A 72,089-nucleotide genomic window follows, 5' to 3' on the forward strand; every position below is an offset into this window, starting at 1 on the left:
TTTTTTTCAATTTATTTGTATTATTTAAATTTTATTTTTTTCTATCCACGTGACTTTACCGAAAGAACCCAAAATATCATCATCGTCGTTGCCTCCCCATTTGCATCCCGGATCTCGAAATGCAATTTTTGTCCCAACAGAGATGGCTCTAGAAACGTCCCAATGGAGGGAAGCGGTCCAGAAATGTTAAACCTTTTAACTCAATAAACATGTATGTATTTTCTCTGGTAATTATGAATACATTATCAATTTCAGAGTCTCAAGGTGGGGGGGGGGAGGGTGATCAACCCCCCCCCCTTCCCCCATTGCCCCCTCCCTACTCTCCATTGCCCTCCTCCCCGCTGGACCCACCATTGTGTTCCAATGGGTTATCTTTAAACTTAAACGTTCTTTTCATGGTAGCCTCCCCTGCACCGATCGACATTGATCAGAATGGTGAAGGACGGTCAAATAGTCCACATGATCGATATACGGTACGGGGAAGCCTACATCCAGCAGTGGATTGATGAAGATTTGCACGTTATTATTATTATTATTCTTTTAGATTTTGATGCCAGGAAATGCACTTTGATCATTCCCGCCGCCTTCGTTGCCTTCATACCACGCCGTGTGTTAGACGACACCACGGAACTAAATTTAGAGTCGTTCAAATCGGTCTTTGCAGCCCAATGTTTTGAACGCCACGCTCCTTAATGCCCTGTAAATGCAACGAGTTGGTGCGTGCCCGCCACCCGATACGTCCATGTCACTGGCGCGCCCATGGAACAACGTGCGTGTCGTCACATTATTATTGTTCGTGCATTCGTTGGTGACTGGGGCGAGGCCAGAAACTCCCTACACTTGAAAAAAAATGTGTGCTTCAGTCGAGCGTGGCTGCCCAGATTAAAAACCGCGCTGTCGTCCGTGACGCCCGGCTAATTGCTTTGAAATGGACATTAACGCGTGACGTTGTGGTGTAGCACTCTGCATCTTCACGTTGACAGTGAATCGCCAGGAGGGTTCACTCACAATTTAGGCGGCAGTAAATGTCGTGTAAAAAAAAACAACGAAATAGCGGCCTTGGATAATTTACTTAAAAAAACAATTTACACGGTGTTTTACATGAAACACATATAGTAAATTAAGCCTGGTGGCTGAATAGACAAGTGGGCTCCACGTGGCAGTGATCCAGCACGGATGAGATACTTTGCTCGAATATAAATGGCCCTCTAGGTAAATAAAGTTCAAGTTTCCGCCCTGCAATCGCCTGCTTATGCCGCTGCTGGTGGAGTAGCCTCCACTTGAGGAAGCCCTAGGGAGCCACTCTCGAAGGTAGGAGTACCCAAATTTTCCCCGCCAATCAACTAATTATGGCGGAACCATTTATATTGCTGGGCAGACAGAAGCGGGGAGATTTAAGAAACTTCCACTATTATTTCAATTGGAGATCGAACCGGTGACCTCTGGATTGCAAGTACAGAGTGTTGACCATGACAGCACGGCAGCCATACGTGATGATGAAACCAGGTTTCTCAAGTGGAGTTAGCTGATCAACTCCACTTGATAAGTGAACGTTTGCTTGTTCGCATAAGCTCGCAGCGAATGCGTTGCTCTGAAATGGAAAATAAGAGACGGCTACCATTTTCAACCTGGAAAAGAAGCCTCCACGTCCATAGTTCATAGTTATATTTATTTGGTATAGCCCTGTTAGCCATTCCGCTCTTGAATCGGGTGCAACCGCAACAAACAAAAAACAAAAACATGAACAAGAAAACATCTTAAAGTGACTAATTGTGACTGTGCAAACAGAAAATCCAGGAAAAAACATCAAAATATTCCTGAAATAGCACCGTACACCAGCGCTGTGTGCAAAAATCCCAGTGGGATGCAAGTCAAACAACAACTACAAGACAACTAAGATTAAGGCCATCAGTCTAACTCCGTACTACAATAAACAAAAACATGGCCAAACCAAAAGACTTTTCGAAATCACCAAAATAAAGCCATAAATGCAATGTAACAGTGATCATCGGGACTGTGACCGAATTTTTAACAATAAACTACATAAATAACATGTAACACCAAACCCTAGAGCCATACCTGGCTGCATGAGTCACTCCACAAACAACAGGAGCATCAGTCGGAGTATCACATTTTTCAATGCACCTTTAAGATCAGCACAATAAATCAAAATACAGATAATACTTTGCAGCGGTCATCCGGAGCGAAATATTTTTTTTTATTTTAGGCCACTGAATATCAGTGGCAGCTAGGGGTGTCCATGCCGCACACCCGGGTCCACTGGCAAACACTCTTTAAATCATTGAAATGTACAGCCACCGAACTGGACGTCAGCTCTACAGTTCGAAAGTACTACCTACGATTTGGATGGCTGACACCCAGTAAACTGCTGTTATTTGCATTTGTTCTCGTATGTTATGGATTCACCTTATAGTTTTTTATTTGCTAAGTAGTGGGGTTTTGTTTTTTTTGTATTAGCTGTGTAAGGGACTTGCTAATCGTTGTGGCAGCGTTGTGAGATGCAATTGCATGAATGACAATATATGAAATGACATTATTATTACATCCAGGTGATGCTTAGGACAGGGCGTGCAGAAGACAGCTCGACTCGCGGAATGGGAATGTGACTCAGCCCATCAATCCTCTGACTCCAGTGAAACGTAATAATCAACCATGATGTTATCCACTGCTGGACGAAAGACTCCCCCAAGCCATTGCCATCACGCGTGGTTTTGTGATGCAGAAACATAACAATCTGCGCACAAGTGGATGACTCGTTCCTCTGCAGTGGGTGTTCGCCGTTGTAGTATTCCGCATTCGGCTGCCACTCCCTCATTAGTCTCAGTCACAGCCATCAACTCCTTCTGGTGATGTGTCCAGTCCAAGCTCACTCTCTTAAAAGTCAACATTATGTCTCTAACGCGCATATGCTCATTAATACACGTGTCCCTCCCTCTTCCTCTCAGTCTAACTACAAACATTACTACCCCCTCCCATGCTTCTTTCCCACATCTTTCAGCATTTACATTGTCACTGACCGTGTTACCGATCCGTGTCACAACAGGTAATATACCACGGAGTACAATCGTAACATAAAAAAAAACTAAAATAAACCAAAATATCACGTTTGTTAGATGGAGCAACGTAAATCAGTGGATGCATCTCTGTGCTCAGAAGAGTCTGGGGTGGTGTTAAATCTCCATTGACGACCCAAAGTGGTGAAAAACCACATTGCGCTGACAGAGAGGCCAGTTTGTATACATCGGACACTAATTCCCACAAAGTGGCGCTAATTTTACCGGCCTTGGGAATGTGTGACGTGGGCGAGTTGCGAGTCACAACAGCGAGAACGATGATGATGATGATGACAATGCGTGCACACGTATTGCAATTATCCTCATAAAGGCATTCGGAGCATGCATTCATGTCGGTGGCGGGGTGCGGTGGCTTGATGCTATAATGAGGCACGTAGGGTCCTAGCGGCCGCCTCTACGTATTTCGCCGGCGAGTTCGCGCGCGCGCAGCTCGGCACAGCGTAACGGCTCGCAGAGGAGCCATTAGGGCGAAGCAGCCGCGAGATGTATTCGACGTCCCCGAGCCACGTGGTCCACATGCATTATTTATGCCCGTGATTTATGGGGCTGAGGAATACGCCATTAATCATGCCGGGCAGGCGAGAGCCTGCGCTCCTCGTCTGGGTGGCCGGGGAGATGAATTCTGTGGAGCTGAGTGGTCGGCGCGGGCTCGTGGTGCGAGCCAGTTTGAGTGGAGTCTTCATCATCATCATCACCACCAGCCATGATCAAGACACTGCTGGATGAAGGCCCACTCCGAGCCATCTCTCAATCTGGAAATGTGCTACAAAGACAAAGCTTCCCGATGTAGCCCTTCAGGCTGATAGGGGAAGTGCTGTTAGCGAGCACCTGTGAAGGCCGTCACCGCACACGAGGGGGTAGTGCGCCCAGCGCCAAGCCTGGCTGCCTTTGTCTCAAGAGAGTTGATTTTTTTTTTTTGCACACTGCACCAAAATATTAATTTATGGCCGAGTCAATGTGGGGGAGGACCGGTTCGGATATTCGCCACTTACGTTGGCTGTGAGTGGGAATCAAACACGCAGTGTTCTCAGCCACTACACTACCGCTGCCCATTGCAATGTAATGGTCTCCCCCAGCACCTGCACACAGAGCCGATTTGATGACTCCCACTCCTGAGTGGACGTCCTCCAAGGAGATGTGCAGTATGCAGTTTCAATCCCGGTGGGGTTGAAAACTTACACGTGCGCGGTTATGTTGAAAGTGGCTGAGTTATGTTTCCTAGAATTATTGGGATGGTGTGAACGCAGTCGCGGTGTGGACGACAATAAAAGGCCGTGTGGCAGTTTGTTTATAAATTTGTTTAATCGTTCCAGACCATCCCGAGTGTTACCGCCTCTGACTACGAAACTCAGTAAGATCCCGAGCAGGAAAAGAGACTACAGTATTACCATAGAATCCCCGTCTGCTTTAGGGTGAACATCAAGATCAGTGCGGGGTGGTGAAGTTGTACAGTCATCACGAGGGTGTATTCCACCTCACCTTTAACGTGTGTGTGTGTTTTACTAGGCGAACTAGTAAAATGTTGATGCTAAAATTAGCAGCGTGTTAGAGCGCTGTAATACTGTAATGGCCTTCCATAACAATCCCCAAAACTCTTTGGTTCTTCCGGTAAAGTCACGTAGGTATAAAAGAAAATAAATCACGACGTTTCGGGCGCAACACAAGCGTCCGTCATCAGGTGGGAAAGCATGGCCTGCTGCTGATGCAGACTGCTCGGCAGTCGTGATTTATTTTATTTTCTACCTACGTGACTTTACCGAAAGAACCAAAGAGTATGGATTCCTGCAGTCACGAAAGCTTCAAATGAAAAATCCCCAAAACATCAGCATTCCCTACACGCTGCACCTACTTGACGGGGAGTACCCCGAGGTGTGACGATCTGTTATTGGCGGCTGGGAATGAGGTGGCAGGGATGAGGGGAGGAAATGTCAGAGGGGACCTTAGGGATATAGAGAGGGGCACGTCGGAGGAGGAGGGACGTGAGGAGAGAGCTGTGGATGAAGGAGGGAGCTGTGTGTGTGTGTGTGTGACGGAGGTGGAATAAACCGGCTGGAACCATGACCTTAATAATAAGTATTATAAATAGTGTTTTGGGCGACGGGGTGGGGGGTCAATACAAATCGTATACTTCCACGTGAAGGCAATATGCAGGAGCTAAATGCCAACGTCGAGCTCTGCTCTCGCCACGAGAGGGCTTCAGGAGAGAGTTGCGTGGTTTTTCTCCTCCTCCATTGAAGGAGAGCACAGACTACAGTGGTTTACTAATACGGTCCACACTTTGGGTTGCACGGCCACGGTCGCACTATGGCTTATGTATTTAATTTTCCATTCATGAAAGAGATGTGTGCATCGGCGTGTCGATGCCCTTATGTGGTTGATGGTTACACCGGTGTCTTCGAGGATTGTCAAAGGCAGCAGGTGCGATGATTGGGTCTCGAATGAGGTGTTTTGTCTGGACATCCACGTAGCTTCACTCTGTCAGCGTTCCTGCGGATCTGGGTGAGGTTCTGGGATGGTCACAGCGCGATCCCAGAAGGGGGATCGGGACGTAAGTCGGGAGGTGTATTGTCGAGGTCTTAACAAAATAAATAAATACACTTTATTTTCCAAATGCAGGCTCTTTCATAACACTGTACTGTGTACAAATACATGCCACAATGGTGACAGCGAGAGGTATAATTACGTAGCATACTTTGCGTAACTGCATTTATTATAATTAATTAAATTGCGCAAAATTTGTTGCAATATTACAACTTTACATGTTAAACAACATCCTTGAAAAAATGGTGAACGCAGAAACAGGAATTTTTAATTGTATTAATTTCCACTGCAGCGATGCGCTGCGTCACTTTTAATATCGCGATTTGCATGCACGTATTTTTTTTACAAAACTTTGCAACGTTGCTCTACAATTGAATATAAAAGTCCACGTCCAATCGTGAGCAAAAAAAATCAGCTCTAAATGCGCACGTGTTGATGCGACGAAAATGTTTTAATTATCGCCGCTCTCGAGTGCAGCACATTCGTCGGCAAAATTGGCACCGCATTTGTTCGGCCACCCAAACACCTTGCAGGGCCTGTCGACGTCGACGTCGCCGTCGTGCCTGTGAACAAACAGAAGCAACGGGAAAACACGTGGCTCACTCTGCTAGTGACCCTCTTGTGACGTCACAGTCTATGGACTACCAGGACCAAAGTAGCGTCGGTGGTTTTGTTGTTGATAATATATATAGCGAACAGGAAGATAATTGGAACACGGCCTTGTCGCCCATTTTTGCATTCTAAATAATTTAAAATTATAAATGTGGAGACAGTAGACCATCGATTATCCTGGCGGATTCGGGGCGCCGGGTTTTCAAAGGCGCCAGATGATCACATCATAATTTAAAGCAGCTTATATTTGCACATTCTTGGATGACATGTTTTTCGGTTGTTGTGTATATGTGTTTTAAATGTGTTTACTACAGTGTATGAAATTGGTAGAAATGTAAAAATCGACCAAAAATAAATATTCAACTGTAAAAAGTTATATTATTTACTGTACCGTTCTTAACACTCCAATCTCAAAAAAACTCTGCGTGGGGTGATGTACGTGCTGCTACGCTCTTGTTTCAACACATCCATCTGTTTGATGATCACCGGTCTGATGCAGCTTTTAGACCGGTACTCCGAATTAGCACTTTTAGCCAGATCGCAGTGCATATATGACAGGAGTTATTAATAATGAAATATGCATATACATGCAGTATTTTCATTGCTTAAGTTGTTGTATGCAGTGTATAATGTAGTGGATATAACATTTGACACTGAGATCAAGCGTAGCTACTTTTTTAGTGTCATCACGTGGTGCCAATCGCCAGGCTAGTTACAGCCGGATCGGCCTGGAACCGCTGGATAATGTTGTAAGCCAGATAATATAATCGATAATCAACTTGATACAATCCCTGTAGTTGGTACTTTCGAAGCTATCTTGATCTGGTTACATGATTCATTGTAAGATTGCATACAAAAACAATGAACATGCGTAGTATTAGCATAGCTTTTGTAGAGTCATCTGTTTGCCCTGGCTGGCTGGCTGGCTGTTCCTGTCGTCACATCAATCCGAGCTGCTGACAATTATTTCCCCCTTGTTCATTGTTTCAGGATTCTAATGCTGCAACAGCAGCGATGTCCTGGGTGCATTGTTATTGTCCCAAAAAAGGAACATTCCATTGAACGGGTTTCTCTTATCTACGATCACGGATTCCGCGCAGAACACCACCATCGTGTGCGCAACGCGATCGTAGCCCGATGTGTTAAGTGCTCCGAAGGAGGGCAATCACCAGACACATCTCCCATTATATATGTATTCTTTTGGAAGGCAGTGCTATTGACAAATGTGCTGTTTTTGTTTTTGGCCCACCGCTCTCAAACACAGTATAATTTTTACTTGAAATCTTTTGTGAAGACAATGCCGTGTTACGTTAGCACTCAGAAAGTCAAAGTGATGTTCTGCTCAAATGCACGCCATGGTCACACACAAACAACCTCTCCTTCCTGTTGACATCGACAACGCGCACGACTGCCTCATTGTGTTCTGCACTTACCAAAGATGCTTACCACACACATCCTTCCATGAAATTCAAAACTGGCCCTCCTCCACGTGCCCTTGTATTCCGAGGCCAGCAGTGATATGTCTGGATGCTTCGAGTTCACCTCTCCGACTGTTACAGGAACGGACGCAACAATTACCTGTTCGTAGTCATCATCATCATCATCCGGGAATCCCTCGAGGTCGAGTATGATGATGGTCCATGGACAGCGATGACGGTCAGGGTTTGTGGGCACGCAAGGTGGCTGATAAGGCCAATCCTGGAAGCGCGTATCTTGTTGCAGTATTTGCATTGCGTGACTTCTCGTCGTTATAATGCAGCATTTGCACGCAAAAGGGTAAAGGCGCAGCCCTGCAATTGCTCACTGACGCCACTGCTGGCAGGAGGGCCTCCAATAGCGGAAGCTCTCGAGAACCCCTCTACAAGGAAGGGTCCACTGGCTCTGCTCTTCCACGCCGGACAGCGAGGAAGAGCAGGCAAGTAGCCACACTTTTCCCCATCACAAGCAACCTGCCAAGCGACTAACTTTGGTTCTACTGTACCCATTTCTGCCGGTCGACAGAGGCGGGGGGACTTAGGAAATGTGCCTCGTTGTTTTAACGACTGCCGCGCCGCGGAGGGATCGAATCAAACCGGCGACCTTGCGGTTTGCAACTCCAGCGTGATAATCGTTACACCACGGGCATCATTCTTTATTTTCACGTAGCTTACGCGAGATCACGTATGTGCTACAGACTTGACATTGCTGGCTGCATCGCTCGAGTTGTTTATCCACTTGGCCGGGGATGGCTTTGCAAGCTGGGTTGAGACGGCGGTCACTGGTTCCACCGTCTCTCGTATCACTTTATTCATGCTAAGCACTGAGTCAAGTTTACGGACGCCTTCAGAAACCGATTGACTGTGTGTAGTGGAACACTGTGTGTTCTAGTAGGGTTCTTGTCGAAAGCCCATATTGATTGCATGTGTCCATTAAAGAACGTAAACTAAACTATTTTTTTTATTTTTTTTTTATTTTTGACCAGGTAGCGACCTGACCACACATGATAGCTCAAGGAAGTGGCTTATCGTGTGGAAATTTACAGCGGGCAAATACTCTCAATGCACGTTTCTAACTGTGTATGAAAGAACCAGAGGACCCGGTGAAAATCCACGCGACCACAGGGAGAGAGAGAGAGACACGCAAACTCCAAATATACGGCATCAGGGTCGGGCTCGAACCCACGACTCCTGTATACCAGGCGAGAATTCAAGGGAAGGCACTCACGATTTTCATCAGGGGTAGCAGCCAAATCCCTGCCAAAGCCATTGTATTGTGCAGCCTCGTGAGCGGCAATTTTGACTGAAATCTGGATGAGAAAAGGGTTGCTGGTTGGTCTGGACAATGAGTAACTCCGAAGAGGGAAATCCCCGAACGGGGTAAAGTCGGCATGTTCAAAAGGAGGAAACGAAAGTGATGAGTGAGGCTGTTTGTATATTGTATAAATAAAGTTAAGTTCCACTGTTATACGCAGTGTTGTTCCTAAGTCGATTACATACGTATCTGTGTATATAGTTTATACGTAGAAAGTGGCGGAACAGTGGTTTGTGCACTGTGCTACAAACACAGTCACCTGGGTTCGATTCCTGGTCATGGAAGCATTTATGGCAGTAATATTGGACCTCACCCCGAGTTATAAATGCCCTGATAGTGGCATTGTCTTTGTGCTGTTCGCCTTTTAGCGTTCTCTGGTCTGACACTTTGAGACGAGGCTCTCGAGAAAGCTGTCTCTGGTGTGGACCAATCAGTTTCAAGGACAAAGCCATATATTATTATCAGAGCGTGTTTTTGTTTGCGTGTTCACCACAAGTACGTGTGGCTAATGCAGACAGGATTTCTTGAAAAAGGATTCTGTTTGGTGTTTTAACAAGTTAACACAACTGTTTGATTGCCAGAAAGGGTGAAACCTATTGTTATATTTGTGGCGGTATCTGAACTTATCCTGGACCTCCACTAGGTCAATTTAGGCGTAAAAGTATTGGCACACGTGCATTTTAACATTGTTTTTAATGGGAATTAAATCAATTTAGAAGGGTTTTAAACCAAACAACAGGCCGCAAATTCAGATTTTGATTTTATTTTTCTAGATAAACTCTATTAATGCTGCATTTCAACTTTCTAGCCCATCCGAAACATAAATAGATGCTGCAATGGTCATTCACTCACGACGGACTATATGTATTATATATTGGGAGCGGTGGGGCAGTGATTTGCACACTGAACTAAAAGCCTCACGACCTGGGTTTGTTCCAAAAAACGTTTCACAATTGCAAGTGCTTTACGAATTTGTTTTGGACCTCTACTCGGTCAGCTCAGCCTTCCAACAGCACTTGTTAAAGCGTGCACAAAGCAGCACCGGGGGAGCCAAAGACGGCCGGGCATGGTGGTAGCCACACGACCCCCTCGTGTGCTGTCTTAATAGGTTTTAATAGGTGCTCACGAAAGTACACTTTTTGTGTGTGTGTGTGAGTTTTCGGCGCGCTCAGCTGGAATCCCTCCTCTCCTTAGTGGGGAGCGGTAGTGTAGCGGTGACGAACCCGGCGACCCGGGTTCGATTCCCGCTCACGGCCAACACCGGTAACGATTATCTGAACCGCTCCTGGGCCTCCCCAAGGTCGACTCAGCCTAAAATGAGTACCTGGTGCAGTGTGTAAGCATCGTCACTGGGGAAACAAAGGCGGTCCAGCGTGGTGCTGGCCACCCATCCCCTCGTGTACCGTTCTGGCCTGCATAGGTGCTCGCTAACAGCACTTGCCCCTACAGTCTGTTAAGGCTATATGGGGGAGCTTTGTCTTTGTCTTTTTGCTAAGCTGGATTCACTCCTCTCCCTTGGCAAAGTCACATGGAGGGCTAAGCGCCTTGGGTGAGAGTGTGAGCATTGTATTGATCCGTGCTCACCCACAAACGTGGAATTTGGGCATGAGCAGTGAGCTCTTACATCCCTTGTATAATGAGAAATATCGACGGGCTGCGTGTGACGGGTCTATAGCTCTTAGGATGTTTAATTAGCTACGTTAGTATTGCGCAATTTTTCTCACTTTTAATTTTAGAAACCACCCTCCCCCCCCCCCCACCAGTGTCGCTGTTTTAATTTTGACAAAGCGCAGACAATTTCGTTTGCACTCAATAACCAGGCCTGTTGCCTAACCGAGGCATACAGTAAAATTACCTAAATTGCATACAATTTGCTGAAGAGAAAAAAATATAGACTTTCTTCCGAAATGAGCATTCATTGAGACAATGATCTACTCTTCACTATAGCCCGAAGGGCATTGGTGGAAATTCCACACTCAGGGGTGAGTTTTTTTTTCTTTCTCCCAAAGGACAACCACTAGTGACTTTCCCCGCAAAGTGGCATTTATTTATCGACCCCAGAGGGATGATGAGCCAGGTTAACCTCCAGCCAGGATTTGTACTTGCAACCTTCCAATTGCAAGCTGCTTGTATGGCTGATGCTGATGTCGTGTAACAGCTTACGATTTTCCTGCGAGTGGCCCGAGACAGAGAATTGCATCAGGGCTAGTGGAGTGGTGTTATCGCTGTTATGCCTCCTTCATATTTGTCAATCGGGCATCGAGTCGCCATATATGTTTCATCGTTTGTGCTGGGTGACAAAAGTCGCACAACGGAGATTAAAAAAAAAAAACAATTTGTGCATCATGTTTTCGCATCTGCTCCACGGTTTGTGCAGATGCGGTGTTTTTTGGTTTGTGGCACCTACGCGTCGGAGATGATCAACGTCTTGCACGAGGGGTCGGTGACTTATTGTTAGCTCCATTTGGTTTTACAAGCAGCAGCAGCATCAGGGTTGAAGTTTAATTGTTGACGGTTTAGCGCACGGGTCCAGAAGGGCTTTCGCGACTTCAAGTGGTGGATGGCGAGATGTACCTTGCCCACGATTCGCTGGACTTCTGAAGGGTTGCAGCGTTGCGGTGAAAGGATGGGAAGCGATGCAACAGAAACATGGAAAGCCAGGGTGTTGGGGTCGACTGGAGGGTTCTAGTCTATGCACCACCGCATTGCAGATTTCGGTTGAACATAAACAACAACTAACCTGGCAGTCCTTTAATTGGTGGAACCCCACCACCAGGACCATTACTGCCCACTCCCTTCATTGGTGGAAGCCCACCACCAGCACCATCACTACCAACAACTACCATCACTTATAGCAGCAACTTCCCTTACATTTACATTAGCTACCCCGCCCATGCTGCTGACACTTGGGCTACGCCCATTTTTAAACATTTATAAACAGTTTGCCTTTAAAGCTAACCCCCTTTTCCTGATGGCAACCGCTTGTGTTGCGTTGAAACGTCGTGGTTTTTTGTGATTTTCTTTGAATCTATCTTCGTGACTTTACCGAAAGACCCAAAGAATGTGCGGTTTCTTCTGGTCAATACCCCGGTGCTGCATAGTACAGAGTGGTTAATTGGTAGTTGGTATCTGCATTACATTATATCAGAAATTTTGAAATTGAATGTATTTTACCCATCATTGCTTTTGCACGTCTCGACTTGTGCCAGCAAGCTAGAGGAAGCTTTTGTGATCCACCCGTGTTCAAACCAGATCCTCAAGCATCGCAAGCTTGATCGTATCAGCTTGGTCACAGATGACTTGCATAAAGATGCACAATTGAAATCGCAGTGCTCAAACGAACATTGAGAGTGATGTTCTTTCTTGATGGACCTGAAACCATAGGTTGGAATTCCACATTCCTTTGGCAGGGTCCAACCTGTTGATAGGGCCGCAACAGTTTTGACTTCCCAGATGGTGGCATTCATTTTGTTAACTCTGGAGGGAAGATGTTCCAGTCAACCCCTGGATGGAATGTAAACTTGAAACATTTTGATTCTGAGTGGTACAGAAATACATCGTCGACAGGTAACAACAACACAATTGGAAATTATATACCGTATAGACGGAGCCGCATCGTGAAGACACTACAAACGACAGTGAGATATGGGAAACCTGGGGTAAGGAGTCACGTATATGTTTATTTAATAATGATTATAACCGGCAGAGAAGAAGAGGATAGCACGGATGGCTGGGGGAAGGAAGTGCCAGCACATACAGCGACAGAAGAGAATGAGTGATGTCCAACTGAGTGGTATTCATTTTATAGACCTCAGATGGACGATGGGCTGAGTTGACCCAGAACTAGCATATGAACCAATGTTCATCCGAGTGTGAGTTGAGTGCTCATATCAGAGTGCCACCCAATTAAATACATGGTTATTATTATTCTCAGTGTTTTAAACGTATACCCCTTTCCACTAGCGCATCTGAGCCGAGCCAGCGAGGGGCTCTCACAGTACAGGTGCTTTTCCACTGGCGATTTGCTTTTCTGAACAGGAACCAAACCGCGATCACTGGCCTCGCAAGGTATATGAATCTGACTCGGGGGCTAAGCAGGGCCAGGGGCGGGGCTATTGACGCATTCTTCATGTGTGACATAACTATGAGTACACTGTGAAGTCTCGGTATCACTGTGTCGTCTAGATGCGTCTTGACTCGTTCACTGCACGTGATGTCAGCGGCACAGGGTGGAAAAACAAGTAGCCCAATCCTAAGCTGTGCCAGGCTGGCTTGGCACGACGCTGGTGTAGCTCGGTTCTGCAGTGGAAAAGAGGTATTAGAGTTTTTAGCAACACCTAAGGACGGCAATAATGGCTTGGTGTAGTTTGAGACGATTCAACAATTATTTTCAAAACAATGCTTGCCGTGGATCTAACAAAACTGAATGCAGTCATCTTTTTCCATGCGGGAGATACTGATAAAAAAAAATTACGACGCACTTGGCCGTGCACCCATGCATACATTGTTACCCCGGGCATTTATGAAGAGATTAATAATGATGTTGATTTGCATTCTGTCAAGCCACAGGCTTGCAATATAAATGTCCCTTTCGAGATTAAATCCTACACCGGCATCGGGCGTCTGCGATGAGCACTGCACTTTTTTTTGTTTATTGAGTGATGACGTGCGAAAACTGAGATTAATGTGGAGATCCTGAGCTTGGCTTCAGCGGGGGTGAGGTATCTCTTGTGGAGACAGTGCCGGTATCAGAGCATGCCGCCAGCACTACTAAACACCCTGGGCTCAAGCTGTGCAGCTGCGTTGCTCATCGAGTCGGTGACTGACGGAGGCAATGTCTGGGTTAAAACACTAAAGCCAGCACGACTATTTTCCTCGGTTTAAGCCTTGTGGCTGTATGTCTCCGCAAAAGGCGAATGTATCGACCAGCACGATGAGCCAGCACTTTTAATTGCTCAAAAAGATTGGGTCGAGGCCTAGTGCTGTACGCCTCTGATGTATTTGTGGGATCTGTAGCACCATGCGGTGTGCTTGTGGAACAAAAGTTGCCACGAAGTATAAAATTGCGCAAGTCACCGCAATTTTCTGCTGATTCGGCAATTTCTAACCCAAGGTATCGCAAAGAAGTGGTTTTCGGGAACACTTGATTTTGGCCCTCGGCATCTGAGCCAGAACCTTAAAGGTCCTGGGTTCAAGCACTGGGACTGGTGTCTCTCACATACTGTGCCTGGTATGCAGGAGGTCGTGGGTTCGATCCCGACCCTGACGCCTGTATATTTGAAGTTTAAATGTTCTCCCCTTGGTTACGTGGATTGTTCTCCGGGTCCTGCATTTCGGGCATTTGGCTGCTATAAATTTCCACATAATGAGCTACTTCGTTGAGCAATCATTTATGGCCAGGTCGCTTATGAAAAAAGAGCTACATAGCTCGGTGGACCTTACCTGGTAAAGAAAATTAAATAAAAACAATAAAAATGTTAAAATGTTTGTGGTGAGCCAGTTTGATCACGTGGGTATTGTTTTTGCTGCTTTATGATTTTATGTAAAGTGTCTTTGAGTATTCAGAAAAGCGCTCACAAAGAAAATGTATAATTATTATTCAGCCACCCAAATCCATAAAGTTTTGTAATAAGCACAAAACTGTTGGCGTTTAAAGCATTCAGATATTTAAAGTGCACATTCTGTTTCTGTTGCGTCATTCTTCTGTATTTATTGAGCTTCCTGTTGTTGTTTGCTGCATTACTCGTTTGCAAACAGTCATTTGTCAGGCTGTCTTTATAACCTGGCTCAATGACACTTACCTCCTGAGATCTGATGAGAATCGGGTGTATTCCCGCTCATTTAGCCATAGATGCATCAAGACACGTATTTAGCGTGCCAATATTGTAGAAACGAATACAGTTACAAAAGTTTGTGACACGTCACGGACAAAAAGCAATAACAACAAACACATATTTCGGCCACAATTGTCCAGTGGACATAATGTCACTCTGCCATAGCTGACAAGCGGCAAATACATTAACGGGAATTGCCGACTGACACACACGTTCCTTTTGTTGTGGAAATATCTTCGGAAATTACGAAATCTTTTACGCCATGGAAAGCAACAATAACAGCCCAACCCTCAAATCCGTTAGCTTTTCTGATATCCCTACAAAAAACAACACGTCACACTGCGTAACATTTTTTTTGTTCCTGGGTAGTAAGTGTTATTTCCTAATTGCTTATGCCTACAAGTACAGAAAATGTCTATTATTCCCCACAAACTTTGCTTTTGTGACCAGGATAGTGAGATTTAGAAATTTACACATTTTCCAGAACATTCCAGATAGATTCAGTGCTGAGTAAACTCATTCTAGAACTTTACAGTAATATAAATAGTAGTATAAATACAGGGGCCTCAAGCCCACCCGTTCAGTTTAGTTCCAGCTACCTAAGTGGATACATATCTGCATTTTTCTGAGATGGCATCAAGAGGCTGCAAGCATCCGGAAGACGCATTTTGCTATGTCTGCGGCCAATTTATCAAGACAAGGGCGAAAAAGTAGTCTGTGGAAGCATCTGCTAAGATGTGTGAGGCCTAGAAGGCATTTATAAGACAAACCCTGGGCACCTCATTTCACCTACGAGCAATGCAAAAAAACTCTGGAAGGTAAGATGGACAATTGTTGCTCAGAATTTTATGTTTTAAAATTTGTTAAAAGTTTCAAAATTGTAAAACTTTTTTATTATTTTTTTACGTTTAACAATTTTCAATGTTATTGAAAAAACATATATGAAAAATATTTCGAGAATCTATTACACATTAGTCATAGGTGAAGCTCGCTATCCCAAGAATTTAGCGGGAACCCACTGACCACTCAAGCAACTGTTACTTCTGCATGGTGGACCCTTCCAAACATCGCACTGGCAAGAATGCACCGGCTATCACGTATCCGGACCATCCTTCATCCATCGCCACGGTGCCACACTGCCATGAGCTCCCTGTACACACTCCTCCGGAGAGAGAGCAGCCGTCTTTAGAAGAGAGCAGCAAGTCAGAGAGCGAGGAAGACGTTGTAGATCCAGATGACAATTTCAGAGGTGGAGCTGAGGAGAGAAACCCATACTACCCCGACCAAAAATACCTCAACGACTTGATCAGAGATCTTGGTCTCACCAAGTCCAATGCCGAGCTTTTGACGTATAGGCTCAAGCAGTGGAACTTGTTGGATGAAAGTGTGCAAGTCACAGATCAGAGGAAGCGTCACCAACCTTTCTGCAGCTTCTTCACCCATCAAGATGGGCTCTGCTTCTGCCACAATGTGACCAGTCTGTTCGAGGCAATCGGAATCGTCTGTAACCAGAATGAGTGGCGCCTCTTTATTGACAGCTCATCCAGAAGCCTCAAAGCCGTGCTGTTCCATAATGGTAACAAGTACCCGTCTCTTCCCCTGGCTCACTCGGTGCACCTCAAAGAGGATTACAACAGCATCAAGACCTTGCTGGATGCCTTGAAGTATGATGAGTACGGCTGAGAAGTCATTGGAGACTTGGTGGCATTCCTGATGGGTTTCCAAGGCGGGTTTACCAAGTTTCCCTGTTATCTTTGCCTTTGAGACAGCAGGGACACCAAGGCGCACTACCACAGGCGGGACTGGTCACAGCAGATTGAGTTCTCTGTGGGGAGGAACAACGTCAAGTGGGAGCCACTGGTGGACCCCCGGAAGGTGCTGATGCCACCGCTGCACATCAAATTGGGCCTTATGAAACAATTTGTCAGAGCTCTAGATAAGGAGTCAGCAGCCTTCAAGTACCTTCAGGACTTCTTCCCTAAGCTGTCTGAGGCAAAGGTCAAAACCAGTGTCTTCGTCGGACCACAGATGAAAAAGATCCTGGAGTGAAATGAATTCCCCAAGAAGCTCACTAGTAAGGGGAAAGCGGCTTGGGACAGCGTTATCGCAGTGGTTCGTGGCTTCCTGGGCAATCGCAAGGTCGAAAACTACGTGGAGCTGGTTGAGACTGGTGAAGAACTACAACACAATGGGCTGTAGGATGTCCCTCAAAGTTCATATCCTTGATGCTCATCTTGGTAAATTCAAGGAGAACATGGGAGCGTACTCGGAGGAGCAAGGCGAGCTCTTCCACCAGGATATACTGGACTTTGAACGCCGCTACCAAGGACTGTATAATGAGAACATGATGGGAGACTACATTTGGGGGATGATTCGTGGAAGTGATTTACAGTATAATCGTAAATCTCAAAAAACGTCTCACTTCTAGATCTTTTGTAGTCATTTTGTATTACTTTAGTATAAATACATGTTAATTTTGATTAATGTTCTTTTTTTCTGACTTCATGTGAACGAAAATACACAAATTCGGCCATTTTCTCATTGAAAATAGGTCAATTTCAAAATATCACTGTCCTGGTCACAAAAGCAAAGTTTGTGCGGAATACTAGCCATTTTCTATACTTTTTAGCATAAGCAAATTACGAAATAATACTTACTACCCAGGAATAAAAAATTGTGTTAGTGTCATCAGTCAGATTTATAACGAACCATTAATGAGCGTATGAAATATACACCCTTTCTTTTGGCTGTCGGATCGACTATGAGCAGAATCGATACCATAAACACCCCGATCGATGTTCCACAAGACAGCCCCATTGGGCAGAGATACACCGGGTTTCCGAACGAATACATTGAGGTTGCACTCATTACGCACAGAGTGCTTGCCACAAATTAACCCACAATACCTTGCTGATCTCATCAGGGAGCATAAACCGTCACGCAAATTCTGGTCATTCTTGCAGTAGCAGCTTTTGGCTAACCATCGGACAAAGACAGTCACCGCATTACACACTTTCAAATGTATTTCTGCGGCCGTCTGGAACGCTCTTCCTTGCGATATTAGGAAGCCACAGGAGCTATGCACTTTTAAATCTAGATTTAAAACTAATTTCTTTAGCACGGTTGGCTATGTATGGTGCGAAAGATATTTAAACATACATACACCCGTATGGGCAACGCATATTTTCTTCCATATGTGGCTGATCACTGATCCGTGATTTCGTTGACTGTCCAATAATAATTGTATTCCAGGGCAATGCCCTCTCCGTTAACGTGGCCGGGCCTCGCGTCATCTCAGCGAACGGTCCTGGATTGTGACGCCGCAGAAGCCTCTTCTGTGCTTACTCAGCTTAGGTCTCTCTTCACAAATGCTCGATGGCCCTTGGTCCATGAGCCAAGGGGGGAGTTTTTTCGGTAACCACTCGGGGTGGCAAACACTGCCGGTATCCAACACGGGCAGAAAGCTCAAACATCGACACTGTCTATTTTTCAGACCAAACTTCATACTGCCCAAATGTCCCATATAACGTACACATTTTTCATAGGCCGAATATTGAACATTGTTACTGTCGTTGTTTTTATGAATGTGCTTGTCTATATTACGATTGTGGTGATATTTGCATATGACAAAGGCTAATATTGGATCGACTACTCAATTTCCTTATTTTGTCTGCCCCCAAAACGACATTCTTTATGAAATACATGAAGGTATTCTTATCTTTTGGACCCATTTCGCCAGTATCAAGATGATTAAACACATTTATTGACTTTACCCTTTCCGAAAAGAATACAGGAGGTGTTTAAATGTTCAAACACCACGCAAACACAAGGCATCAAGTCTGCATTAACCATGTACGCTTGTGGTAAACATGCAAACAAACATGATTTGATAATAATAATGTATGCATTGCCTTTCAAACTGATTGGCCTACACCAGAGACAGTCTCCTTTATGGTCCTGTCTCAACAGTGTTCGACCACAGAAGGCCAAAAGGCGAACAACACAAAGACAATGCAAATATCAAAGCGTTAATGGCTCTGATCGAGCCGTTATGGGAAACCTTTTTGCCAGTATCAAGATGATGAAAAAATTAATAGGCCTTTACCCTTTCTGGCAAGGGTAGACACCGATCAGAAGCCACCAACATTTTATTCCTGATATGTTACCACGGTGACCTTTCTGTCGTACGTATTTGTGATTTAGAGATACACAACTCTTCAAGAAAAGTATTCTTAGCATTTGCCACTCCAGGTGGTACCAATAGCACAATTTTGTGCCAATGGCTGGAGGACCACTTAGTGCATCCGATATAGGATGCAGGAGGTGGTATCCTCTTAAATGGCGTATTTAAGTTTCAGCCCTTAGAGCTGAACTGTGCTGAATTGGGTTACAAAACAGTATGAAGTTTATCTCATGTAGTCATCGGTGACTGGGTTGAGACCATAAACTCATAACACTTGAGCGCCTGGTTACATTGGCGTTGGTTCAGTGTTCTAACACGTATTAACATTGGGCCAACGTTAGCACCTAATTGGAACCGCTTGACCCAACGTTGGCCTAACGTTCCTTGTGTACTGGGGAGGCCCATTAGCAACCAGTCACCTTGAACAGGTGATCTATGAGGTGGAGGGGAGGAGATTCAATGTCAGAGATAGGTATTTTCATTTTAACGCAAGCGACAACGAACCTTCCTTTGGTGTGTGCTGCGATGGAAAGTCCGGAGAGGCTGTGGAGAGCTCATTTCCCAACTGTGCTTGAGAAACGTTTTTTGAAGAGAGATTCAGCGATAAGGATCACACAGTGCATGAGCAATTCGCAACGCATCAAACGGGCCGCGTGCTTCCTCCGAACAGATCTCTGCCATCGAACGTAATGGCGCCCACGACGATGGCTCGTTTCTCTGTGTTCGGCTGTCTCGCCGTGGTCTTAGTTTCAGCCAAGATACTGACGTTCGCAAGAGAACAAATAGGTAAGGCGCTTTGTTGTTCCGACGTATGTTTATTATTTTAATTAGCATTGAAACAACCAAACAAAAAAAAGCCGCTTGATTCAAGAAATATGTAAACAATTGCGCGTTTTCTGAATTGGAAAAAAACTTTCGTCACGTTTAAGAATAATAATGATAAGCATATTTACAATTCAACTAATATTCGTATTGAGAAATAACGCAGCGGTGTAACGTGCAGTGCAGTGGTCAGTCCGCTGTGCTTTTGAACTCCCGTTGAGTTCAACTCCTGGCGATATCTGAACCAGTACTGGGGTCCCCAGACTAACCAGCATGACGAATTATGCCTTCAGTAGATTGCCAAAGGGATGTTAAACGGTTTCAAATTGTGAAATTAATATTTTACGCGTTAATAATGTTGCAGCGTAGTCGTATCTCAGGAAGCTCAATCTAAGTGAGTCTCACTGCGTATAAGGTATGTCGCAATGTGATATGCGCTGGGCACTGGCTGTGATACTAATATGTTAAAACGTGGGCAGTGTTACGTATTATTACACTTTAAATATATGTAATGATTTTACCAATTTCTAAAGCAGCCAACAAGTCGTCATGGGGGTCAAATTGAGGCAATTTTCCTACTGCTTGTACATTTCTAATGAGTCAACTTGTTTCGGTTAAGAGTGATGCACATTGTAAACCTGACAAGGTCACATTAGGCGGCATATCATCGCAACCCACGGTAAATTATTATTCCTAATTGTTTAAGTAATATTCGAATGCTCGCTGCCACTGTGCTGCAATGGTCAGCCACGCTGGGCTCACAACCCCAGAGGTCGGCGGTTCAATTCGATTTCCCGGCGCGGCAATTGGAACAATGGGGCGAGTTTCTCAACCCCCCCCCCTCCAACCCGCAACTCCGCGGCCTCTGTCCAGCCAGCAGCTCTGTAGATGGGTTCGCCACCACGCCGAGTCGATCGGCAAGTCGCCTGTTGTGTTGTGCAGTGAGGGTGTTGCCCCCTCTACCAAGGCGTCTGGGTAGCGTGGGAGAGTCAGCGAAATACTTCCCCCCCCCCCCCCTCGAGATGTCTCTTTAGAGATCTCTCTAGCAGAGGGCCTTCTTCCAGCAGTGACGTGAGCAAGCAAATTGCAGGGCTGCACCTTTACCTGAAAGTCAGAAATGTATGAACTGTATGTTGAAAAATTTTCCCACCGTACGGAACCAACCGTGCTAATCGGAAGTGCAGTGTTGAGTCTATGGGCAGCACGTATGTTGAACTTCTTTTGCACCGTATGTGGCCAACCGTGCTAATCGGAGGTGCGGGAGAAGGACAAATGAAAGGCGGCGTGCGATGGGGTTTTTTTCCCACCCACAAGGAAATTCATTTCCACCGGCTTTCGATAAGCACTGTACGTGGACCATCGTAATCGGCTGCCCCATTACAATGCTAAGTTTTTCCATTGCTTAATTTGTGGACATCTATAATGGCGTTTTACTTTTACGATGGATCGAGTTCTGTTGCTTAACGGTCAGTTCACATCTTACTATCATCTAAGCTGTATTTGTGAAGATATCCGGCTTGCCCTTTCCTATAATTGGCAATGTCCCCCTTTTCGGTATACTTTGAAGTATAACTTGGTGGCATGTTACGTATGTACTTCAACTTCTTTCGCACCGTACGTAGCCAACCGTGCTAATCGGAGGCGTGATCGCTCTCCAGATGCCTTAAAATAAACAAAATACTGTTTTGTTATGTAGTGTTGCTGTTGTTGTTGGCCCACATGTATTCTAACACTGCAGTTCTCTGCGCAGTGATCGATGGATTTTGCAGGTATGGCATTGTCCTCGTGAAAGGAAACTACAGCTTCTCCCTGGACAAAGCCATCGAAGTGTGCGGCCTCCTAAACTACACGCTGGCCACCAGCGAAGAGCTAGAGCAAGCGTACAACGTAGGCTACGAGACGTGCCGGTAAGAGATGCTGCCCCGGTGCGCGTGCCTGCTACCTCTCACCCAGCACTGTGGGGGGGTTTGTGGCTCGCACAAATATGGCGAAACTCCCTTCCCGTGGGTGTAGCCAGGGGGGTTTGCCACGGCCTGACTCGCCAGGGGATGGCGTTGCAGCGAAATGTGGAATCCATCTCGTCCGTCCGCATGGGATAGAGTGTTGCCCCCTCGCACGCGTGGGGTTTTTCGGGGTGCTCCGCTTTCCTGCCACATGTGAACACTCGTTAATTGGCTGTAAACGCCTTGATAATCAGGGGTGCCGCAGAGCTACGGCAATTATTGGTGCCAGCTCACCACCTGGCGGCTGCTTCCCCGCTAGTCTGTGGTTCTTCGCGCCTCTGAATGCCCCTCTCCCTTCGAGAGTGAGCAAATACTGCGAAGTGCATTATACGTTGAAATCGTTATTCGTTGTTTTCCTGACTGCCTCAGCAATTTTATTTGCATTTCATTTGTGTGCAATGTTCTCCCTCACCTGTTACGTTTTAATCTAGTCACTTTCATTTATAAAAGTCATGTCATATTGTTTATAGTTTTGTAAATTTAATGGCAATGTACCTTTATTTTATTTGGACTTAATCGCATCGTACTGCATTCATTCATTGCCAAATTTAGTATACATTGGTTGAATTGAAGTTGTTAAATTAGTTTTTTGGTCAACCCAGATCGCCCTTGCAGATGAGGCAATGCTGCTTCATGCGCCCCACTAGGTTTATTGTATCTCCTGGTTAAACGAAGGGTTCAGCAACAGCAACAATAGCCCCCCCCCCACACACAGAGCAGCAACAACAACAAAATGCGAGGTGCACTTTGAGGCCACGTTAAGTGGGAATGACTCATGGGTCTCAGGTCATGGCACAGACAAACGTTGTTCGTTAGTGGACAAGGGTGATTTGACAGATGCAGCACGGGCACGCCCCAATGTACCAACTAGTTGTGTTTTGGCTACCTGGTGCTCTGCTCTCTCGTGTGAAGAATATTTGCTTTTCTGCCTCCTGCTGTGGCTGGAGGGCAGCTGCCCACCAACTGCCCAGTCGCGTTATTCATAAGCCCATTCACAGGATGATCTTGGCATCACTGGTAGCAGTCATCGGCAAGTCCAATCAGCTCCAAGTGCCCCTGTACCACAACAGCCCAACTCCTATTTATACCGTGCCATGCCCATTCACCCCCCCTCAATCCAAACAAGCAGAAGCTGCTTGGGAATGCAGTCGCTGTGGCATGCTGGCAACATGACTCAGCCAGTATACCCTTGCCTGCCCCAGAGGAGTGTACTCGTGAAACTGTGTCCAGATCTCTCAATGATCTGAGAGCTCCTCACACAATCTAGCTTGGTTATAGCCAGCATGGATCGTGGATGGGTCTTTGTTTTTGTCGTTGCTATGCCCACGCACCACAGATTCCCGTTGTAAAGTAGCCGAGCAACTGGGAACCGTTCATGTAACAAATAAAAAAAACTTAAACCAATGCGCCACCGCTACACACACACGCACATATATACCTTTCTATCACCGCAAGTGGATATTACACATGTAATGTCTACTGCTTCAGTGACCTATCATATTATCCTGCCAGGTAGCACTGTGGTCAAAGTTATTGACTCACAATCAGAAGGTTGCGAATTCCATAGTCAGTCAGTGGTTGACTTAGGTCATCAGAATCATCATCCCTGTGACATGGAATGATGTCCTCCACTTGTGCGAAGTCAATAGTGGTTGCCCAATGGTTGTCCCATGGATAAACTTGTCCCTGCCATGGGAATATAGATAAATATGTGTGCTGCGGTGGCGAAATGTAAACTGCCCCACCTGGTATATAGGAGTTTGTCGGTTCGATCCTGACGGCTGTATGTTTGGAGTTTGCATGTTCTCTCCATGGTCGCATGGATTTTTCTCCGGGTCATCTGGTTTTTCTCTCGACATTTAGAATCCACATACGTTGAGAGTATTTGGTTGCTAGAAATATTTCCACATTATAAGCCATTAAGGTGAGATATAATTTGTGGCCAGGTCGTTTTTGAAAAAGAGCTACCTACATAGCTCAGTGGGCCTTACCTGGTAAAAAAAAAATGTAAACTATTTTTATTCAGAGGTCTATTTACAATCATGGTTACATAGGTCGTGATACAAATAGCGAGTATCGGTACGTGTTTTACATGATACAAGAATAGGGACCAGTCGAGAAGGTTAAACAATAAAAACACAACGACATTATTTTACAGATAAAAATAAAAGAAGGAAAAAAAGAATACTTTAAAAAACCAAACGCAATTAGAGGCTGGGAACTTTAACTACAAGCCATACAAACTCTGGCTCATGATTCTCTACCTATAGTTTATAGCATATATTGACCTGTACAAAGTGTACATATTTGACCCTTAGAACGTGATTCGATGCATACATGGTGAGTGTGAGAATTTTAATTGATCGCACAAATCAATGAAATATTTTTCACACCCTGTGGACAATGAAATTCGGCACCGTACGAGCAAAGGGCACCTACGACGAATGTGTTATCATTCCATTTCATTTTGTCTTTACTCAGGTACGGATGGACCGCTGACGGGAAGTACGTTATCCCAAGACACAAGCCACAGGACACGTGCGCAAAGGGGCAAATCGGCTTGCTGATATATGAGAGCCAGCAGAACAAGTCTTTCGATGCCTACTGCTTCAACAGTAGCGGTAAAAAAAACATGCACTGCTCACGCGCATTGCCCGTTGCGTTGTAAAAGAAACCCAACCTTAACGCGCAATTATCTACATTATTTGCCGACGAAGCACAATTACATGTGACGGCAGCAAGACACTGCCTGTTACAGTCACACTTGGGACAAGTTTAGGATAAAAAAATGACAGATTTTCAGATATTCTAAGGACAATATTGAAATGGAGCGGAATGCCCTTCCTTGCCCTGTCCGACCTCTCATATCATACGTGCCGTTGCTTGTTTGTCTAGGTGACCCTCACATCGGAGACTCGTTTTCCAGTGGGTTCTCACTTGGTGAACCATATGCAAAGTCAATGTAAACCAAACTATTTTAACTCATTGTTTTTTTTAACCAAGCAAAGCCCATTTTCTTGCTGTGGTTTTCACACCTGATGATGTTTGCTTGTGTTGCAGTCGAAACGTCGTGGGAATTTTATTGTTTTATATTTTTATTATTTTATTGTTTCCCTTCTACGTGACATTACCGAAAGAACAAGAATATATATAGCTCTTTTGTAGAAGTGACCTGGCTGACAAAAATTACAGCTCAACGAAGAAGTGGCTTATCACGTGGAAATGTTTCACAGCCAAAGACTCTAAACGCGTGACGTTGATTCTAAATGTGGAGGGAGAAACCAGAGGAGCCGGAAACAAATCCACGTGACCACGGGGAGAACGTGCATACTCAAAATTTTTCTCGGTTGATATTGTGTTTTTGTCTATATATATGGATGGCTACATGAACGAATCTTAACCAGTGGGTTTGCAAAGTACCTTCGTCTTAAATAAATCAATTCCGTGTGAGCCAACCGCATTAAAACAATGATCAACCACGGCCGAGGTATTCATACTACCGTGTTTCAAATCTGCCATGTGTTCACGAACATGGTCCGAGACATTTCGCTTAGTTTCCCCAATGTAACTACTGCCGAAGACACAGCTTAGTTTGTAGACTCCGGGGTATTGCATGTCAGGGATCACATCCTTCACAGATGGGATCAGATCCCGAATTTTATGTAGTGTTAAATCGAACCTGGATCTTGTCTTTACTCATGATTTTGGAAATATTTTTGGTGACCCCTGCTATGTACAGTGAGGGAAAAAAGTATTTGATCCCCTGCTGATTTTGTATGTTTGCCCACTGACAAAGAAATGATCAGTCTATAATTTTAATGGTAGGTTTATTTGAGCAGTTGGAGACAGAATAACAACAACAAAATCCAGAAAAACGCATGTCAAAAATATTATAAATTGATTTGCATTATCATGAGGGAAAAAAGTATTTGACCCCTCTGCAAAACATGACTTGGTGGCAAAACCCTTGTTGGCAATCACAGAGGTCAGAAGTTTCTGGTAGTTGGTCACCAGGTTTGCACACATCTCAGGATGGATTTTGTCCCACTCCTCTTTGCAGATCTTCTCCAAGTCATTAAGGTTTCGACGCTGACGTTTGGCAACTCGAACCTTCAGCTTCCTCCACAGATTTTCTTTGGGACTAAGGTCTAAAGACTAGCTAGGCCACTCCAGGACCTTAATGTGCTTCTTCCTTAGCAACTCCTTTGTTGCCTTGGCCGTATGTTTTGGGTCATTGTCATGCTGGAATACCCATCCACGACCCATTTTCAATGCCTTGGCTGAGGGAAAGAGGTTTTCACCAAAGATTTGACGGTACATGGCCCCGTCCATCGTCCCTTTGATGCAGTGAAGTTTTTCCTGCCCCCTTAGCAGAAAAACACCCCCAAAGCATTATGTTTCCACCTCCATGTTTGACGGTGGGGATGGTGTTCTTGGGGTCATAAGCAGCATTCTTCCTCCTCCAAACACGGCGAGTTGAGTTGATGCCAAAGAGCTCCATTTTGGTCTCATCTGACGACAACACTTTCACCCAGTTGTCCTCTGAATCATTCAGATGTTCATTGGCAAACTTCAGACGGGCATGTATATGTGCTTTCTTGAGCAGGGGGACCTTGCGGGCGCTGCAGGATTTCAGTCCTTCACGGTATAGTGTATTACCAATTGTTTTCTTGGTGACTATGGTCCTAGCTGCCTTGAGATCATTGACAAGATCCTCCCGTGTAGTTCTTGTGCTGATTCCTCACCGTTCTCATGATCATTGCAACTCCACGAGGTGAGATTTTGCATGGAGCCCCAGGCCGAGGGAGATTGACAGTTCTTTTGTGTTTCTTCCATTTGCGAATAATCGCACCAACTGTTGTCACCTTCTCACCAAGCTGCTTGCCAATGGTCTTGTAACTCATTCCAGCCTTGTGCAGGTCTACAATTTTGTCCCTGACATCCTTGGAGAGCTCTTTGGTCTTGGCCATGGTGGAGAGTTTGGAATCTGATTGATTGATTGCTTCTGTGGACAGGTGTCTTTTATACAGGTAACAAGCTGAGATTAGTAGCACTCCCTTTAAGAGTGTGCTCCTAATCTCAGCTCGTTACCTGTATAAAAGACACCTGGGAGCCAGAAATCTTTCTGATTGAGAGGGGGTCAAATATTTATTTCCCTCATTAAAATGTAAATCAATTTATAACATTTTTGACATGCGTTTTTCTGGATTTTTTTGTTTGTTATTCTGTCTCTCACTGTTCGAATCAACCTACCATTAAAATTATAGACTGATCATTTCTTTGTCAGTGGGCAAACGTACAGAATCAGCAGGGGATCAAATACTTTTTTCCCTCACTCTATGGCAAGGTGATGGTTTTGTTTGGGTCCTCAGATGGTTATTTCCTAATGGTTGGTGTGATAGCTTTATGCATTGTGTAGTATGAATATCCATTCGTCTTGAGAGATTGGTGTACATCCTCTTCCTTTCGCTTCATGATAATTGGTTGCGTTGCGATTGAAACGTCATGATCTATGATTTTTTTCTACCTACGTGACTTTACCGAAAGAACCAAAAAGTGTGGATTCCTGCCGTTACGAAAGCTTCAAATCAATCTTGTCAACGTCTAACTTTTTAATGTGTGGATTCTGGTGTCTTCTTGGAAAGGAGGTTGAACTTGGAAATCAGGTTATCTTTGCATTTAGCTGACATTGAGCCAGCTGAAGAGTATGGCTCTTATTAATATTCTTAGTTTTTTCGGTAAAGTCACGTTGAAGAGAAACAACAAAATAATAAAATATATACAAATAAAAAAAATTCTCACGACATTTCGACCATAACTCAAACGGTCGTCTTCAGGTGTGTTGGTTCGCATAAATGTATTTTTAAATGGCACATTTATTTATTTATAAAAAACGTTAGCACCACGCGCAACGATTTGGCAGTTTACCCAGGACTAGTCCATCTATATTCTGAAAAGAGGAGGGGGGAGACGAAATACGGCTCTTCTTGTTGTTTTGGTTACCCACCCCTGGGCCAGGCTATTACCTCCCCTGCTCCCATTTGGCAGTGGTGAGTACAAGAGATAGGGGAACAACCTATCGGTTGAGCATTTATGGTTAGTCACTTGCCAAAATGTGACAAGATAACAATTGGCGACTAATTAATACATTAATGAACGGGTCGTGTCAGGAAATTTCTGATTTGGTGCAGCATAGTGCCAGATTGTACTTGTATTATTTTTTTACGTGTGAATATACGGCAAATAGTTGTGGAAAAAATAAGTGAAATCAATTTGTATGTTTAATGCGTGTTCACGTATTGTACTTGTTTTTGCGTCTCCCCCCCGCCCCCCCCACAGAAATGGGTGTAAAATACTGCAACAAGTCTGACGTCATCGTGACCATCACATGGAAGAATGTCCTCCCTGACTCAAACTCATCGACAACAACAACCGCCGCCGCAATGGGAGTGGGCAACAGCACGTTGAATATGATGGACGCCAACGCCACAGCGGGTATATGAAACGTGCATTTTTATTTCAATCAATTGCATATCTGGTAAAAGGTAAGGGCACAGCCCTGCAATGTCTCGCTCATGCCATTGTTGGCAGAATGGGCCTCAACGAGAGGGAGCTCTGGTGAGCCCCCCTTGAGGGTATTTTTGGCCTACTCTTCCACGTAGACCGAACGTCTTCGAAGAGGTGGGAGTACTCACACTCTACGCCCACCAGAGACGACCTCCCCGATCAACCAACTGTGATGTAACCCATTGGGTGTACGAGGGCTGGGGGATTTAAAAAATGTGCCCCATTGTTTCAGCTGCCTCCCCTGGAACACAAATTCAGTGCTCGAATCCGCCACCACGCCTTAGCGTCCTTGTCTGTGCGGCGTATGGTTAAAATGCTATTCCTTTGTATAGTTTTGGGGGTCCCTTTTGAAAAGTAGTCAGTTAAAAATTACTATTTGGTTTTAATGTAACACAATCCCATGTTTTGGCATTTTCTAAGGAACTAAACCAGTTTGTTAGGATTACTTTTAATGATGTTGTGTTCTTAAACACCTATACACAGGGCCGGAATATTGACGCAGTGGTTATGACACTGTGCTCCGAAACCAGTGACACGTGTTTCGTTTCCTCACGGCTAACATCAGTCGCAAGTAATATTCGAATGAGACTGGTCCTGTCCCCATTCCTTTGCCAACTCACCCCGAACCAGCGTGGTAAATATGGCCAAACAGGTGGTACTTAAGGGGTGGGTAAAAACAAACAAAAAATACAATTCCAGTAATGTGTATTTTCGTTTTAAATAAAAAGCAACGAATCTTCGTCGTTGTGATGAAAATCCTGGTGGGGGGGGGGGGGTGCGGGCTGTTTTCCCAACTGTGCTTGAGAAATGTGTTCTGGAGGGAGATTGCAAGATAAGGACTGAGTTCGTGAGCAAATTATTCACCTCGCATCGGCGACGGGCTGGGTTCGAAAGAGACTGTCGAAAAAGCATTTACAGAAAATAAAAATAAAACACAAAGAGACTCAGGATCGGCAGGACCTGGAGCCGTTCGTTAAATGAAATATTGCATTGTCACGAGAGACAATGAGCCTATGTGTACAACATTTCGGCTCGTTAGGCTTAGTAGATTCGAAGACATTAAGCGTTACAGATTTGAAAGAATATTAACAGACAACGGTGCAAGTTAAATAAAAGTGTGTAAAAACGGCGCGTTATTCTGTGCTCGGCTGTCTTTTCGTGCTCTTATTTTCAGGTGAGAGACTGATGCAAGTTAAAGAAGAAAGTTAGTAGTTTTTAAAATATGTATTTTATTGTTTTCGTGAACTTTGCAAAAAATAATTTCATGAAAAAAACGCACTAAAATTTATTACATATCCTGAAACGTATAATCACTTAAAATTATGTCAGTCCCCTTATATGAGCCTATGAGCCTTGCTCATATAAGGGTTCAACTCCTGACCACTGCTAACATCCGTGGTGACATCTGAAGCAGTACTGGGCCCACACGAACCAGTTTGATGAAGTATGGTCAAACAATCCTAATCACATACAGCATGGGGAGGTCTCAATCCAGCAATGGATTGACTAAAGGTCGTGATTATTATTATGCATGTGTAATTTTAAATATGTCATTAAGTAATATGTTTTGCTTAACCCACTGTTTTATCTCTTTTTCTTATAGATTATGTTTTAGACAAGCACATGAAGGCTATCAAAGGTAATTTCCATTAAGCCGCACGCACGGACTCATACAGTTTTAAAGCCCCACTAGGAAGGCCTGAAGGTGGAAACATCACGTGGTTGGGCTGTTAAGGTGGAAACATCACGTGGTAGGGCTGTTAAGGTGGAAACATCACGTGGTAGGGCTGTTAAGGTGGAGACATCACGTGGTAGGGCTGTTAAGGTGGAAACATCACGTGGTAGGGCTGTTAAGGTAGAAACAACACGTGGTAGGGCTGTTAAGGTTGAAACATCACGTGGTAGGGCTGTTAAGGTAGAAAGATCACGAGGTAGGGCTGTTAAGGTTGAAACATCACGTGGTAGGGCTGTTAAGGTGGAAACATCACGTGGTAGGGCTGTGAAGGTAGAAACATCACGCCGTAGGGCTGTTAAGGTGGAAACATCACGTGGTAGGGCTGTTAAGGTGGAAACATCACGTGGTAGGGCTGTTAAGGTGGAGACATCACGTGGTAGGGCTGTTAAGGTGGAAACATCACGTGGTAGGGCTGTTAAGGTATAAACAACACGTGGTAGGGCTGTTAAGGTTGAAACATCACGTGGTAGGGCTGTTAAGGTAGAAAGATCACGAGGTAGGGCTGTTAAGGTTGAAACATCACGTGGTAGGGCTGTTAAGGTGGAAACATCACGTGGTAGGGCTGTGAAGGTAGAAACATCACGCCGTAGGGCTGTTAAGGTGGAAACATCACGTGGTAGGGCTGTTAAGGTAGAAACAATACGTGGTAGGACTGTTAAGGTTGAAACATCATGTGGTAGGGCTTTTAAGGTAGAAACAACACGTGGTAGGGCTGTTAACGTGGAAACAACACGTGGTAGGGCTGTTAAGGTTGAAACATCACGTGGTAGGGCTGTTAAGGTGGAAACAACACGTGGTAGGGCTGTTAAGGTGGAAACATCACGTGATAGGGCTGTTAAGGTTGAAACATCACGTGGTAGGGCTGTTAAGGTGGAAACATCACGTGGTAGGGCTGTTAAGGTGGAAACATCACATGGTAGGGCTGTTAACGTGGAAACAACACGTGGTAGGGCTGTTAAGGTTGAAACATCACGTGGTAGGGCTGTTAAGGTGGAAACAACACGTGGTAGGGCTGTTAAGGTGGAAACATCACGTGGTAGGGCTGTAAAGGTGGAAACATCACGTGGCAGCACTGTTAAGGTGGAAACATCACGTGGTAGGGCTGTTAAGGTTGAAACATCACGTGGTAGGGCTGTTAAGGTGGAAACATAACGTGGTAGGGCTGTTAAGGTTGAAACATCATGTGGTAGGGCTGTTAAGGTTGAAACATGACGTGGTAGGGCTGTTAAGGTGGAAACATCACGTGGTAGGGCTGTTAAGGTTGAAACATCACGTGGTAGGGCTGTTAAGGTGGAAACATCACGTGGTAGGGCTGTTAAGGTGGAAACATCACGTGGTAGGGCTGGTAAGGTTGAAACATCACGTGGTAGGGCTGTTAAGGTTGAAACATCACGTGGTAGGGCTGTTAAGGTGGAAACATCACGTGGTAGGGCTGTTAAGGTGGAAACGTCACGTGGTAGGGCTGTGAAGGTTGAAACATCACGTGGTAGGGCTGTTAAGGTGCAAACATCACGTGTTAGGGCTGTTACGGTAGAAACAACTCGTGGTAGGTCTGTTAAGGTGGAAACGTCACGTGGTAGGGCTGTGAAGGTTGAAACATCACGTGGTAGGGCTGTTAAGGTAGAAACAACACGCCGTAAGGCTGTTAAGGTGGAAATATCAAGTGGTAGGGCTGTTAAGGTTGAAACATCACGTAGTAGGGCTGTTAAGGTGGAAACATCACGTGGTAGGGCTATTAAGGTATAATTATCACGCCGTAGGGCTGTTAAGGTGTAAACATCACGTGGTAGGGCTGTTAAGGTAGAAACAACACGTGGTAGGGCTGTTAACGTGGAAACAACACGGGGTAGGGCTGTTAAGGTGGAAACATCACGTGGTAGGGCTGTTAAGGTAGAAACAACACGTGGTAGGGCTGTTAACGTGGAAACATCACGTGGTAGGGCTGTTAAGGTGGAAACATCACGTGGTAGGGCTGTTAACGTGGAAACAACACGCGGTAGGGCTGTTAAGGTTGAAACATCACGTGGTAGGGCTATTAAGGTAGAAACATCACGTGGTAGGGCTGTTAACGTGGAAACAACACGCGGTAGGGCTGTTAAGGTGGAAACATCATGCCGTAGGGCTGTTAAGGTGGAAACATCAGGTGGTAGGGCTGTTAAGGTGGAAACATGACGTGGTAGGGCTGTTAAGGTAGAAACATCACGTCGTAGGGCTGTTAATTTGGAAACATCACGTGGTAGGGCTGTTAAGGTGGAAACATCACGTGGTAGGGCTGTTAAGGTGGAAACATCACGTGGTAGGGCTGTTAAGGTGGAAACATCACGTGGTAGGGCTGTTAAGGTGGAAACATGACGTGGTAGGGCTGTTAAGGGTGAAACCTCACGTGGTAGGGCTGTTAAGGTTGAAACATGACGTGGTAGGGCTGTTAAGGTAGAAACATCACGTGGTAGGGCTGTTAAGGTGGAAACATCACGTGGTAGGGCTGTTAAGGTAGAAACATCACGTGGTAGGGCTGTTAAGGTGGAAACATCACGTGGTAGGGCTGTTTAGGTAGAAACATCACGTAGTAGGGCTGTTAAGGTTGAAACATCACGTGGTAGGGCTGTTAAGGTGGAAACATCACGTCGTAGGGCTGTTAAGGTGGAAACATCACGTGGTAGGGATGTTAAGGTGGAAACATCACGTGGTAGGGCTGTTAAGGTAGAAACATCACGTCGTAGGGCTGTTAAGGTGGAAACATCAAGTGGTAGGGCTGCTGCAATCCAGAGATCGTTGGTTAAATCTCCCGGCGTGGCAAGTTTCTTAAATTGCTGCCCCGCCTATGTAAAACTATCTATACATATTAAAAAAGTTTATTCTACCAGGAAAGGCCTACTGAGCAATATACCTCTTTTTCAGAAGTGACCAGGCCACAAATGATAGCCCAACGAAGTGGCTTATCGTGTGGAAATGTATAGCACCCAAAAACTCTATCTAAGCGCATGATTCTTAATGTGGAGGGAAAACCCAGAGGACCCGGAGAAAAATCTACACGACCACGGGGAGAGAGACACGCAAACTCCAATTATACAGACGTCAGGTTTCAGATCAAACCCACGACCTCCTGCATACCAGGTGAGGGAGATAACATCGAGTCACCGTGGCACTGAGGGGTGCACGTGGGTGCACGTGGGAGCACCACAGCGGGTCCTCCCACCTCTTTCAAGGCATTTGGCCAGCATTGAAGAGTAGGCAGAAATAACCTCTCAATGAGTTATAGAGCTCCCTCTAGGTGAGTGCCACAGACTGCAGCGGTGGGAGTACCTTCATTGCCAGGGCTGCGTCTTTACATTGTGGTCTTTGTTTTTTGCTGCTGCTGTGCTCACGCACCCATGGATATCCCCTGTAAAATAGCCCGGCAATTGGCTAAATGGGACCACCCGTGTAACAAATTAAATAAAGGCAATTGTGTGGTATGCAAGCGGGTTGTGGTGTGGACAGCGCCACGGACAGCCACCTACGGATGAAAGTTTGGGGTTCATCATTCTGGACAAGTCACTGTGGAAATGCTCATCTACTTTGGGAGCAGTCCGTCAGTGGTGGAAATTCCACAATTCAATGGCAGGATCCATTCTTCATAGGATGATCACCGTGATGGGGTTTTGTCAAAACCCACCAGGGATTTGAACTCTCCACCTTATGACTGTGAATCGAGCGTTCTCACGAGAGTGTCCCAGCGGCACATTGGATTTGACAGAATGCCATTTCCCTTGCATTGTTTTGATCTTCCTTTTCTGTACTTTCCTGTACTCCTTTTCTGCTTCATTTGCAGAATTTCTGAATGGCGCAGACAAGAAGGTGAAAGGTAAACAAGGCTCATCATAAGGGGGCTCACATCACGGAGCGTAATTACCAAGCTAGAGCCTCTCTCTGGTCAGTCTAAGGCCTATTAAATAGAGAGACGTATGCTATCTCAAAGATAACATATCAATGGTCACAGAGGGTTAGGCAGCTTGGCTGTGAATGTACTGATGATCTAGAGCAGTGCTTCTTAACCTTTACTGCAGCCTGCACCCCTTTTGATTCTCAATCGTAAACAATTGTAGAATGTTAATAAACACATCGGTTTGATGAAACAAAGTAGTTGTAGCAACATAAACACACAGTATTCTCGTGATATCGATCTTTCATAAACGAAAATATATCCTTGATGTGTCTTCATGCCTGTGTGCATGCACACGCATGCGTTTTTCTTGCCACGGTGGTGAAATGTTAACTCCCTCGCTTGGAATGCAGGAGGTCGTGGGTTCGATCCCGACTGATGCCTGTATATTTGGAGTGTGCATGTCTCTTTCTCCGTGATCGTGTGAATTTTTCTCCGAGTCCTCCAGTTTTTCCCTCCATATTTAGAAGCACACGTTTAGAGTTTTTGGCTGCTATAAATGTCCATGTGATAAGTCACTTCGTTGAGCTATCATCAGGAGAACGCATCACGTAAAAAAAAACACATTTATAACTTAAAGTTTGCAACGCAGAGCGATCAATTGCACGTACACTTGAAAGGATATCTGAGGTCCTAAAGTGATTTAAAGTAGGACAAGGATGGTAAGGTTTTGATCTCAAACTTCTTCGATTGGCTATTCCAGATGTTAAGGGCTGCCACACGGCAGCAATTTAAAACGAGTTTGGTTCTCTGAGAGTCGTGGTTTATTTGAGCAGGAACAGAGAGGAGCTTTTAAGGATACGGCAAATCACTTGAGTAACTTAGAAGGTTTATTTTGTAACACTTTGAGGGTGAAGAAGATAGCCCCAATGCAATTCCATGCGTAGATCAATGCGGCGCTGGTTTGAGTGTAAATAAAGTTCAGTGAACAGCAGTTGAACAATGTCTCAGTGATCTGTTTTCGGACACGAAGTATAGAGATGCAATCAAGAATCTGAAATACAACTACTAAATTACGGGAAACGAATATCAGCAGACCGCAATCATCAATTCGTGAAGTTTCACGAGGAATCATATTGTGGCAACCCTAGTCACGTAACTGGCTTTAAAACAATAATTACATGAAGTGATGGAAATATGAATGTTATTTTTTTTATTTAAAGCTTTCGTGACTGCAGGAATTCATATTCTTGGTTATTTCGGTAAAGTCACGTAGAAGGGAAGCAATGAGTAAATAAATAAATAAATAGCCCGATTTCATATTTATTTTATTGTTTCCCGTCTACGTGACTTTACCGAAAGAACCAAGAATATGAATGTTTTTGTTTTTGTTGCAGGAACGAGCATCTACTTTTGGATAGCGCTGCTCATTGCATTGATGTGCGGACTTGCGGCTGCTATTTACATAACAGTCATCACGTGGTAAGTTCATTTTGTGTGCAGAACGCTCACGATTTGTAGCTAAGATACACTTGAAGCTGGATATTGCAACACGACTTATAGCCAGAATTGTAATATATGCGACAAATCTTGACACTACAAGCACACTACTCCTGATACAAGCACACTACTCCTGATACAAGCACACTACTCCTGATACAAGCACACTACTCCTGATTCAAGCACACTACTCCTGATACAAGTACACTACTCCTGATACAAGTACACTACTCCTGATACAAGCACACTACTCCTGATACAAGCACACTAATTCAGATATAAACAGTTGATCTTGCTGCCAAGGTCTGTGAATAATATTTGGCTTTTGCTGTAAATAAAAACCTGCTATTCCATGTGCGTCTCTCCCAACGATTCGTTTAAAATATGGCGTGGGTGCACCATGAAATAATTAAATAAACGCGCCTAGTCGCGCGTGTGAGGCAATGGTTCTCGACCAGGTTGGTGTGGCTGGCCCCCCAATCAAGACCACGAATATCCCTGCCCCCCCATCCCACCACCAGCCCAAGAACATAACCATGCTTAGTAAAGCCACAATGAGGAGAAATCACTCGCCCATGCCTCGACTCAATGTAGTACAATTACCAAGGCATTTGCTTCATTTGGGTATTCGTGTGCGTCGTGTTAGCAAGGGACAAGCAACTTTTTAAAAATACCATGGCATCCCACGGGATGCAGAGTAGATGTAATGCATGGACGAAGAAGAAGAAGAACGAAGGGAAGAGAGGAGAGGAGAAAGAATGGGAACTAAAATGAAAAGGCTGGAAAAAGGAATGAAAAGAGAGGAGAAATTATTTTTAAAAAGATGAAAAGGATGGAAAAATGAATGAAAAGACAGGACCAATGGGTAAGGAGAGATGAGGATATGGAGGATGAATCAACAGAAGGGCCTCCACGCCGCTCAGGGCAGCGTCTGTTTTCACACGGGGCCAGCAGAGGGGACGGATTCAGAGTGGGGGTGGCCACACAGAAGTCACCCGGTTAATCTGGAGGGCTCGAGCTGACCTAGATATGGACATTTGTTTCACGTTGCATGTTTGGCGAGCGTTGCACAAGCAAGGCATTTGCTTCGCGTCGCGGTTATCGTACGTTCTGTCGCCGGCACGTGATGCTGGTGTTTCCCCGTGCGCATTTGAAATGCCTCCTGCACGGTATCCATGCCACAGCCTGCGAATGCCCTGAAAGACTGTGGGATGTGCCCCATCGGTTGAGAACCTGTCGTGTAGTGTAAGGGGCTGTCCATAAATGACGTCACGCGATTTTTGACGATTTTTGACCCCCCACCCCCCCTTCGTCACACGGCGTCACAAAAGGTCAGACCCCGCCTCAAATATGACGTCACAAAGCTCTGCCCCCCCCAAATATAAAACATGCATCAATTCGCTTTAAACTATTGTCATTGTAGTGCGTATTTAATGTACCGCTGCACTCTGATGTTGTAGGAGAAAACATTTATTAAAAAGACTATTTCATTAAGTAGAACGTGTTTTCTATATGTATTTAAAGTTGCACATCGTCACAAATGTCTGACCCCCCCCCTCCTAGGTGCGTGACGTCATTTATGGACTGCCCCTAAGAATCGATTTTTGTTATTCGTATCGATGTTCTGTATAATCGGTTCAAATGAACACCGCAGCCACTGGTGGCCACTGCACTCGCCACAATGCTACTACAAGAACCGATTATGCAATTAAATTGCGATGCTGAAATGACACGATTTACTGAAGTCACCCCGAGTCGAATGATTACATTAACATTGCTGCCTCAACTTTTAATGAAAGCATCACCGTCAACATTAATTATTTCTTAAAATCAATGTGTATTGGTCATTTAACATTTAATGTACAGTTTTCACTAAATATACCATTGAGATCAATACATCCTTCATCTCCCCTTTAAAAAGCCTCACCTCTTCTCTATTGTATTGTCCCATTCTCTTCCTCTTCCCTCCCTTCGCCCCTCCACTCCTTTCCGTCCCTCCCTTCCGTGAGCCCTAAGTACCCCTCGATCGCAGTCCCTCGTTCCTCATACCTTGCCCCATGCCATCTAAATCATTACATTGCGTCACCTGTAAGCTTTGTCAAGCGGCTTAAGTGGAGCCGCTCTGTAAATATTAATTGGATTAGATGTGTTCTTAGCAATGTAAGTAAAGAGAAACCGGACAAAAATTGCAGCATGCATACATACGTGTGTTAGAGATTTTAAAGAGCAGTGGTGAGCATAGTCACTGCACTGTGAACCTGGCAGCCTTGAGTTTGATTCCCTGCTCTGGCTAACAATGGCCTTCCCTTAAATAAGAACTCTGCATTTTCTAATAATCCGCACTGGACAGACAATTGTGGCTTGGGTATGGTCGGGGCCAACCATCTCTTCATGTGCCATTCTGGTCTAAGTATGCGCTCACTCACAGCACGTGTCCATATTGACTAGAACGCTAAATGGAGGATCTTTGTGTTTGTGTGTTTCGTGTGCAGTTCAAGATCATGAAAACGAGTGGACTGACATTGAGTGGACGACGAAACAACTTCGCGTTCCCACTACCCTGCCATCACCTTCACTTACACTTTCACATGCACGACCAACATGTTGACCGTGAGTGCAGTGACTGAAATTCCATGGACAGACCCTCGAGCACAAGGTGATCCAGTTTGTGTAACTCGACTCCGACCATGACCGGTCAAAACTAAACACACAAGTGGAATAATTTATCCAGGAATCCTCGATGAGTGTCAAAACTATTTTTTTCAAGAAGACCTTGAATTTGGACAATTATTTTTTATAACTAGTGCTACGCATGTTCCATGCATGTATATTCAACTTCTTTCGCACCGTACATAGCCAACCGTCCTCATTGGAGGTGCGGGGGAAGGACAGCAAGAGCATTGTGAGTGGTACATGTCGTCTTAGCGATAGGTGTAGTGATAGGGGTAGTGATAGGGGCACCACGGTGGCGAGATGTTAACTATCTCGCCTGGTATGCAGGAGGTAGTGGGTTCGACCCTGACCCTGAAGCCTGTATATTTGGAGTTTGCGTGTTCTTCCTGTAGTCACGTGGATTCTTCCCCGTGTCCTCTGGCTTTTTTACCCCTCCACATTTAGAATCACCATGCGTTTAGAGTATTTGGCTGCTATAAATGTCCGCATGATAAGCCACTTCATTTGTGGCCAGGTCGTTTCTCTATAGATCAGTGGGCCTTACCTGCAAAATAAAAACAATAGTTTTGTTTTTAGTTTAGGGTAAAGTATCAGGAGAAACTGTTACTTGCCAGAATAAAACAATTCAAAAGGTGCGCACAGATGGGTTTACAAACCAACTTTATGTACTCCTTCTTTGCACCCAAGCAGCTTTTGGAGTTTCACAAATCCTCATTCTCCACCATCTCTGGCCTTCAAATTGCTGTATTGCAGGCGTGCAACACTAGGCTTAGCTCGCGAAGCCAAAGTGGAAATAACAAAAACGACTTCATCCAAAATCCAGAGAAATGTAGAGTTTGTACATTTAACTCAAGAAAGCCTCGCTGAGCCGCGACACAATTTTCCAGGAGGGTCTTACACGAGTTAGAACAATTATGGTAAATTAATTCGTGAGTAATTTTGCAAGTGGGAAGGAAATGAGAAAATCTGGAGAAAATCCTTCGTAAAAAGGTGCACGTAAAATGATAATAGGTGTAATATACATGGCAATATAACAGGTGTTAAGATTTGATTTGAAGCTTTCGTGACTGCAGGAATTACTCTGGTTTTTTTCGGTAAAGTCACGTATAAATAAGACATAATAAAATAACATAATAGCGATCGACGTTTCGGTTGCAACACAAGCAGCCATCATCAGGTACAGAAGAGCTAAATTTACGAGAGAGGGTAAACACATAACCTCAAATGTATATACAGACACCCAAGTAGGGGGAACTAACACAGATACAACAGGGGACAGAGAGAGAGAAGCATACCAGACAAATAGGGTTTAGCAAAATTTTGGAAACCATATAAAGCAACACAGACGGTCGGTCAAAACACAATTAACGCATAGTCCGGTTGATCACGCTATTTCAAAGATTACTAAATTGCAAGTTAAGTATGAAACTCAAAATACAGACCGCACACACACACATACACACAGACATCCAAGTAGAGCGAACCAGCACAGAGACAAGCACACAGTGAAGTCGCCTTAAATAGGCAACGAAACAAGTCTGCATTAACTACACATAGTACGTGTGGTGAACATGCAAACAAACATGCTCTGATAAAATATGCGTTGTCTTTGAAACGTATTGGCCGACACCATTGACAGCCTTCTTTGTGGCCTTGTCTCACCGGTGTCAGACCAGTGTTAGACAATGCATGTATCAGAGCATTCATAGGTCGGTTTGAGCAGCTACATCATGTGACCTTTATTGCCAGTATCAACGTATGAAAAATACGAATCGGTTGTACCCTCTATGGCAATACAACAAGAGCTGTTAAGATGTTCAAACACCAACTAGAAACATATTCTTACTTTTCATACTTTGATCCTAGAAAGGAAAGGTCACATGATACATAAAGTGATATGTACGGTCATTGACCTACTTGCTGTACTACTGATTCAGCGGGTCGCAGACGACGGTGTCTCTGCGTGATCCACCAACCCCCCCCACCTCGAAAAGTGCAGCATTAAAAAGTGTTCCAGCAAACGGGTGGCAAAACGTTACACAGGATCATTGTGTGTACAATCATCTTAAGTGTATCAGCTTTCGAAAAATCACATTCGCAAAGCAGAGACCTTAATAGAATACAATAAAAACGCCACACGAAATCAGTTACATTGATTGACCATTTTTGTATTTTAAATGCACTCATGTAATCTTCCATCCAGCCTAATTTTAGCTTGGTAAATCGTACAGGTCTGGTACATATTGGCACCATACAAATCACATGTTTTATGACAAATCAGTGATCGTAGCAACATATTGGTATAAGGAATCATTTAAATTATTTTAATGTTTTAAATATGGTTTTGTTCTGATATGCATTGTCTCGTATAACAATTTAAAATAAATTTAGAGTTTCTCTGTGTTTTATAGTATTTTTTAAACGAAACATATCCAATTCTAAAAATTCCTGTACAATAATGCCAATTTAATAGGTAAAAAAACTTATACGAAGCCTTGTCTAATACAAGTCTGATGTTGAAGAATCAGTTTATATCAGACTGTAGGCTGGTATTTTTATATTATTCATATGCGGTGTTTGCATTATTTACGTAGTTTTTATTTTTCAAATTGAAAAATAAATTTAGTTGTGTGTCATGTAATGTTTTATTACCTTTGTACATTAACATTCTCAGATGATATCTATATATTGAGATTTTAGTTAATCTTAATTTAAAGTGCTTAAGTTTAAAACAAACACTGTTTATCTGGCAAAAAAAATACAAATCAATCTTCTGTCATCTGTTTAAACGTTGGCCTTCAACAGAGCGTTTACATTTAAGCAGTGCCGCTTTTATAAGCATATATTCCGTAAAGTAGTGGATCACAGATTTATGATGTACTCATTCGTAATTCAAAATAAAGCCAATTGTTCGTTTTCGTTCTGCATCACGATGTGCAAATAAAACTGGGCTTATTTTAGGCCACCGTCCTTGCCGAGTTCTATTCTGCCCGGTTTGAGTGACGTTTTTTGGCTCGATGTCTAGGCAACAAGGGTGGGTAGGAGATGTTTGGGCCATCTACTACATGGTCAAACTATACTTTTTTAAAGAGACACTTCGCTGGCTAGTAGAGTTACTTATCCTATAATACTGAAGCAAAATTTAGATTCAAATTGAAATATCTAACGACGTCTTTTTAGTGGATTTAAGCAAAAGTACTTGGAACAAGGGGGCACTTTAATATCAGTGGTGCTATTAGGGATATACATGTGGGTTCATTTTGTCACAACATTATCTTTTGAATACAACTTGCCATAATCACTGGACTGCGTTTTATTTTAGTTTATAGCATAGGCTATCTTAAACGTGAACAATTTCAAGTAAAATTTAACAAAAAACTGAAAAGCGTGCAAAAAAGCTTACTCAGCCATACATTTAAGAGACATAATAACAACCCATGGATCAGAAAACAAATGCAGGTTAGGGACATCATATTGACAATTAAGATACCCGACTGAAGGGTTTCTGAAAACCTATTTAAGGACAATGTGTCCTACAATATTCCGACCACACAGTCCAGGATCTTAGAAAGAATTGGAAGATTTGAGATTGGTCAGAAGTTGCTCAATTTGCTGGGGGTTTAGCTTTGGGGGGGGGGGGGGGGGTTGTTTTAATTTGTTGTTCAAGTGAAAAAAATTAAGGCGGTTTTGAAAGCAGATGGAACTTGACCAGTGCGAAGTGACTGGTCACAAACCTGATGTGCCAAGTGGACTTAATAACGTAAAGCTGGCGTGCACACACGTGTGCAGGCGTCGTGCCTAGTGTGTTATTGCAGCATTGTGAGGGAGGGGAGGGTGCGTGGCATTGACAAAGGCAGTCGTCCAGCAGTCGATATATAAGCCCATGGGCCGATGAACGATGCATGATAAATATTGCAGCCCGTTCTTTGAGTTTGTATTTTGTAACCACGTGTAAGCAATTACCTTTTGCTGAAGTCACGCAACGAGGCGTACAAACGAAAGTTTGTACGCTATTAGCAGAGCACCAACATTGTGCCAGTTAATGGCCTGGAAAGATGAAACCATTAAAAGTGACTCTGTAGTCACTTTAAAGGGCCACTTTACCAACACTAGATGGCATTCTTTTCGTGCTTTAAAAAATAGTTATTGGTTGCACATTAATTAACCAAACATCTGGACAGTATTTATACATTTTTATCACTTAGAGTTGAACTGCACTGAATTAAGTAAAAAAAACCCGACAAAAACCAATATATATGCCTGATGGTTTTTCTTGCAGTCAACAGTGACTGGGCCATCAATTCACATGCTTAGACACAAAGTCTGGCTTTGACGGAAAGTTTGACACAAAGTTTGCCACAAAGCCAAAGTTTGTGACAGTGTAATGTGACAGTTCGTTACAGTGTAGTGTGTGACAGTTCGTGCAGTGTGCTGTGTGACACAAAATCAAAGTTTGACAGGAATAGTTGTGACTTCTCGCTGGGGAAGTGGAGTGAAATGGTGGACATCGCACCGAATAGCACGCGGTACAACCCGAGAAACACATCTAAGAGGTATACACCTCAGTCACGAATAAAAAAAAAGACACGGGCAGTGGCATTGGTATTGAAAGTTGCCTAAAAGCTAGTGATCGCCTTTGTAAAATCTCTGAAGCCGTCTTGGATGACACACCACTGAAGGCAAAGGTGCACTGAAACATTTATTTGGCTTGGGTTGATACCTCGCCTGGGATACACAACACAATTTGGATTGATATCGCGTGTGAATGCAACCGCATCGCAAGATGCCATGAAGAACAATGGGACATGGGGCATCCATTTAAAGTGCATGAGTTCGATGCCAAGGATATAATTTATTGAGTAAAAACCAATCCATTGAGTGCGTGTAATGAGAATCTGAAAGCCAACGCATCAAAATGCCTTTAAATTAAACTTTGGCTCAGGAGTCCCATGCAGCACACGTTAAAGACTGCATTGTTTATTTAAAATAACACTTTGAAAAAAAACAAACACATGTCATGGTTTGAATCATGTATTTTGTATGCGGCACAGAGTTACGTAAATGAGGGTGTCTGGTGCCACTTTCAGAGCTCCCATCTCACAATCGGACAGTTGTGGCCTTCAATGTATACAACTATGAAACTATTTTATTTTACCAGAAAAGGTCCACTGAGCTATACGGCTCTTTTTCAGAAGCAACGTGGCCACAATGATAGTTCAACGAAGTGGCTTATCACGTGGACATTTATTTATAGTAGCCAAATGCTCTAAATGCACGTTTCTAAATTGGAGGGAAAAGCCAAAGGACTCTGAGAAAAATACACGCAACCACGGGGAGAGCGACATGTAAACTCCAAATATACAGCAGGCGTCAGGGTTGGAATCAAACCCACGACCTCCTGTATACCAAGCGAGGTAGTTAACATCTCACCAGGGTCGGGATTGAACCCACGACCTCCTGTAACCAGGCGAGGTAGTTAACATCTCACCAGGGTCGGGATTGAACCCACGACCTCCTGTAAACAGGCGAGGTAGTTAACATCTCCTAGCCACCGCGGCACCCTGATCTGGGGTTGACTAAAGATCACGTAAACATTTTTCGACCTCAGTTCACTCAACTCAGGCTTGTCATGATGAGTCTTACAATCATTGCAGCTGTGCAATCTATAAGGCTGATAAGCACACATGCTGTCAGTTATACCAGAAAAATTAACCAATTAGGCTACCACACAATCATTACGAGCATTCCGTTAATTATTCTCCAATTTTTTTTGCTAACCGCGAACGTAATCCGTGATAGATTTTTTTTTAAAGAACATATTAATTGTGCTCACGTTATGTCATGGTTATTTTGTTAGGGATTAAAATATATATTACTTGAGCAACAATAATCATATTCTATACTCTTTGGTTCTTTCGGTAGGAAGAAATACAAAAAAATAAAACAAATCACGACGTTTCGATCGCAATAATCATGACATAGCGATATTTAGTCAAATGGACGAGACGATCGTACGATATCAGAAGCAGAATATTTAATTAAGATTAGAAGAATCCCATGAGCTATGAAGCTCTTTTTCACAGATGTCCAGTAGACGCGGGTCAGAGGGTCACAACAAACATAACAATAGTTTACATGCAGTTGATGTTTCTATTCCTTGGCAGATCCACCGACCATTTATGCGGCAAATCGCTCGAGTGTATATGTGGGTATTATGTCAACTTGTAACGTGTCGCACAGTATTCACTGACTCCCGAAGAGAGACATATCGACCAAGAGGGTTGAGGAGGCACCACAGACAAGCCGAAAGGCAGCAGCCAGCCGGCGCCGACAATAGTCCAAGCTCTGCTGCCCTCTATATATAAAGAAGTTATCGGCCAATTGAGTGTTTATACATGTGGGAGGAGACCGGAGCACCCGGAGAAAACCAAAAAGCATGCGAGGGAGAAACATGATATCCCATACAGAAGGAACAGATGGAGTCAACATTTGCTGCACCACCTTCAACTGGCAAGAAAGGGTATGACTTCGTGTTTGCGTGACCCACCAATCCTCGTCTCCAGAGTGCTGAACTGCAGGTGTTCGTCACCACCGCCAGCACCGTCACCATCATCTGTTATGAGTAAGCATTTAACAACCCGCAACATAATTTACGTGGGGGCCATTTCATGTCACTCTCATGGCTCTATAGACGCACATTTGACAGATTCCAAAAATTAAACCAGTGCAGTGACAATAATTGTCTCGATATAACTGCAGTTGCCAAAGTCACTTTTTTCCCCTCTCCAAAGAATGCCACATGGTTAAAAGAGAACGCTGATTGCTGTAGCAAGCAATCGTTTCAGCGCTCAAACTCACAGAGGTCGTGATTTCAAAGCCCAGTGAAGGATTTACTGCAGCAAATTTGGGGCGAATAAAATACATACCACTATCATCAGACATCAGCAACGGTTATCCTGCGCATACACTAGCCACCTTCAGAGGGAAATTGGATTTTCCACCACAAGTGACATCCATCGCTCCTTAGATGTACAGATAAAGGCGCAGCCCTGCAATGACGAGATCACGCCATGGCTGGTGGAAGGGCCTCCAATAAGTGATATTTATTGTGTCTCTCTAGAGGGTATTTTGGCCTACTTTTTCAAGCTGACCAGATATCTTGCAAGAGGTGTGAGTACCCTCATTTACTTACCCCAAAGATCCCCCGTGTAGCCTTAACAGCCTGTTGGGGCAAGTGCTGTTAGCGAGCACCTATGAAGGCCTGCACGGCACAAGAGGGGGTGGGTGGCCAGCACCACGCCCGGTCGCCTTTGTCTCCCCAGTGGCGATGTTTACACACCGCACCAGGTACTCATTTGAGGCCAAGTCGACCTAGGGGAGGTCCAGCACCGGTTCAGAAAATCGTCACTGAACGGGAATCGAACTCGTGTCGCCAGGTTCGTATTGCAGTGCGCTAACCGCTACACTACCGTTCCCATTCAACTACCCCACCATCACACACACCGCCTGCTGATCGACTTACTATGGTTATCGACTAACTATGGTTATCGACTAACTATGGTTAGCCCACTCTCTGTGTTGTATTGCATTATATTTATAAGTTTACTAGGTTTATTTTCTCTTTCATTTGTACCTGATGATGATTGCTTGTGTTGCAATCGAATCGTCGTATGGTATTATTTAATTTATTTTTTTCTGCGTGACTTTACCGAAAGAATCAAAGAGTAATTCCCGCAGTCACGAAAGCTTCAAATCAAGTTTATGGTGAACCCATTAAAACTGCTTTATGGACAGAGGTCGAGTGCAAGGGGGCGTGGAGAATTTAATAAACTTTTTCCAACATCTCGAATGCCGCGCTACGAGATCAATTCAACCAGCGACCACGAGAATGAAAATGCATCGTGCTAACCATTACACAATGGCAGCCTCAAAGGTGGTAGATATGTACAGGGCTGGATTAATATTGTGTAGGCCTCTGGGCTACAGGTACTGTGAGGCCCCCAGTAATATTTTCAAAAGGGAAACAAAGTTAAAGAAAATAAATGTTTTTTTTTTACAAGGCTAACAGCAAATAAAGTTCAGCATTCACAAATGAAATCACTTTTCACTTAATCTCTGGAGGCTCTCCAGCTGGCGGAGGCCCCTGGGCTGTAGCCCCTAAAGCCCCCACGCCTTACTTAATCCGGCCCTGGGTATGTGTGCTGAACTCCTTCCTCACCGTACGAAGCCAACCGAAAGGTTCAGGTGCAGCCCTGCAATTCATTGCTCACGCCACTGCCGGTTGAAGGTTCTCCACCAGAGGACGCTCTAGAGAGCCCCTCAAACCACGATTGACACGACTGATCACTCTGAATCGACTGTGGCTGCTGTACATATCTGCTGGTACATGCGCGTGCATGCGATGCATGCGATGCATGCACGCGCAAGCTGGGGCGAAACCATCCATTTGCCATTCGGCGAATGGCTATAATGACGACGATTATCATCAGAACACAACAACAACAACAAACGCTTACCAAAACATTTAAACGCTGTCATTTCTTAAAACCCAAGCAATTGCTCAAACTTCATTGTTCGCAGCAAATGCTGCTGTTAATTTGCAAGGCTTTGCTGCGAAACTGTGAAAATGTACGAAACGTTTCGCTGCCCCACTTGATTGAGGAGGTAATGGGCTATAATTACACAAAACGTCGTTTTATTGTGCCCATTAAATATCTATGAAACTTTCTTCTCATGTGTTTGTAATGCATAGAGCATGTGTTCATATTGTGTGTGTGTGTGCGCGCGTGTTATACGTGCGTGCGAAGGCAGTGGTTAATGCGCTGAGCTACAAACCCAGCGGCCCGAGTTGGATTCCCGCTCACGGCCACCAACAGCAGTGACGATTGTCTGAACCGGGCCTCTCCAAGGTCGACTCAGCCTCAAATGAGTGTGTAAACATCGCCACTCGGGAGACAAAGGCAACCGGGCGTGGTGTTGGCCACCCACCCCCCTGTCTTATACAACGCACCAGCTACTCATTTGAGGGCTGAGTCGACCTAGCGAAGGCCCAAAACCGGTTCGGATAATCGTCGCTGGTGTTTGCATTGAGCGGGAATACGAACTCGAGTTGGCAGGATTGTAGTGCTGCGCGCTAACCGCTACACCGCCACACACAACGACACACACACAGTCACCTCGGTTGTTCTGATGTAACGAGCGTCTATCAAATGGAGACCTGCACAGAATAACAAGGAGGCGGTGGGTGTGAGCATCACGCCAGGCTACTTTATTTCTTTCTCCAAAGATTCCATTCATTTTTCAGGCCAAGTTGACCTTGGGGGGGGGGGGGGGGCGGGGTTCAGGTCATCTTGCTGTTTTATTTTCGTGTGTATGTCTATCGTAATGGCGCACTGGCATGGCAAGACGTTTCGGAGAAAGACGCCACAGATTTATAAAAAAAAAAGTGACTGACTTGACCTGACAGGACACGCAAATTTACAGTGAGGGAAAAAAGTATTTGATCCCCTGCTGATTTTGTACGTTTGCCCACTGACAAAGAAATGATCAGTCTATAATTTTAATGGTAGGTTTACTTGAACAGTGAGAGACAGAATAACAACAAGAAAAAACAGAAAAACGCATGTCAAAAATGTTATAAATTGATTTGCATTTTAATGAGGGAAATAAGTATTTGACCCCCTCTCAATCAGAAAGATTTCTAGATCCCAGGTGTCTTTTATACAGGTAACGAGCTGAGATTCGGAGTACACTCTTAAAGGGAGTGCTCCTAATCTCAGCTTGTTACCTGTATAAAAGACACCTGTCCACAGAAGCAATCAATCAATCAGATTCCAAACTCTCCACCATGGCCAAGACCAAAAAGCTCTCCAAGGATGTCAGGGACAAGATTGTAGACCTACACAAGGCTGGAATGTGCTACAAGACCATTGCCAAGCAGCTTGGTGAGAAGGTGACAACAGTTGGTGCGATTATTCGCAAATGGAAGAAACACAAAATAACTCTCAATCTCCCTCGGCCTGGGGCTCCATGCAAGATCTCACCTCGTGGAGTTGCAATGATCATGAGAACGGTGAGGAATCGGCCCAGAACTACACGGGAGGATCTTGTCAATGATCTCAAGGCAGCTGGGACCATCGTCACCAAGAAAACAATTGGTAACACACTACGCCGTGAAGGACTGAAATCCTGCAGCGCCCGCAAGGTCCCCCTGCTCAAGAAAGCACATATACATGCTCGTTTGAAGTTTGCCAATGAACATCTGAATGATTCAGAGGACAACTGGGTGAAGGTGTTGTGGTCAGATGAGACCATAATGGAGCTCTTTGGCATCAACTCAACTCGCCGTGTTTGGAGGAGGAGGAATGCTGCCTATGACCCCAAGAACACCATCCCCACCGTCAAACATGCAGGTGGAAACATTATGTTTTGGGGGTGTTTTTCTGCTAACGGAACAGGATAACTTCACCGCATCAAAGGGACGATGGACGGCACCATGTACCGTCAAATCTTGGGTGAGAACCTCCTTCCCTCAGCCAGGGCATTGAAAATGGGTCGTGGATGGGTATTCCAGCATGACAATGACTCAAAACACACGGCCAAGGCGACAAAGGAGTGGCTCAAAAAGAAGCACATTAAGGTCCTGGAGTGGCCTAGCCAGTCTCCAGACCTTGATCCCATAGAAAATCTTTGGAGGGAGCTGAAGGTTCGAGTTGCCAAACGTCAGCCTCGAAACCTTAATGACTTGGAGAAAATCTGCAAAAATGAGTGGGACAAAATCCCTCCTGAGATGTGTGCAAAACTGGTGGCCAACTACAAGAAACGTCTGATCTCTGTGATTGCCAACAAGGGTTTTGCAACCAAGTACTGAGTCATGTTTTGCAGAGGGGGTCAAATACTTATTTCCCTCATTAAAATGCAAATTAATTTATAACATTTTTGACATGCGTTTTTCTGGATTTTTTGTTGTTATTCTGTCTCTCAATGATCAAATAAACCTACCATTAAAATTATAGACTGATCATTTATTTGTCAGTGGGCAAACGTACAAAATCAGCAGGGGATCAAATACATTTTTCCCCGACTGTATATACCGCTTGCCAATGGTGTCCATAGTCCGAGAATCGAACACAGATCCCCGTTAACTTCAAACGCCACCCTCTTCATGCAATGGAAATTTAAGTGGCAGAGCAATTGACCCACACAATTTGTGAATCACGATTTCAATTCGCAGTCGGCTTTCGACTCAATCATCTCTTCAAGGTTAATATAAGAACACAGAGAGAGAGATGTACACTTTATGAGAAATCGGCAGCGTCTAGAGACGCTTTCGTATTTCGAGGCCGTCCTGAGGGTATAACACTTCTACCATGGGAATGTGGAACCTTCGCTGCTTGCTTATAATAATGTATTTGACTTAGTTTAATTCATGCAAATTGCATCTCTAAACGCCCTATATAAGGACACCAACCGAGATGAGCATTAGCTCCGAGTGGCAATGATCGGCAATGTCCAGGGGTCGGCAACCTGCGGCTCTATACGTACACGTGTACGTACACGTGTACGCACGCATTCACGTGCATTGAGGCTCTTGGAATATTGAGTTTTGTTCCGAATTCTGCAAGATGTTTTTTTTTTAATTTCCGGCCCCTGGCATCGTCAAACCAGGCAAGAGTGTCGGGCTCCGAGTAGTTTAAGGGGGCCCAGATTCATGAAACAATTACATGTGCAACCAAACATTAGCCTGAACTCAAATGCTCATGATATACATGTAAATCTCATAATTCTAATAACGCTGTTCAACATGCATTTATAATTCGTAGGATACGTCAATGAGTTAATTGCAACGGTGATATCATTCCGTGATGCAGCTTTCCAATTATATAATCATGATGAACTTCTTTCGCACCGTGCGTAGTCAACCGTGCTAATCGCAGGTGCGGCGGGGGTGGACAACAAATTAAACTATCATGTTTGTCGTCACCTAATGCACCCAAAAATGGATGCCTGTTTAGGGCCCGCAGTGGGCTTAGCACCACCACAGATGACAGGAATCCTTGAACAAATGGCTGCAGCTTCATCCTTGCATCACCACCTCTCTCTCCTCCTCCTCCGCCTTTCCCCCTTATTCTGGGCAACAACAAAAAAAACTGTACTGCGTCACTAGCCCATTGCCACGGCAACCCCATTCATTGCAAGGCACACATAGATACACACACACACGCGCACACAAAAAAGACACCCATTACATTAACAGCAGAGCTTGGCAATGGAGGCTTGGAGACTGAATGAAAATTCAAAGGCGTGGTCTGTCGATGGATAGCTCAAATCACTGCTTAATGAATGGGCCCACGAAACAAGCTATGGACAGGACTATATATATGAAATACACCCATTACCTGGTGGATCTATGTTACGCTTCTGTGTGTGTGTCTATCGGAACAAGGTAGTGTAGTGGTGAGCGCACTGCGCTACGAACCCGGCGAGCCGACTTAGACGAACCCCGCGACCCGATTCTGTTCCTTCCCTAGGTCGACTCAGCCTTAAAGGAGTTCCTGGTGCAGTCTGTAATAATCAGAACTGGAGAAACAAAGGCGGCCGGGCGTGGTGTTGGAAGCACGCCATTCGTAGTTGCTCGCAAACAGCCCTTTTCCACCAGCCTGCTCAAGGCGACACGGGGAAATCTTCGTTGTCTACAGGCAGCAGTGGCAGAGTTGTTTGCACACTGCGCGCTACAAACCTCACAAACTGAGTTTGATTCCCAGACATTGACAACATCCGTGGCAACCTCTGAACGGGTCCTTGGCCTCCCCTAGGTCGACTGAGCCTCAAACAAGTAACCTGGTGCAGTGTGTAAACATCAGCACTGGGGCAGACAAAGGTGGCTTGCTATTGTGGAGGCCCTCTACCTTCGTGTCCAACGTTCAAGCCTTAATAGGTGCTCACTAACAGCACTTGCCCGAGCAGTCTGTGTATGTGTGAAGGAGAGTATTTTTTTTTACTTTGTGATGAGAGTTGGTAGCACAATGGTTTTCGCACTGGGCTATTATCTCACTTACCAAGGTTCGATTCCTAATATATCAGCGATAATTTACGTGTAAACCCAGCCCGAGTACCACCCACCATACCCCCCCGGTCAGCTCGGTATAAAGTGACTAACTGGTGCAGAGTGTCAGCACAAGCAATGAGAAGACAAAGATGGCCCAGGCAATCACGGTGCTTGGCTAAACCCTTTGTGCACTCGGCCGTGTGTGAACATCAGCACTGGCGAGACAAAGGATACGTGTCCCAGCAGTAGATACGTGTCTGTGTGTGCGCATGGGTCAGTGTGTGCGACCGTGCGTGGGGAGCGGTGGTGCAGTGGTTAGCGCGCTGCGCGACGAACCCGGCCACCCGGGTTCGATTCCCGCTCAAGGCCAACACCAAGTGACAATTATCTGAACCGGTCCTGAGCCTCCCCTAGGTCAACTCAGCCTCAAATGAGTACCTGGTGCGATGTGGAAACATCGCCACTCGAGAGGCAAAGGCTGTTGGCCACCCACCCCTCGGATGCCCTGCCGGCTTTCACAGGTGCTCGCGAATAGCACTTGCCCCAACAGTATGTTAAGGCTATATGGGGGGGGGGGGGCTTTTTCTTTGGTTGCTGCTGACCACCCACCTCCCTTCGTGTGCCGTTCCGGCCTTCATAGGTGCTGCTGTTCGCTAACAGCCCCAGCAGTCTCTGAAGGTTGTAGGGGGGCTCTTGGTGTTTTGTGCGTGATTGAGGTAAGCGCGCGTTTTTTGCAGGAACGACGATGCACCCCCCCCCCGCCCCCCCCCACAATTCCAGGAAAATCGAGATCAATTCCTGCACATGTTCACCAGTTAATTGAACAATGTGATCACCGATTGAAAAAAATAAACCCCGCGTAACAACAGGACAGACAGATGGTCCGCCGATTAACAATTTAAATGTCCTCCAATGCGTGCTCGAGAGAAAAGGGTGGCGTGCAAGTGTGGTTATTGGTGCCTTGCCACAACGCCCCACTGCGTGCCGGTGCTGGCCGGTAATAGGTGCTCGCCAACAAACACTGCTCAGTTTAACACGTAGGCTTTCGCGACCAATATTATTCATAATAAAGGTTTTTGGGTTAGATCGCGTTTATTTATAAATGTGTCGTAACCATCCACCACCCGACACGGCCAATCAGCAAGTGTCACGTTGACAAAAGACAACGTGACACTTTTTTTTGCTGATTGGCCGTGTCGGGTGGTGGAGGGTTACGACACATTTATAAATAAACGCGATCTAACCCAAACACCTTTATTATGAAAAACACTGCTCACACATATTCTTGGTTCTTTCGGTAAAGTCACGTAGAAGGGAAACAATACAATAATGAAAATATAAAACAATAAAATAAATCACGACGTTTCGACTGCAACACAAGCAATCATCATCAGGTGTGCAAACCACAGCAAGAAAATTTGAAAAAAAGTGGCGGTTTTTTAACGTTAGCATCACGGAGAGCGATTTGGCAGTTTGTTCAGATGGACGAGTCCATCTATGTTCGGAAAATAGGAGGGGGGAGACGAAAATAATGGATGCGGTCTGAAAGCCACCGTAAGCGTAATTAATTAATTAAGACCGGAAATGTTTGATCAAATCCTTCCAATGATTGCTAAGCCAGAATCCATCTTTTCGGTTAAAATTGTCTCTGTGTTTGTACGTATATGTGGATAGCCTCATGAACGAATCTCTCATGGTAGCCAGATGGCTTGCAAAGAACCTCTGTCTTGGAGAAGTCAATGTCATGTGAGCCTACTGAAGTATAACAGTGATCTGCCATGGCCGAGGTGTTGGTCCTACCGTGTTTTAGGTCTGCTTTGTGTTCACGAATGTGGTCAGAGACATGCCGTTTGGTTTCTCCAATGTAACTACTACCAAAGAGGCAACTTAGTTTGTAGACGCCAGGGTACTGTATGTCCGGAATCACATATTTTACAGACGGAACCAGATCACGGATTTTATGTAATGTGTTGAATTGGACCTGGATCTTGTGTTTATTCAAGATTTTGGAGATCTTTTTTGTGATCCCCGCAATGTAGGGTAAAGTGATGGTTTTGAAAGGCTCCTCAAGAGGGTCCTTCTTCATGGTTGGAGTGATAGCTTTGTGGATTGTGTAGTCAGAGTAACCATTAGCCTTTAGAGCTTGGTGTACGTGCTTGAGTTCACTGACTATGTGTTCCTGGTCGGATATGCATTGGGCTCTATGGTGCAGAGACCTGATGAGGGACTACTTCTGGGATGGATGGTGGTGGGAATCCGGTTTCAGATAAGCATCCGTATGAGTAGCTTTCCTGTAGACAGAGTGGCTCATTGAACCATCAGGTCTCTTTTTTATTAGGACATCCAAAAAGGAAGCTTGCCATCTTTTTCGACTTCCATGGTAAATCTGATGGCTGGGTGTATGGAATTGATGTGGTCGAGGAATTGGTCTAGAGCAGGCCGGCCATGTGGCCAGATGACAAAAGTGTCGTCCACGTACCTCTTCCATAACGTCGGGCGCAGAGTGGCAGTCTGTATGGCGTCAGTCTCAAATTTATCCATGAAAATGTTGGCTACAACCGCAGATAGGGGGGAATAACTGTCAAATCGCTCTCCGTGGTGCTAACGTTAAAAAAACCCGCCACTTTTATAAAATGTTCTTGCTGTGGTTTTCACACCTGATGATGATTGCTTGTGTTGCAGTCGAAACGTCGTGATAATTTTATTGTTTTATATTTTTATTATTTTATTGGTTCCCTTCTACGTGACTTTACCGAATGAACCAAGAATATGAATCCCTGCAGTCACGAAAGCTTTAAATCCAAATTTAACTGCTCACAAAGTTTAATCCGAATAACAGAGGGCACTTGTGTGCGTTTACACACATTCGTGTGTGTGCGTGCGTGCGTATCGCGCGCAGCGTGTGCACGTTTGCATGCAAAACGGCATTGACACTACCAGGCACAGATGTGCTTTAGCCCACGTGAAACCTTGCAATCTGTTGTCTCATTGGCAAAGTATATCGTGAAAATAAATGGATTCAACAACTAGAAGGGAGGGAAAAAATTGCTAAGCTATGCATGAAAGAGCCGTTGAGGGTAAATCTGTTCAAGCTTCATTGACCATTGTTGACATTAATGCACGTGAGTGGAAGTGTAAAATAGGGCCCGATTCGTTGCGTTCAATTACCCGTGGTGCACCGTGAAACCGTGAGGATGGTGATAACCTGGGGGGGGGGGTGGGGTGGCTTCATCCAGGAGTGGATTAATCATGACTGCTCATGATTATGACCCTTTTACCCAAGAAAGTATGCACACATGTATGGATGTATGTATTGATGGATGTATGTATGTATGGATGTTGAACTTTTTTGCGCCGTATGTGCTCAATTTTGACTGCAAAAAAGTGACAAGTGCCTCGTGCAGTGCGGTCAATTGTGACCGCAGAATTTACCAAATAGCCCCCTTTGGGTCCGGTTTAGCTCCGGGACAAGTGATTGAAGTATCTGACGGAGGAAGCCGGAAATGGTTCAGCGAGGGAGCGATGTTTTCTGTTTTTACATCTGAAAAGGAGCAAAATGAACGCTCGAAAACGACTACCCCGTAAGAGCTCCCCGCAGTCCGTTAGTGACGCCACTGCCGAATGGCACCGCCGCATCGCATCTACATCAACAGAGTTGCAGTGGTGGCATGCCAGAAAAGCCACTTTCGGGAGTCTTTCTTCCCATTAAGATGTATGACGGTCCCGGACACAGCCTAGGCACGTTCGTACGACAAAAGAAGAGCTGTTTGTTTGTAATAGAGTTTTTTTTTAGTTAGATCGCGTAAATATATAAATGTGTCGTTAAAACCCGCTACCACCCGACACAGCCAACTAGTGAGGGTTGCCACGTGAACAGAACGTGGCCAATTCGTCACCAGTACAGCACACCGGTGTGTTGGAGAGCCAAGCCACAACAATAACAAACTGAGTACGATGTTCCGCCAGTAATTACAACTAGCTTCATCAGGCGACAGCCAGATTTATGGAGAAGTCTTACTGTTTTATTCCTTATATAGAGGCGTAGATGTGGTGACCACGCAGCTGCGCTCTTGCACAAAGTGGGGGGGGGGGGGGGGATTACTGAGTCAACGTACATGATGCATGTGCATTATGCGAGCCCTTTGAACTTGTCCTTCCTGTCAATTGTGTTTATTAAAATAGCCGTACCAACGGTAAACCCTATTGAAGTACGCTGCCCTTTGTAGGCATGCATTTCAATAATGCATTATTTTATGATTCGCTTCCACGCATCACTAAGGAGGTAGCTATCCGAACGGTTAAAGTTATTTTGATTTCTTTCAATTTCGGTTATTTCTCTAATTTGTCTTGGCCAGTAGTCGCTAGTTTTGCACGAAACTTTAACATTATCAAAATCAATTGAGTGTTCTGCTTCTGCTGACAGTTGTATTTGGGAGAATTTAATATTTATCTGATGTTCTTTTAGTCTCGGGCTGATCATTCGTCCTGTTTGCCCAACATAACATTTACCACAAGTGCAGTTAATCCTGTACACATCTTCTGTTGATAGCTTCGGTAAAACATATTTTGTACCAGATATTAATTTCTGGATTTTATGTACCGTGCCAAATCTGACTCGAATGTTTCGTTTTTCAAAATATCTGGCTAGTTTATCAGTTACTCCTGGAATGTACGGTATTTTGATCGTTTTAATTACTCGGGCAGTTTCAATGCTCTTGTAATCCCCCCCCCCCCCCACATACATTGTGCAAGAGCGCAGCTGCGTGGTCACCACATCTACGCCTCTATATATAAAGAACGAAACAGTAAGACTTATCCACAAATCTGGCTGTCGCCTGATGAAGCTGGTTGTAATTACTGGCGAAACGTCGTACTCAGATTGTAAACGTTGTGGCTTGGCTCTCCAACACACAACCGGCGTGCTGTACTTGTGACGAATTGGCCACGTTCTGTTTACGTGACAACCCTTACTAGTTGGCTGTGTCGGGTGCTGGCGGGTTTTAACGACACATTTATATATTTACACGATCTAACCCTAAAAAAACCTCTATCATGGGTGAAATTGGTCGCGAAAGCCTACGTGTTAAACTGTGCTGCTTGTTTATTTGGGGGGGGGGGGGGGGGGGGTTTGAGCTATATCTACATTTAATTTCGCCAAGTTCGGTTATGAGAGTTTAAATATGCTGAGTGACTGACAACTTTGGCAGACCACTCCGCCGAGAGCGTTGGGAAAGGGAAGGCAATTTGCCGTCACTCTAAAATAATTTCCATGGTGTTGTCTCGCAGACGTGATGCAATCCCAGGAAACGTGCAACATTGGGCCAACGTTTTATGTTTATTGGGATGCCAAATATATATGCATGCATTAAGCATACAGACGCATGTGTTGAAAATATTAACTATTACATTTCAAGGGTCTTTCGAAAAATATGCTCCGTTTGTGAGCACATGTATTTCCTCAAATAATACATGTACAGCGTGAAATTATAATTATAGGTAAACACATTTTCAGCGTGGGAGTCTCCAGCATCGGCTCTCAGCCCTCTTCATCACGAACAACGACTTTGCCATCCCGTCTCCGTACACCACCTCACACAGCTGTCAACCCACACGGTTTACTCCGCATTATTGTACGGGGAAATTATGTTTCCAGGTCCATGCGGCGTACAGCCGTTTCAACACCGGCATTTTTTAAAATCTATTTGTTTGCGTTTCTCCCTTGTGATGGGACTTTGTATGATGAACGTTGAGATTTATAAGGGGCACGGGGTGACCAATAAGGTCTGAATTGGTCTGTAATAAGGTTTGGGCATTGCTTTTCACCAAAAACGACTTTGCCATTCTGTGGGCGTACACCACCTCGCCCACTGCTGTTCACCATCAACGACTTTGCCATCCTGTGGGCTTACACCACCTCGCCCACTGCTGTTCACCATCAACGACTTTGCCATCCTGTGGGCGTACACCACCTCGCCCACTGCTGTTCACCATCAACGACTTTGCCATCCTGTGGGCGTACACCACCTCGCTCACTGCTGTTCACCATCAACGACTTTGCCATCCTGTGGGCTTACACCACCTCGCCCACTGCTGTTCACCATCAACGACAACGCCGCACGGGCTCATTCAATGAACGGCGGTGACACAAAATGGCGCAGGGCACGGAGCCGTGTGCTCGTCGTCGTCGTCGTGAAATGGCGATCGTGGATGCCGGAGGCTATCGCGTTGAAAATTCGCTTACGCGGTTTTTTTTCTCTCTCTTACAAAAAAGCCCCGTCCATAGACGCACGCATTCAAACAAACACGCGCGCGTCACGTCAAGCGACGGTCTTTTACCACGCTTTTTCCTTCGTGCGCGCTTTTTTTTAACGCAAATGCACCTTTATTTCTCTATCACGACGACGACGTCGACGACGACGATGAAGAAGGGATAATGAACGTGGCTCCATGCACCACTGCCCTCTGCGCGGATATTTTCAACCGCGGCGACGACGACGATGATGATTGGTGTCTCAGCGCGCGCTCGCTCGTGCCGATCATCAAAGGCACACAACGTTTGAAGATATTTCTGTCAATTATGGCTCACGTGATGTATCGCTCTGCCACTAATTGCGCTGTGATCCGATTATTTATTACGTAGCGTGAACAAAAATAATAAAGTCAACGCACGCCTTGCGTGTGCCAGTGAGCATTTTAGCTTTGCTCACCTCCCCACCCCCCCCCACTTGCATTCCTGAACGGCTCATGTGAATTCCATATTCTTATGGCAGGGACATTCCCTGCGTCGTATTCTTGTATATATATCCACACTAGCCCGGTGTTATCTATTGAGGACTGTGAATTATAGCATATTTGTGGGACATTTGTGCAAATGACTCATTATTATGAAGATTAAAGGATAAGGGTTTTTTTTTATCGAGGTACCTAAATGCCTTGACAACAAAGCGCCTCACATCACGTCTCATTTGAGCCATTCCAATGCCCTGCAGCAGTCTATCCTAGGGGGAGCCCCTATGGCAGCTTTCCCTGTGCGGCACTATGTATGCAGCACTGTGCGTGCAGCACTCTTTATTCAGCACTGTGTATGCGGCACTGTGTATGCGGCACTGTGTATGCGGCACTGTGTATGCGGCACTGTGTGTGCGGCACTGCGTGTGCGGCACTGCGTGTGCGGCACTGTTTATTCAGCACTGTGTATTCAGCACTGTGTATTCAGCACTGTGTATGCGGCACTGTGTATGCGGCACTGTGTATGCAGCACTGTGTATGCAGCACTGTGTATACGACACTGTGTATGCAGCACTGTGTATGCAGCACTGTGTATGCGGCACTGTGTGTGCGGCACTGCGTGTGCGGCACTGTTTATTCAGCACTGTGTATTCAGCACTGTGTATTCAGCACTGTGTATGCGGCACTGTGTATGCGGCACTGTGTATGCAGCACTGTGTATGCAGCACTGTGTATACGACACTGTGTATGCAGCACTGTGTATGCAGCACTGTGTATGCGGCACTGTGTGTATGCAGCACTGTGTATGCAGCACTGTTTATTCAGCACTGTGTGTATGCAGCACTGTGTATGCAGCACCGGCTTGCAAATGGGCATTAGTCAGGGAGCTGTGGGGGGGGGGGTTATGTTGTTTTGTGGTTTTATGTACGTAGGATGACGACTTAAAAAAATGTCCAAACATTTTCAACCCTGAAGGGATGATGGATTGAGTCAACCTGCATCCAAGGATTCCAGCAATAACTTGCTATTTGCGTGGCAAGGGCTCTGCCACAATGCCACCCAGAGAAAGCGAATGAAAAAAAAACAATAAAAGACAAAAGTGGTTTCCCATCCCCTCATGTCATGTTTACAACGTCAGGACAGTGGTGGAATTTTAACATTGATATGGTAAAGGGTGAGTCTTCCCACAAGACAACCACTGTTGACTTCCCTGCAAAGTGGTACCAATTATAGCAACCCCTGGAGGGATGATGCACGGAGACAACCCCCACCTGAGATTTCAACTCACGACCTTTACAACTGCGAGCGACACACACTCTCCCGCTGCACAACCATTACCAATAATACAACTATTAATAACAGCAACAACAATAACATGGATAATAATATCAGCTGTACGACTCCAGAGATGGGACACGCTAGGACGTTGTAGCCTGCAGCCAGGTGAAACGGCCGTAATAACCACACGCATAAGGGGGCCGTCCAAACGTCACGCACCTAGGGTTGGGGGGGGGGCAGACATTTGTGACGATGTGTGACCAGGGGGGGGGGGGTCAAAAATCGTCCAAAATCGCGTGACCTCATTTATGGAAGGCCTCTATTTAACGTAGCGCTGCTGAGCAATCGGTGAGCAGCAGTTGCCATGACTTCCAGAAATGTCCACGGCTTGGAAGAGGGCCTGTTGCAAGCTGGCCCACGCAATGGAACCCTTTAACCTTCGCATCCACAGCAGACTTGTCGCGGAAATTGAATCGATCATTGAAAGTAAAACAATCAATGCATCGATCGACGTCCACTATTCCAGCAGGTGACGGACGGTGCGCATTTAAATTCAAGAACCCCTTTTGTTGGCAGTGGACAACCTATTAAGTCCAGCATGGATTAATATATCTAAACAGTATGTGGTGACTGGCACGGGGCGAACCACTGTTAATAGGACGTTAATGAGCACAATCGAGTCTTGTGCAATCGTAATTTTATTTTATTTGGTTCGCACAGAAGAATTTTGATTTGCAAACGTTTATTATTATTTTGCTATCATACAGTATTGGTAATCAAAATTAAATTCCCAGCAACGGCTATCATCGAGTGCCAAGCAAGGTAGTACAGTTAGCAAGTTATTGAGCATTCTGTGGAGTATTTGAGAGCAGCAATGTATGTGTGTATGTATGTTTAACTTCTTTATTATCGTGCGTAGCCAACCGTGCTAATCGGAGGTGCGGGGAAAGGACAACAAACTAAACACACAAAAAGCAGTTCTAAAGAAGTGAGTTTTCAAACTACACTTAAACCTGCATAGCTTCAGCGGCTTCCTAATATCAGAAGGAAGAGCTTTCCAGACGGCCGCAGAAGCGCATCTGAAAGCGCGCGATGCGGTGACCGTCTTTGTTCGAAGGCCAGCAGCCAAAAGCATCTGTGAGGATGACCGCCGGATTTCCCTCGATGGTTTATTCTCTTTCTTGAGGTCCACTGCCAGCCATATGCCCACCATAGCAGCTCAATACCGCTGGAGAAGATGGAAGATATTCGAGTGGTACCCCCTCATATGTATGGTTTCGTCCAGGTTATCCAGTTTACACACAAAGATATATATCAAAAGGCAATGAACCTTTAACTGCAATTGCCTATTACTACAATGATCTTCCTCGTTCAGCGAAGCCTTCATCGGTAAAAAATGGCATTGTTGTTTTGCAGTTTCAATCTAAATTTGGACAAGCCCACCTCTGAGGGCACATTCATCCGAAATATAGACGAGGCAAACCACGTACTAATCAACACACACTAAAGTGGGTAAACTAGGGGCTGTGACAAGATTGACCCTTGAAGGACCTCACTTAAATACCCACAATGTCACCTCGAGGCCTCTCGCTTAATGTAGGACCAAAACACACTCGCCACCTGTGCAATCGCCAGAAAGAAAATAATATGTCGACTGGGTTAAAAGTGATGCCTCGAAAAATGTGACGCGTTTGAGTGACAACGTCTGAGACTCAGCGAGACGAAACGAGGTCATTACGGTGGGAGAATCCGGCCGATGACTGCTTTGAATGGCTGGCTTGTTTTTTGCGTGCGGCGTTCATTCAGCACCGCTGATTGAGTTTCTTACTTTACTTAAACTCGCTTAACACGTCGCTCTGCTGCCTCTGGAGTCAGTAATAGCGGGCCCCTCTTTGTATTTAGCTGCGAAAACCGTGATTTGCATTTAATCTGTGAATATGCAAAATTAAAACGTATCGGCTAAACAGTTAACAATGCTGCCTTTGAACCATTACTGGCGAAATTTGCAAAAAGAACCCAGCGTCTGCGATAGCATCACCACTGCTGTAATTGGTACACATGTTGCAACGGCCGCATTGACAAGAACACGTTCCGCTTCTCATATGAGACATCGCTCGCTCTCTCTCTCTCTGTTCCACTCCTCCCAGGGGGGAGGAGGGGTGATGTCACCGATCGAGCCGTGTGCCTCACAGAGGAACGCAACCGCCACAGGCACCAGCAACGGTGTAGTCGCGTTTGCTCGACCAGCACCCAACGCTGGTCGAGACGATGCGGTGTTATTTTAGTCAGACAAATGAGCACAATTAAGGCACCGGTGAATCGACCTCATTATTTATTAATCCCATGATTTGTTTATTCACAACCCACGTGTTGGGCTCGCCCAGCCGAGCGTTGCCCATGGCGGAGAATTCGCATCACAGACAGGAAGGGAAAGTCACCAATTCAAAATCCAGGTCAAGACATTTGATGTAGACCATCGACCATTCTATACCACCCTCAAACAATCTCTCTGGTGAAATTTCGATTTAAAGCTTTCGTGACTGCAAGGATTCATCTTCTTTGGTTATTTCGGTAAAGTCACGTAGAATGAGAATAAAATAATAAATTGATAAAATAAAAGAACACAATAAAATTCTCACGACGTTTCGTGAGAATTTTATTCTCACGACGTTTCGTGAGCATTTTATTGAGTTATTTTATTTTATCAATTTATTATTTTATTCTCATTCTACGTGACTTTACCGAAAGAACCAAAGAAGATGAATCTCTCTGGTGGTTCTTCCTCCAGCAGCGATGCGAGAAAGCAATTGCAGGGCTGCACCGTTATCTTTTATTGCACCCCGTTAGTGATCGCACCTGACTGGGTGGTGCCGTTGTCAAATGCTTGACTCGCAATCAAACTATGGAACGCCTTGCCACTTGAAATCAGGCAATCGGAGCAGGTAGATATATTCAAGTCTACTTTGAAAACCCATCTCTGTAAAATTGCCCTTCTCTCTTTAGTTTGGTCGGTTGCCCTGGTTATGCTTTTGTTTCCTACTTGCCATGCATTTTGCATTGGGATCCTAGGGTGGAATGTGCATTATACATTTTAATGATTATTATCCCTCTATGGTTATTAAACGCAGTACAACTTTTATGGGAGGTCAAAAGCAGTTATTCTGACTAATGCCATAAGAGTGTGGAATCTCCAACACTGAGTGTGCCCCATTCTTCTTTACATGAGAATGGTGGCCGGGCTGGGACCCCACTTTACTTGAGAACCTGGTTTAATTACGGGTGGCTAATCAGAGGAGGGACACACTTCCACCAATTTTCACCACACCGTGGAGATTACCTCATGCGCGGGAGCGAGATGCATTGTGACATGGCAGGAATTGACGGATGGCGACGGTGTGTGTGAAGGCCCTCATCCAGCAGTGGATGGAACATGTTGATTATAAGAAATTCATGTATTAGGATGATGATGAGTGAAGGAATATGATACTAGCATAACATTGGTACAGTGCATTTAAAAGATAACGATGTTGGTGAAGATGATTATTAAATATGATAGGTTGCTTATGAGCAGCGGATGGAACATGGCTCATGATGATGAATGCAATTCAGCGGTGCTGGCTCAGTGCCTTGATATTGCCTTCATGAGCCTCCCTTTAAGAGCCCCTTGAGTCAAGGTGCCGCCTTCTGTTCACACATTTTATACCCTATGTTAATTTTACAACGTGCATCGGGACACTTTGATCAAACAGCTCCGGGCAAAGATGACAGCGCATAAAAATCAAGTAGTGATGTGGCTCACAGAAAGATTTTACATGCATATTCAACGAGATATAGAGACTTTCCGAAGCATGCTGCGTGGTGTAAAATGGATGGTGTAATGCCCAGCGGCATTATTGGCTATAATATGCCACTGTGTGCCTGTGTGATAACAACTGTCTCAAATCTGCAATAAGAATTACCAGCAGCCAATTATATGCCATTTGAAATAGTTTCAATTCTATTTCTCACAGATGCTGATTATCAGCCATGGTTAATGCCCTGCGAGATGAAGATCTTCCCGAGCGGCTGCCATCTCTTGTGATCCTGTGATGTAATAAAAAAAAATATTCACGTAGGTGGAATTTATTTTACACCGTACATATTCAACCGCGCTAATCGGAGGTGCGGGGGAAGGACAACACTCTAATTACAAAAATAATTTCCAAAGAAATTAGTTTAAAATCTCGATTTTAAAGTGCATAGCTCCAGTGGCCTTTTCTCCAAACCCCTGTCTGGAGGAATGGGTGAGGCCTAAAGAGAAAGGTGCATGGTTTAAAGAGGAATGTGCAAGGTCTAAAGAGGAATGGGTGGGTCCCAAATAGGAAGATGTAGGGTCTAAAGAGGAAAGTGCAGTGCCTAAAGAAGATTGGGTGGGGCCTAAAGATAAATGTGCAGGGTCTAAAGAAGAAGGTGCCGGGATCTAAAGAGGGAGAAGGCGTGGAGGGCTGGGCATGGGCTAAAGAGGAATTCCAAACAAGCGACCTACAATTATAACAGACCCATAAAACAGCAAACCCGTAACTCAAAAAAATGGCAGTAACTTAAAATAAATACAATCCATTTCTGCATTATAGACAAGTGCTTCAAGAACTTCCCTGTCGATTTGAGGACATGAGAGCATAGAATCAAAATCACTGCACCAGGCAGCAAAAAAATGTAATGCCACAGATGCGGCCAGAGGCCAAGCAGTCGACACTGACGCTCTACAAACATTGTGAGTGGCGTGTGTGAGTGTGTCCACATGCGTTCACAGACAAAACAAATAGTGCCGTTAGCGAGCACCTATGAGGGCTGTCATGCCACACAAGCGGGTTGGGTGGCCACGACCACGCCCGACCGCCTTTGGCTCCCGAGTGGCGGTGTTTACACGGTGCGCCAGGTACTCATTTGAGGCTGAGTCAAACTAGGCGAGGGCCAGGACCGGTTCAGATAATCGTCAGCGGTGTTGGCCGTGAGCGGGAATCAAACGCGATTCGCCGGGGTGCGTTTGCGCACCGCGCTAACCGCTACACCACCGCTCCCCACACACACAGACTCACAACAGCCTGAGCCCATGGCGATGCACATTGTGGTGCTCTAGGCAGGTCTTGCGAGTGTGCCACATGTGTGGCTGTGCACAGATCGCCGATGCTTTTGTCATTAAGCACCTATTTGAGCAGCCCTGCAGGGACAATTTAAATGTCAGCCGGTCACGTGACACAACCATCGCTAAGCAACGGAGCCTATTCTTTTGGCAAAGGCAGCATCCAGAATAATTTACACCAACGTGCACGGTAATTTCTGTGTTCGCTATAAACCGCCGGCTTTTAGACGGAACCATTTCGAAAGAAAAAAAACCCGTTACCTGAATTACTGCATTCATTTTTTTCTTCTGGTATTAGCAGGTCATTTCATTTTAATGGCAGTGAAATGAATAAGAGATAAGAGCCCATAAAATGTATTTTCTTTTTTCTCGCTCCCAAATATATGTTGGTGCGTGAGCACGCTTGCACATGTGGATGCATGCAATCATGTGACCGCACATATCTATCGATGCATTCTTTATTCTAAACATCCACACATATATAATGTAAAAAAACCTCAAACACATTTGTCAATAGCACTGTGGCCTTAAAAGAAAACAAATAAAATCAGTGAGGTTTCGGGCATTGTGCTATGACGAAGGATGATTGACGTGTTATTGACGAATGTGTTTTTTCGCTATTTGTACTCGTACAGCACTGCTAACGCAGCAGTGCCAAGGAATACATAATGTTTAGCTCTTTACCAACCCCCTGCTGAATAAATGTCTCCCTACGCCATGTCAGTTATCGGGGGTTTTGGTGAAGGTGGAGGCCAATATATAATTCGCTTGGGATGTTTGCCCTGGCCAGGAATTGAACTCAGGTCACTTGGTTCATAGCGCAGCGTGTCCATCAATGTGCCACTGCTCTGCCACTCTTATTGTATGTGTGCAAGAGAATTCGTGTATATGTGTTTGTTTATGTATGTGGGGAGTGGTGGCGTAGCGGTAAGCGCTGCGCTACAAAACCGGCAAACAGAGTTTAATTGCTGCTCACGGCCAGCGACTGCGACAATTAGGTGAGTTTGTCCTGGGTCTCCCCTAGGTCGACTCAGCTTCATATTAGTACCTGGTGTGATTTTTAAACATCGCCACTAGGCAGACAAAGGCGACTGGGCGCGTGGTGCCGGCCACCCACCCCCTCGTGTGCCGTTGCCAGCCTTCATAGGTGCTCGCTAACAGCACTTGCCCGAATAATCTTTCAAGATTGTTTTAAGGTTATTCAAGGGGCCTGTGCCTTTGTGTGAAGGCGTGTGTCTGCACAAACAATCCACGCACAAAGTGAATTGCAAAACGAACGGTGCGTGGCGTGTGAGAGAGTACAATTGAACGTGTGTTTTGGCGTGCACGGTACACGATTATAAACGTGAAAATGCATTGTGTAAAAAATATATATGTGCATGTGGGTGCATAATATATACACATATATGGACATATGTATATATACATACTCATCCAAACGTGATTTAGCAACCACGTGCATTATGCACACACGTGCACACATTTTTTTTCAGAAAATGCATTTTCATACACGTGTATAATCGTGCGCACAAATATATAGTGTATATATACACATATCTATATACATGTGGGTGAGCTCCTCCGGCAGGCAAGACTACATTTGCTGGGTCAATGTAGCTCGCATTCCCAGCCCCAGCATGTCCAAGCAGCTTCTGTTTGGCCGGAGAGAGGGGGCTAAACGGGCACGACATGGGCAGGAGAGGAGATGGAGTGATGTGGTACAGGAGGATGGGGAGTGAACTTGTCGAATATTGGTACCAGCGGTGTCAAGCTCATGAAGGGCCCTGCTGGGCAGTACGATAACAACAGCGGAGGGCCGAGGAGCAACGCTCACAACAACGAGCGGACCTCTGGACGACTAAAATACAGCAAATTTGGCATCGTAGGGAGCACAGAGTGGTGCAACTGCCAGCCATCTCTGTCCCGTGACTTCCTGTCAGCGAGCTGTCAACACTGCACGTGGCCTCCACGTGCACCGAACCTCGCACGAGTGGCGAATGGCGGCTGCTGTTGTTTGTGGATACACATGGATACACGAATGTGTGTAAACGGGTGGACCTGCGTACAATGTGGCACACGCACAGATACACGTGCTGCACGCGTGTGCCCACACTCTGCACTGTGTGCAAGAGAGCAAACGCATGTGCGTGTGTGTGTGTGTGTCTCTGTGTGTGTTTGTGCCTCTGTGTGTGTGTGTCTCTGCGTGTCTGTGTTTGTGTGTGTGTTTTTGTGTGTCTTTGTGTGTGTTTGTGTCTGTGTGTGTCTATGTGTGTGTTTGTGTGTGCGTCTTTGTGTGTGTTTGTGTGTGTGTGTTTGTGTGTGTCTCTGCGTGTCTGTGTTTGCGTGTCTTTGTGTGTGTGTTTGTGTCTTTGTATGTGTGTTTGTGTCTGTGTGTGTCTGTGTGTGTCTTTGTGTGTGTGTCTTTGTGTGTGTGTTTGTGTGTGTGTCTTTGTGTGTGTTTGTGTCTGTGTCTGTCTCTGTGTGTCTTTGTGTGTGTGTTTGTGTGCGTGCGGTAGCGTAGCGATTAGCGCGCTGCGCTACGAACCTGGCGTCCAGAGTTCGATTCCCGCTCACAGCCAACACCGGCGACGATGATCTGAACCGGTGCGGGGCCTCCCCTAGGTCAACTCAGCCTCAAATGCTGTGTAAACATCGCCACGAGGAAGACAAAGGTGGCCGGGCGTGGTGTTGGCCACACACCCCCTCGTGTGTCCCAATGGCCTTCATAGGTGCTCGCGAACACCACTTAAGGCTACACGGGGAATCTTTGTCTTGCGTGCACAAAAGGTGCGCGCGTGCGTGCAATCAATTAGCTTTGTGTGTGCGAAGATACGTGGTCCAAATGTGTGATCCAAATGTGTGAGTGTTTGTGGGTGCACGGATGACCCTTTATTTTTGTGTGTGCGAATACAAAGGCACACACGCGCGCGCGTGCACATGTTTGCGTGAGCATGATGGCTCACGTGAGAATGCGGAGCGTGCGTGCGCGCGCGCGTTTGTGTGTGTGTGTGTGAGTTTGATGCATGGGCTGCAGAGTGGTTCACATCCATTGGGAATACGGCAAATGAGAGAGAGAGAAAACCCTGACAATGTGTTCGTTCCCTGACATTGTCGTGGATGGGGATTCATCAAGATCAAAGGCTTCCGTGATTCCATTTGACACTGCCATCGCTCGCCACACGGGATGATACAATATACATTAATAAATAACCAGCGCCACTTTTATTTATTTTTTAACACCCCCACCGCCCTGACAATGAAATGTCCAAAAAAGGGTGTAATTATTGTTATTTTATAATTTACGTTTCTGTTGAGCGTCAATGTTTCTAAGCCTCCTCCTTGGTTCGGAAAATCGGTCGTATTAATCTAGGCGGCCATTAACCTGGCCACAGGTCATTCCATTGCCTCATGTCACGAGTGTAAAAAGTGGCTGCGTTGCCAAGGGTTACCGTTATGTGGCCTGTGCTTGGGTAATTCTGTCACAGAGCCGTTGCCCTGGGATCTGATCCAGCGGTGCACCAATGGAACAAACCCAAAAATAATCTACATTTCCCTTTGCTTTTGAGAGAAATAAATGGCGGTGGGTGGTTTTCATCATCCCCATTTGTGGTCCTGGACCAGTGGTATAAATCCCACATTCCTATAAATCTCCTCACGAGACAGCCACAAATCGGAGCTCATTTTTTTTAAATCAATAACCTGCGGAATTAATCCCAGGCTGGAGTTGATAAATATTCGAACATTCTAAATGTGAATGAAGCACTCTAATTGCGTATGCCACGGAGCCGCACATCTTAATGGAGTTAAAAAAATAAATAACTGACTGGCCTTTCAATAGCACAGACCACTGCCATGATATCAGCCTATTACATATTTCCAAGGTGGTCGTCAATAAAAAGTGGTAATTTTTTGTCCGTCAAAAAAAATGTGCTGCCATTCGACCGAATTTTTGTTCGAGTTTTTACGTTTTCAAAATTCTGCGCCATTTTTTAAAACCACTGAATAAATAAAAAAAACGCCTAAAAATACTATTTTCAAATATATCATTGATTCAGCCCATCTAGTGTGATTTTTATGTGTGTCTATAAATGGATTATTATAGGCACAGAAAACAACCAAAGGGGTGCACATTTTAAATGCACAGCGTACAAATCATAGTGAGCCAACAATAGCCACGGATTAAAGGTAGCATTTTACCATGACAATATACAATTAAGGACATCTTGCATGATAAATGCTGTCATGTGTTTCATGGATAATAATGCCATGTGGGAATATTATCTCTCCAGGAGGTGGTTTCTGACCTTGGGTAAGGTTGTATGCTGCAATAATATAAACTAAATATCGTACCATAAAATAATACAAGTTAAACGGAAAAGGTGTCTCTACATGCAGAGCTTTAAATAATAAGGGTTTATAAGAATAATAATGATAATGGCAATTAATCACACAGGAATGCCTCCCTGAGACTCAAGGCTCGTGTTTCGGAGGGTTCCACAAAACGGGGATTGGCCAATTGCCTGTGGGGTGCGTGGCTTGTGGGAAGAAACCGGAGTGGCCGGAAAAAAACCCACCGCAGGAGCGTGGGCAACACTCAACGCTGTTTTCTCCTGGCCACATTGCTCATTCACCACGCCTGCAACAACTGGCAAGCCCTGATCGCCACCCATCCAAGTACAAAGCAGGATAAACACTTGCTAAGCTTTTTAGATTCGATGGGATTGGGCACGATTTTGGTGAGATTGTCGTAGGCAAGGTTGGAGGTGGGGTTGGTGGATCATGCAAAGATCAGCGTTCGCTATGAGATGCCCAACCTGCTACTGTAAAGGTGCCTAGCAGATGGCAGGCGAGCAAGTAGGATTGTGACCTGTGTGTGTGTAGAATTATGAGTGTTGGGTTTTTTTTTACTCTCATGGATACTCTCATTTCTTCCCACATACAAAACCCTCCTCAAGAAACTGGCAGAGTATTCTAAATGGAGGATCCTTATGACAGGTCGTCAAAAGCGTGAGGATGTTCTAGTTTCCTCCATATTTTACATATGACGTGCAAACAATGTAGGCTTAAACAAAGATAGAATACTGTGGCTGGGTATCTGATGGGAGATTGTAGAGGTCATGCCCAAGCACTCAGTCAGCATCCTGAGATTGAATGCAAATTCTATCTTGAGATTTTAGTACATTTTAAGTGGAATAACATTTTGGACTCAAAACACTTATGACTGCAAAAAACTCATCATGCATCGTTTCGAAATTCTTGTGGCTAAGCCCATCTCTGAGGGTTTATATTTTAAAATGCAGGAAACCACTCGTTAGCACGAAAACCTCAGAACACCGTGACTGATTTGTGCGTTATTTCATATTCTCATTTGAAGAGGTGAGACACGATTCGATTCAGTTACTTTTGTCAAGGTGTAGTGACATCGCGGGATGTCACTGTGTAATGCCGGCCCTAGCGAGGCGGTGTATGGACATCACGAACACCACGAGGTTGTGGGTGCAGCACCGGCCCTAGAGGGGCTTGCTGAGCGCTGATCGATAGCGCTGGATGGCGCCACGCTTGGCGTGCAGTGCCGGCCCATACAGGATAGGGTGTGTGAGTGCCAGCAATGGGAATGGGGTTACTGAGGGCCATGGCACTCTGGTTGACCCCGAAGGACACGTGACCGGTTAAGTCTACACAGGGGCCCTAGGTGGGGGCTAGGGGTGGTCACGTGTCAGGGTCGAGATCCTGCTCGAGGATTCTGGAAGGTGGTCGTGGCCAAGGGCAGTGCCAGCCGCAGACGATATAAGCCGGGTCCCCCAGAGGGACCGGCGCTGTTGTTCATCCTGAAGAAACCTTCGTCTATGTCCTACAGAGTCTCCAACACGTGGACCGGTACCCGAGCTGTGGTCCGGTGCGTTGCAGCTAGTTACGTTGTAATTCGTGTAGTTAGCCTGGTGGTCACCACCATAGGTTGTTATTCTGCCGAGTCCTACTATATAACCTCGTGCCACGGCAGATCTCTCGCCTACTTCTGCAATTTTTTCTTGCTGTGGTTGTCCCACTTGATGACGATTGCTTGCGTTGCAATTGAAACGTCACGTGTTCGATTATTTTCGACCTACGTGACTTTAACGAAAGAACCAAAGAGTTTGTTAATAAATGCGTTGCCTCCAAAGAGTACGTCTGCGACTCAGTTGAACTCACTACAAAGATTAGATAGAAAGTGTTTGTATTGTGTATTGTTACGTCTTAGTTAAACTTTGTAAATTAAGTGAAAATATTAAATAAAGTTAACAAATTGTTAGGTGTGTGTCAATCATCCATGATATGAAAAAATAAGAAATAGGTGTAACCCTTTCTGGCAATTAAACAGACATAACTTCAACCAAGAAGATGGAAACAAATTGAGCAATCATTGGAAGGATGTTATTAACCAGGTAAAACCTTAACTGCTTTATGGCGTTGCCTTCATTTCCGCATCCACGGCTTCTTCAGCCTCCCACTCCCAGCCCCGCTCACTTCCCTCCCCCCGGATTTTTTTTCCGTGCTCGCCCTTTAATCCCTCTTTTCTCTGCCCGTCCTCTAAACATTCTCGCAGCACTCCCCTACCCCACACCCCCCCCTCTGTCTCTCCCCCTTGCTCCTCCCCCCTCTCTTACCTATACAGCCTCTTGTTACAGCAGCCCTTTTGCCCACTTCAGCAATTGTTTCCTGCTGTGGTTGTCCCACCTGATGACGGACGCTTGTGTTGCGCCCGAAACGTCGTGATTTAATTTCTTTTATTTTTTTTTCACCTACGTGACTTTTGCCGAAAGAACCAAAGAGTATGGATCCCTGCAGTCACGAAAACCTCAAATCTAGAATAAAACAGGTGTTAAGGTTTTTTTGCCTTTTGAGGTTGTCTGGTGTGACACTGGTGAGACACGGCCGCAGAGAAGGCTGTCTCTGGTGTAGGCCAATCAGCTTCATGTTTGTTTGCATGCTTTCCCACAAGTACGTGTGGTTCATGCAGATATGGTTCCTTGCAAAAGGAATCATGCAAAGATCAGAATTTGCTATGAGAAACCCAACCTGCTACTGTGAAGGTACCCGGCAGATGGCGACGAGAGTGGGTGAAACTTATTCTTATTTTGGTCCAAAACTTAACGTTTCATGCTTAACGTAACGAGGGGCTTGTACAATGTTCCATGTGACTTGGAGGCGCGGACGCGACTGCATTTTATTGCCCGCATTGCAGGCCCATATGAAGCGAAGCGAACGTCCACGTAAACATCGTTGCGACCAATTTTAATGTCGCTGTTTCTATCGCGCGTAGCAGGCCGTTAACCACAATGAGCATCAGTACGGGCGGCAGAGAGATGACAAAGCTCTCTGAGTTGGTCTCCTGCTGCGTCTGTTCCCATCAAGGCTGATCCATGCCTCGCACAGCTGAGGCGCACACGGGGGTTGCATCACACAGCAAATTAACTCGAAATAAATAATTGACAAAACGTGATTTTACGTAGGTTTATTTGAACTCCGATATATTTGTTTATTGCACATTTTTTTCCAACACAGTTGTATTCAAACAGCATTATCAAAGCCACGTCATGGGATGAAGAGAATTCCATGTATGTATTATGTTAAACTTATTTTGCACCTTACTTAGCCAACCGTGCTAGACAAATTCCATTCACAAGCCTCAGAATATGATTCTAGAGAACTAATTCA

At 45.1% G+C, this 72,089-nt stretch overlaps 1 protein-coding gene across 4 annotated transcripts; it reads left to right on the forward strand.

Annotated features, from left to right (window-relative positions):
• The first annotated feature begins 19,385 nt into the window (after positions 1–19,385).
• On the forward strand, positions 19,386–41,177 carry LOC116945518 (lymphatic vessel endothelial hyaluronic acid receptor 1-like). Of its 4 annotated transcripts, XM_032959862.2 has the most exons (9): positions 19,387–19,841; positions 21,628–21,784; positions 24,362–24,501; positions 28,220–28,375; positions 29,622–29,651; positions 30,051–30,086; positions 33,994–34,026; positions 35,442–35,526; positions 38,037–41,177. In XM_032959862.2, the coding sequence occupies exons 1-9, from the start codon at positions 19,745–19,747 to the stop codon at positions 38,047–38,049; spliced, it is 747 nt and encodes a 248-aa protein (XP_032815753.2). In that variant the 5' UTR covers positions 19,387–19,744; the 3' UTR covers positions 38,050–41,177. The 4 variants fall into 4 exon arrangements, with proteins under 4 accessions (XP_032815755.2, XP_032815753.2, XP_032815756.2 ...); XM_032959864.2 differs by lacking the exon at positions 33,994–34,026 and having other exon boundaries at positions 19,386–19,841; XM_032959863.2 differs by lacking the exon at positions 29,622–29,651 and having other exon boundaries at positions 19,405–19,841.
• Positions 41,178–72,089: the final 30,912 nt, after the last annotated feature.

Source organism: Petromyzon marinus, chromosome 24, assembly GCF_048934315.1.
Source record: "Petromyzon marinus isolate PM22_M1 ecotype Great Lakes invasive population chromosome 24, UKy_Petmar_22M1.pri1.0, whole genome shotgun sequence".
Taxonomy (NCBI): domain Eukaryota; kingdom Metazoa; phylum Chordata; class Hyperoartia; order Petromyzontiformes; family Petromyzontidae; genus Petromyzon; species Petromyzon marinus.

Coding starts and splice junctions, on each gene's coding strand:
- LOC116945518 (XM_032959862.2), top strand. CDS start 19,745: ATGGCGCCCACGACGATGGCTCGTTTCTCTGTGTTCGGCTGTCTCGCC. Junction 29,652..30,050: donor GATGCAAGTTAAAGAAGAAA/GTTAGTAGTTTT, acceptor TTTTTCTTATAG/ATTATGTTTTAGACAAGCAC. Junction 30,087..33,993: donor GCACATGAAGGCTATCAAAG/GTAATTTCCATT, acceptor CTTCATTTGCAG/AATTTCTGAATGGCGCAGAC.